Source organism: Oreochromis niloticus, linkage group LG8 (genome assembly GCF_001858045.2).
Source record: "Oreochromis niloticus isolate F11D_XX linkage group LG8, O_niloticus_UMD_NMBU, whole genome shotgun sequence".
Taxonomy (NCBI): Eukaryota; Metazoa; Chordata; class Actinopteri; order Cichliformes; family Cichlidae; genus Oreochromis; species Oreochromis niloticus.
Window position 1 is genome coordinate 17,079,471 of NC_031973.2, and position 60,831 is coordinate 17,140,301.

The following is a 60,831-nucleotide window of genomic DNA, read 5'->3' on the forward strand; positions in this document are numbered from 1 at the left end:
TGTCTTGAGTTCAGTCAGTGTGTTATCTGTTTTACTTTCACAGACTGTGTCCTATGTTAATGTTTCTAGTTTTGCTTCCCTTGTCTCGTCCTGCCTGATTACTCCCAGCTGTGCTCTCCTCCTGTGGCTCATTCCCCCTCGTTATCCCACAGTGTATTTAAGCCCCATGTTTCTCTTTGTCAGTGTTGCGTCCTCCAACATAGCTGTGTGATTCTCCCTGTGTTTCCATGTATGATTTAGTATTAGTTTTCCCAGTTTAGTTTTGTTTTTTGTTTCCCTTCCACGCCAGCAATAAAACTGTGTTTTTTGAGTTTACTTTTTGTCTCTGCGAGTTTGCGTTTGGGTCCTACTCTTGCCTGCACACAGCCGTATTGTGACAAGCTGGACATGAACTGGAAAAACACAGCATTAGTTTTGAACTTACTGTTTCTGAATTAACTTTATTGTTAACATGCAAAACTACTTCTACTGAAGTACTGGAAATAAATGAGCCAACATTTCTCCAGTAGCACATCCCTTCAGTAAATGTAAACTTTATTAAAAACTGTACAGTTTTCTACTTTTGTATTTACTTTCTATGTCTATGTATTTGTTGTTTTTGACCCTAGGGAGAGCCTGTGTAGTTCTCAACTGTTTCAACAGCAGTAGCAAACTACATCTACTATCTTATGAAGTGTCTGTCTGAGATGATTCTTAGATAGCTTAGATAGGTATGCAGAGGACTTTGATGTTTTCCAAAAGCATATCAACAATATTAACAGAAATCTTGTTCCCATTAACCAAAATGGAAAAGCACAGCTTGATGGCAGAACACACAGATTGTTTGTTCGATTCACCTATGTTTCCTTTATTCTGTAAATAATGTGTAATATAAACGCTTTTCACATCATGCTGTGTTCCACAGTTGGGGTTTGAGATCAACTGCGGCACTGACAACAAATGTGTCGATGACCTGAAAGTGGATTTCAACTTCACCGGGTGATTATACAACAGACAGGGAAACTTTACCATTCCCCAAGAAAGCGTCAAGGTCTATTATACTTTACACAGAGACAGGGTTCAAATACTCAAGAAGCTGTTTTTTTGACAAAAATAATAAAGAAACACGAAACAAAAGAGGCATCAATCCACTTACACAAAGTTAATCAACAGTATATCAGTTCACCAGTGGGCAAATGGGCTTCTAGATGAAGAGAGCATCAAAAAATCATCAATTCACACATATCTCTTCTCTACACACCTTTACACTAATCTGCAGGTTAAACCAGGGGTGCATAAAAAACCACAGTGCAAATGCCCCCACCAAAGGCACCCAGACACCTCCATTTTAGGCCCCCAGGTTCTTAATAAAACAAAATACAAAAGTCATTCATTTTTCAAAAAGATTAGAAAAACCATCAACTATGGCCTTTCACATACAACACATTCATAAGTGTCATACATTAAAGGGCTCAAAGATTTGACACAATACACAAAGTATAATAAAACATTGTATTTAGCATCCACATTGAAGCACAGCATATATGTTGCGTACTACATATTTTGAATTCTAACATATTGTTGGAATTCAACACAAACACATGCTATATTTAGCTTATGGAACGTTCAACAACACAGTGCAGTCTGTTTTCCTCTCCCTTTATTCTCATCCTCCTTCATACTCCACAGATCCTCAGAGGTTAAAGTGGGCATGGATGAGCTTTTGGATGTCACAGTCACAGTGGCGAACAGAGGAGAAAACTCCTACAACAGCCGTGTTATTCTCACATATCCAGCTGGACTCTCCTACAGGAAGTTCACCATTCAGCAGGTAAGGCATCAGGATCGAGTCTGTATAAGTTCATCACTGATCTGCTGCTCTTCCAATCCATCCAGCAGTCATTTTATTTTCTAATAAAGGGAAGAATTGAGTGCAAGTCCTTGGACAGTAAATTTTTTTCCATAGATTGGAATTCAATCTGCTAAATTCCTCTTGACCAGTACAGCCACTGTGGAGTATGACAAAGAACAATACATCTACTTTTCAACAGGGTCTAACAACAACCCTCCTGTTCGCAAGGTGATTTCAAATTACTTCCTTTTGTTTGAGATGTGCAAGATCTTAAATGTCATCCACATTGTGTCTCTTCATCTCTCAGATTGTAGCAGAGGTAGAAGTGTACCCTAAGCCAGATTTCACTAAAGCCATCATTGGAGGATGCCTGGGAGGGTTGGCTATTCTGGCTTTACTCACTGCTGGCCTGTATAAGGTGAAAGACTCTTCTTACACTTTTTCAATTCATTACACAGCTTTAAGATTTTAAGAGATCATGACCAGTTAAAAAAATGTTAAAGGTTTTTATAGTCACTCATATAGTTACTTTCATTCATTTTTTTTGGAACTGTAATACACAATTTTTGCATTTTTATGTTTTTTCCTTGCACTTCTAGGCTGGGTTTTTCCAGAGCAAATATAAACAGATGATGAAAGAAAGTGCAGAAGATGGTCCAGGGAATGATGCAAGTGCACTCACAGCAGAATAAGAAAATCACATTTGTAGTTGTACATTTACTGTATATGAAAAATTTAAGGCCCTTCTGATATTTTTCGGAATGGACAGTGTGTGTAGCAATGTCCATACTACCACATTTGATTCAAGATAGCTTGTTGTGTTTGAAATCACTCCTTTGCTTGCTCATTGACTGTTATCTATAATAGAGGCGCCTAGCTGTGTCCTTCCATTACCTTCAGGAGCAGAAAACTGCTGAAATTAAATCATCCGAGCAGAAAAATACAATTGTCAATCAATGCCTTAAACTTTAGACACCTGAGGACAAAAGAGACACAAAGTCTGAATACTCAAATAAAATGGATGAGATTAAATGTAGTCTGTGAAAGTCCTGTGATGCATTATGTTAGGAAGTTTTCAGAGTGACTTTTTATTTTTTGAAGAATCTTACTCTCTAATCTGATCAACAATAAAAGATGTTTTGTCAGCTTTGTGTTGTGAATTTTTACTAATCATCAGTGTTTATCCTGTGCAGCATGTGAACACTCATTATCTCACTTTTAATAAGAAAGATAACATCAGCATATTCTTGCATATTTATGTATTGGCAAAAGGACCATCATTTTTACAAAATAATGCTATAGAAGCAAAAGACTTTACATAATGGTTTTTTTTTGCATGGTCTCACTGAACTCTGACACCCGAGTTTTTGCTTTGGTCACCGACCTGGGACCTAAGGTGTCCTGAGCCATGTGCACTTGTTGACATCCTTATATTCATAAATGGTGTTCTTTATGAAAAAACTGTGATTTGCACAGAAGTCCAGTGACAACATTTTTGTAGAGTCTTAGTGGGACTACTGAGTCACCAGATGAAGGACCTTCAATCAACCCACCCAGTGACTCCAAGAAGGCTGGATACTCTGACAGTGAGAGCGGTATGCCTACAGTAGGGCAGGCTGTGCCCCCTGGGCTGCGCTATGCTGGGCCATGCCCAGCCACCAGGCAGCATTGCCCTCACCCCACCAAAATAGCCCCTGGGACACATAAACCCCTCCAACATGGTAAAGTGGTGATTCACAGAGCTGAGGGAGAGAAGCAGTGACAGCAATTGGGCTAAGAGTTGGCAATGAGCCAAGAGAGAGGAAGAGTCTGCATTAAGGCTCAGGGCCATAGATGGCCGACAGAGAGCAGAGAGCCGGGGAAGGCTGAAAGTTGCGACAAAGGAGACAGAACACCTGTGTTAGACTTAGAGCTGCAGCTGGATGAGAGTGAACAGAGAGCCTGCAAAAGGCCGAAAACTGTAGAAGAGAAGAGCCTGAATTAGGCTTGGGGCTGCTGATGGCCAACAGAGAAGAAAGAGCCTGCAAGGCTTAAAGATGTGAAGAGAGAGCGGCTGTTCTAAGGCTTCGGGTCGCACAGGCTGCTTTAGAGCAGATGTTATAGAACGAGAGCCAACGAGGGGCTGAGTATTGCAATAGGTTTGCGATCTAGATTTCTAGAGATAGAAATGTGTTTAGATGTTAGCAGGAAACAATTATCCCAGCCAATGACTGTATTTTCTACAGTCATTGATCCCAGCCTACCTTCACAAATGGAGAAAGCTGATCCTGCATGTGAGTAAATACAAGTATCTTGGTATTATGCTTGACCATAAACCGAAATTGGATTCTTGGACTGAATGCCTGTGCAGCAAGGCAAAACAGAGAACTTATTTTGTGAGGAAATGTTTATCCTTAAAGATGGATCCTAAAATGCGTGTGTTTCTGGTTTTTAGGCTTCTTCTGGCATTGTTTTGGTTTCTACTTTAATCATTTGTATTTCTATTTCTCTTAGTTTTTTTCTGCACTGGTTATGTTTATAGTTTTAGTCTTTAGGATTTTGTTACTGTTCCTCCCCTGTATTCCATGTTTCATAACTAGTCTCCCTTGTATCCTAATATTGCAATAAGAAATGCAAGAATTCATGAGACATTAGAAATGTAACAGGAAAGAAGAAGTAGACAGCACAGGGGAAATATAAGAAAATTAGATACATTAAATTTTATATGCTATAGGGTATATGTACTAAACGGGTAAATTATTGTGATGCTTCAATCGTAGGGTGATCTGCTAACACATCACCCCTTAACTGCCCTAAGATTTATATAATAAAACAGAACCAGTTCACTTCAGTAAAAACCAAAGTTCTGCCAAGACAGGTTTAAAATCGACCATAAAGAAATTAAATAACCAATCTGTTTACTAAGTGTTAATATTGATTTGCACATTACCACCACAGTACTGTTTTATAAAAACAGATAGATAATATGTGGCAGGAAACAGGCCGACAAACTCATTCATTAAAGGTTTTGCTCTTAAAATTACAGTTTCGTAAAAGTTAATTTGCCGATATTTTCAGTTGATAAACAAACTTATCATTGTTCAAATGCCCTCTAAAGTCTGGAGTGGGTTTTCAGGTGGAGATATTATATAGCAGCTGGGTTTAAGGAAAAATGAGCACAGCTTTAAATATCCACACCATCTGTGTTAGTATCAAAATAAATGCCAAAAATGAGATTGTGCTGCTTTTTACTTAAATGTAACATTTTTACCTAATATCAAAACATTTTATGCACATGTATTAAAAAAAAAATGTTTGTTAGAATATCAAACTGGCTGTACTCAAAGAAAGGTGTGGTTCAGCATTTGCAATCTTACATTGAGAAACAATATGCTAAAAATATTTGACCTGCACATTTGACCTGACCATCACAAGTCTTAGCAGCCAGGTTAAACTGATGCATCTTAAAAGACTAGAAAAAAGGAGGAAGAAAGGTCTAGATGTGTAAGAGGGTAGTGGCCCCTTCAACCTCTGTGCTCTTTCTCAACTTGTATTACAAAACACAGATCCAGTGACAAGTCTTGTATTATATACATTTATTCTTAAAGAGCCTGAAATATCATCCTTTTAGAAAATTTAGAAAATTTTGAAATCTTGACAGTATTAAATTAATCACCTTTTAAAACATGCAGCATATTATCTACTACCAGAGGTGGGAAAATAATGAAGTACAGATAATTCATTTCTGTACTTGAGTATTTATTTTTCTGAAAACTTTTGACTTTTACTCCCGGCGTTTTTAAACAAATATCTGTACTTTCTACTCCTCACGTCAAAACGGGCTCGTTACTTTAGGATTGACCCATTTTAGGGGAGTTATTATTTCACGTCACTACGGGCCTTGACACATCAAACCGATTTGAGCCTAAACAGGAACAAATGAAAGGTCAGAGTTAAGATGGGCATAAACTGTGTGATATTTTTTCAGTCGCGTTTTTCAGCTCCTGCTCAAACTTTATGATTGAATCGCAGGTGTTAGAAGTTCGTTGGTCATGATGCATGGTCTCACACTATACAGCCCGATGCTCTGATGCGACCTGAGTGCTCACACTGCGTCTATAACATGAAGTGATAATATGAAGTTTATAACACAAAATCTGTCTCTCGCTCTCCCCCTCTCTCCTTCTCTGTGTTTCACTCACACAGACATACACACCACCATCAACTTTGCTAAATTGCTAATGAAAAACATTGACCAGGCAGCTGCAATTGAGCAGCAATGTCCATCTCTTTCATGGTTGTTGCGATCGTGATAATTTTGTGAGGCCACATCGAAAAGGCTTGGATGAGCTTGCCAAAGTTCTACAAGTTGTGCCTCCATGGCTTGTGTCCAGATCACTCTGTACTGCCATGCCTCTCTGTCCTTTTCACTTGCATTCTGTGTTTGCGCATGTGCAGTGTGAGAGGTTGCGTTGATACCCTCATGAGGGGCAACAGGATTTCAAACAGGTTTGATTTTCTTGCGACCATATGGTTGATGATCAGGAGCTGGTTGTGAGGGTGTTAATCGCTTCTCGTTACCCCATGTATACTACATGATGCATGACAGACGATTAAGGCAAGACTCGGGCCGATCCCCAAAATGGTCACACGACTGAAAAATCATCTCAAAATGGGCCAAAAATCACACAGTATATGCCCAGCTTTAGGCTACATAAAGGGTAGTACAGATAAATTTGAAGTTAAGATGATGATGGTTGTATAGTGTATAATATAAAGACAGCATAAATGGTGTTAGTGTAGAGGATGAAAATCAACCAGGACAACTCGTGAAACATCTGCTGACGTCTTGTTGAATTCAGTTGTGTAAATCAACAAAGAGCAGCAGGTCACAGCCTGATCACAGCTGGGACACTGAGAAAATCTACTGATCCTCTCAACTGAAATTATTGTGAAATATAATTCCTTTATTAGAATTAAAGTTTAGACTTAAATAAAGTTTCTATTCTATCACATTAATGCAGTAGAAGGTTCAGTTAGCAATATTTCAATAAAAAGAGGTGGTAGAAATGTTCTTCAAGGAGCTACTTTTACTTTTTTACTTTGAGTGCATATCAGAGCCAGTACTTTTTCACTTTTATTTAAGTTTGGACTATTTTTAACACTAGTATCTGTACTTCTATTTAAGCAAGTAATGTCGGTACTTTTGCCACCTTTGTCTACTATATTATATATAGTAGACATTTATATTATATATAAATGTCTACTATATAGTAGAATAGTGCAAAATATTATATTTTGCACTATTCTACTGTATATTACTGTATACTTGTATTCTATTGTACATATTGTATATCTTATTACTCTGTTCCTCTGTCTCTCTTGCTGCATTGAGCATGTGTATGACAAAAGAATTTCCCTCGGGATAAATAAAGTTCTTCTTTTCTTGTCTTATCTTATCTTACTACTGACAGTGCTGTCATCATTGTGACTCCTCCTGCCAAAGAATTGCTTTAAATGGTTGCCTTACCTTTGTTATCACACCCTATGATTTCTGCATTTTGGTTTCAACAACTGTTGTGATACTTTCAGCAGAACACTCAACTCATAAATAAAAAACAAAAAAAACCCCCAAACAAACGCTTGAATTATTTTTCATGGGACTAACACAATGGACTGGATAATTCGTGCTACACTGTTCTCATCAGGTAAGACAGTTTTTGTGCCTTCTGATTTTTCACTCTGTAATAATAAATGTGTGCAAATATTGAAAACATTACAGGCCTTTAAACAAACTAAAGCTAAATTAAAGCTATAAGTGTTCCTACTAAATATTCAATTCAATTTTATTTATATAGCGCCAAATCACAACAACAGTCGCCTCAAGGTGCTTCATATTGTACAGTAGATTGTACAATAATAGATACAGAGAAAAACCCAACAATCACATGACCCCCTATGAGCAAGCACTTTGGCGACAGTGGGAAGGAAAAACTCCCTTTTAACAGGAAGAAACCTCCGGCAGAACCAGGCTCAGGGAGGGGCGGCCATCTGCTGCAACCGGTTGGGGTGAGAGAAGGAAAACAGGACAAAGACATGCTGTGGAAGAGAGACAGAGATTAATAACAAGTATGATTCAATGCAGAGAGGTCTATTAACACATAGTGAGTGAGAAAGGTGACTGGAAAGGAAAAACTCAGTGCATCATGGGAATCCCCGGCAGCCTACGTCTATTGCAGCATAACTAAGGGAGGATTCAGGGTCACCTGATTCAGCCCTAACTATATGCTTTAGCGAAAAGGAAAGTTTTAAGCCTAATCTTAAAAGTAGAGATAGTGTCTGTCTCCCGAATCCAAACTGGAAGCTGGTTCCACAGAAGAGGGGCCTGAAAACTGAAGGCTCTCCCTCCCATTCTACTTTTAAATACTCTAGGAACAACAAGTAGGCCTGCAGTGCGAGAGCGAAGTGCTCTAACAGGGTGATATGGCACTACAAGGTGATTAAGATAAGATGGGGCCTGATTATTTAAGACCTTGTATGTGAGGAGCAGGATTTTGAATTCAATTCTGGATTTAACAGGAAGCCAATGAAGGGAAGTCAATACAGGAGAAATATGCTCTCTCTTTCTAGTCCCTGTCAGTACTCTTGCTGCAGCATTTTGGATTAACTGAGGGCTTTTCAGGGAGTTTTTAGGACTTCCTGATAATAATGAATTACAGTAGTCCAGCCTAGAAGTAATAAATGCATGAACTAGTTTTTCAGCATCACTCTGAGACAGGATATTTCTGATTTTAGAGATGTTGCGTAAATGGAAGAAAGCAGTCTTACATATTTGTTTAATATGTGCGTTGAAGGACATGTCTTGGTCAAAAATGACTCCAAGGTTTCTCACAGTGTTACTGAAGGCCAAGGTAATGCCATCCAGAGTAAGAATCTGCTTAGATACCATATTTCTAAGATTTTCAGGGCCGAGGAAAATAACCTCAGTTTTATCTGAATTAAGAAGCAGAAAGTCAGCGGCCATCTGGGTCTTTATGTCTTTAAGACATTCCTGCAGTTTAACTAATTGGTGTGTGTTATCTGGCTTCATGGACAGATAGAGCTGGGTGTCATCTGCATAGCAGTGAAAATGTATACTATGTCTTCTGATGATACTGCCTAAGGGAAGCATGTATAATGTAAACAGAATTGGCCCCAGCACCGAACCCTGTGGAACACCATAACTGACCTTAGTGTGTGAAGAGGACTCTCCATTTACATGCACAAATTGGAGTCTATTAGATAGATATAATACAAACCACTGAAGCGCAGTACCTGTAATACCAACGTGCAACGTGCTCTAACCGCACTAATAGAATATTATGGTCAACAGTATCGAACGCTGCACTGAGGTCTAGCAGGACAAGCACAGAGATGAGTCCACTGTCAGAGGCCATAAGAAGATCATTTGTAACCTTCACTAAAGCTGTTTCTGTGCTGTGATGAGCTCTGAAACCTGACTGAAACTCTTCAAATAAGCCATTCCTCTGCAGATGATCTGTTAGCTGTTTGACGACTACTCTTTCAAGGATTTTTGAAATGAAAGGAAGGTTGGAAAGGAAATACATACAACACAGCAACATTCTTAATAAGAAAAACTGTAGTATCCAAAACTAACATGGACTATAAATCATTTAGTGAAATAATATCCAGAAATACTTTAGTGATGGTCATTACTGTATTTACATTTTAGCCTCTGCTAACACAAATTAAATGTGCGATTAGCTCAGTTAGCTTCTAGCTGTAAATAGCATTGTTTTTTTCGTTTTTGAAATTCACTGATTGAAGAAGTCTTTCATAAATAGTTTTACTGAAACAAACTAAATGCTTGATTATAAACCATTAGAAAATGGTAAAACTGAATTTAAGATCCATAGATAATGCATTTATCATATCTGCCTGACTACCTTGTGCAGGGCTACAAAAAACAGGACTGTTTGCACCACAGTGACATCATACTTCATCCATCCAATGTATTTATGACCCTGCACTCACCTTTGCTATAGGTGGTTATTTTTTAAATTCTTTATTTTTATTTTTTAATGCTTGTTTTATTTTATTTTTTAATTGAACACTAGTATACATTCACATAAAAATACACCTGAAAAATATAAATGCACATATGAAAAAAAGCAAACAAGTGAAGAAGTACATTTTTTCTTTAACTGATGTTGAAAATATCCAAACCTGTGACAATAAGAAAAAGCAGAACTTGAGGGCGTACCACTCTTACAAAATGTATTTTAAAATAGGTTTTGCAAAACTTTGAAATAATGACACTGTCATTGTTGAATACTGTGACATGAAGCAGGAAACAAAAAAGCATTAGCACTATGTGACGTATTGACTGCTGTTAGCATGTCCATAAAAGGAAGGCTTTATTTGTGTGGCAAAAATAAATAACCAGACAGCTGTAGGATCGCAACAATACACAATTTTTACTGGACAGTAGTCATAGCAGAAATAATTTTAGGTTCTGTGTAGTATTTTAATATTAAAAGCAATCACATGGGAATGACTTTAATTTCTCATTTGGGCATTTACATTCGCAGTATCAACTTCCACAGAGAGTTTTTTTTGTTACTTGTGTATGGGTGTGGCACGTATTGATGAATCTGACAGACAGTTCAGGAGGAAAGATGAATATGCACACCAGTGAAATTTTCTACACAGTTCAATTTTTAGTACTGCAAAATAAGCAAATGTATACAGTATATTAATAGTTTTTCAAACTATAGTATAGCAACAGCATCTTTTCTTGAAAGTTTTAAGTGTCAGTATTTTGTTTTTGACAGATGGAGTAAGATATAAGAATCAAAGACACACAACTAATTCCATAATAAAATCTTAAGTATGTTTTTCAAGTGAATAATTACCTGCCAGTATGTTCAAATCTAGTATCTGACTTTTGTGCTCTCAAGTGGCAACTAAGGAAAGGTGTGACTGGATTCCAGAGGTGGAATGAAAGTAACACAAAGACTGTATGGAGTTCCTCATATGTGATTAGAATAAGAGATATTATAACCACGTTATCATCTTTTACAGAGACTTTAAATAAAATTACTGCTGTTCTTCATTCTTCTTTAATTCTCAGTGTTAAATGCTGCACTTTGTTTCACTATTGATCCCGTGGCTTGGAAGGCCCTGAATAACTCTGCTGCTGGTTTTGGGTACCAGGTGGTTCAAAGACAATCAGAGTAAGTCACAACATACATTGTTATGTTGGATGTCGATCTATAACTGCATGTTTAACAATCATTTCTGTTAGGGCCCACAGTAATAAGCAAACAAGCATACAATACTTCTTAACAGGAAACATATGGAGTTTATTTAACCACAGTTTGCACTCTAGACTTCATTATTGTCTGAATTTATTTCCTCAGTTTGCTCGTCAGTGCTCCCCTTGAACAGTATTCACAAAATGGAAGAGGGAAAGTATATAGCTGCACCACATCTTCCCAAAACTGCCAAAATATCCAAATTGAAGGTAGGTAACCAAATGTGATGAAACTCTGACAGTAACCATGTTGACATCAAAGAAATTCCCCACAGACGCTGGCACAGAAACTTGTTTAACTCAAATCACAATAAGTAAATATCTTAGTTTATAACATCGAGACTTCAAAACTAATATTATCTTGCCAAATGATGAAGTAAAATAAGCAAAGAAGTCAATGTTATTAATAATGTTATTGTTACAATGTTTCTTTTGTAATTATTTAAAACTTTAAAATGAAGCAATAGTGAAACTGAATCCTATATGCATTGATAGTAAAGCTCCCTGTTTTACATCCTGGTTTACAGTTGAGAGAAGTTTCAATGTCTAACACCTGTCATATCAAATGGGGAAGTGTTTCAGTCATGGTTCTTTGCAGTCATCGATTTGAGTCTTGTTTTCTTCTTTTCAATTGCCTTTTATTAGTATTTTAAAAAAATATTGAATGCTTTCAATACAGCACCAGATTTTGCAGTCAACATGTCACTTGGTCTGACAATGAAAAGTGATCCCACGAACCAAAACACTGTGGTGAGTTACTGAACTGCAGACACTATGAGTACTATGTTAAAAGCACTGAGGATCAACATCCTCTATCCTTAAATGTCTTGTTATTGTTGCATGAAGGTCATCCCATGAAAAACCAGTGTGCCTCCCATCTGTCCTTCACAGAATCAGGGGGTACAATAACTTCAGTAGAAGTCAATGCAAAAATGTTATTTAAAAACATGTATGCACTAAAAATTTTTACACACCCCAGATACTTTGGTGGCCTCTAATGTGGATTTTTAAATAGCATTAAGGGACACATTTGAATGGCTTTAAATAGACTGAAGTTATTTTTTAAAATCTTCATATTCTGCTGGATCATGTGAGATTTTTTTTCAGTTTTGGTTGATTTTATAATGAATGAACTGTTGTTTATGGGACTTTATGGGAACTTGACTTTGTCTCCTCTCAGGTGTGTGGTCCAACCATTCCAAAGGACTGCAAAAGTATCACCATGTACAACGGTGTGTGCTTTCACATGGACCGATCTAATACATTTGGACCACCTGTACCTTCTTCTCCAGACGGTAACAATAAATGGAGTTTGTGAAAATGTGCCCTTAATAATTAGAGTCCCGGTGCCTCCTTAATAAAAATCTCTTGCATTTTTACTTGAACATAGTCTTATAATTATTTATATTTGTGCTTGTATAATCTGAAATCAATTGAAACTGTCTCAAGACTTCCCTTATATATTCCAGCAATTAAGGGTTAATCAGAAACAGTAAATAGAAAATTATTCTCATGGATGAATATAAGTATAAGTTGTATGATTTGTTGTTGTTTTTTTTGTTTGTTTACAGTTTTCCCCTCTAAGCCTTATTTCAGATTGTCTGTTTGGAATAATTGTATTGTAGTTTTATCCAAAGAGCTTTTCTGGAGGGATTTGCCCTGAATTCATCAACACTGAAACAAATGCTGGTAAAATTTGAGCTAGCCAAGATTAAATCTACAGCATAAAAAGTAATTTGATTCTAAGGATCAGAATTTTTTTAAGATGGTCTCTTCAATTATTCAGAATGGAATAACCATATCTGCATGTAAAATGAAAGTGTTATTTGAAAAACAAATACAAAAACCCCTTTGATTTCAAAGTCATTACAAAAATGAAACTAAGCCTGGTTGTTTGGGTTATGCAATGCATGACAAAATGCAAGAAGACTAGTACAGACACACAAGATCTTTGGGGAAAAAAATCAGAAGGAGACCGAGAACTTTTGACTTCCCTCTAAAGCTACTTACAACTTCTTTAAAGCTCCGTATGCAAATAAGTAATGTAATATGGTTTCCTGGAGAAAATAATTTGTGTTGCTGTGTGTTACATTACGGTGTATTCCTGTTACATAAGAACAATGTAAACATGACGCTACTGTCGCTCACACTAACACAAATTCCAACCCTAACAAGAACATACAGCACAGAGGGTCTGTAGTGTTGTAAGTTTGAACACAATGCTGTATACACTCAGCTTTAACATCATTCTGGGTTGATTCAAAGCGTTGTGTTAGCACGCTGTCTGTACAGATGTTTGCAAACATCTGATGTTGTGTTAGCAGTTTAATGCAGCTGTTTTTGTCCTGGATGGGGTTTGGATGTTACCATCATGCTCGTGTCCCTTCATGGTCAAAAAATAAAAACAAAAATTAAAATAAAATAAAAGTATTGTCCAAATCTCCACCATTTTCCTCCCCCCTGCACAAACCATAGATTCTATTATTGTAATACAGGAAGAAAATTAAAGTTATTAGAATTGAATGCAAAAATCAAGGCTACAAATAACTAAATTAATTTAATAACAAAATTAGGCTTCTATAAGCATTTTTAAGACTCATTTAAACTAATTTAATCTCTTAATCTTAATTTCTTCTTTTCTTTCTTCTTCTAAAAGACTAATCCTCTAAATATGTGGGTATTCATAGTCGATTTGCTAAAGTGTTAAAATTCACCTAAAATAATCAATTTCAATCCATCTCTTTGATAGTGTGCCCGACACAAGTAGACATTGCTTTTCTGTTGGATGGTTCAGGCAGCGTATCTATCTCTGATTTTCAAACAATGACAAAGTTTGTGGAAGATCTAATCAAGTCATTTCTGTCAGTTGATGCACAGGTAAGACACTGTACTACCTGTCAGTCATATCATATTACAGACACAAATACTTCAACTGCTTTTCATTTATCTCCGTAAAACAGGGCTATTTTATATTTTTTGAATATTGTTTCTCCCTTTTTTTCAGTTTTCTGTTTCCCAGTTCTCCTTGTTACCCCGGGTTCATTTTTATTTCAAGAAATTTTCCTCATCTGGATCACTGAAGACTGAAATCGATGGAATCAAACAGCTGGAGGGATCTACTCATACAGCTAAGGCCATCAGACATGTTGTGTAAGGGTTTCAATGATATTACTTAAGCACTACAATTAAATCATCTGGACAGACTTCCTGTGCAGATAATTTTTTTGTGAGACTGACCACACTAAAACCTGTATTGACTGATGCAAGAATTTTAAAGAGAAACTGGCATTAGCTGGATCTGCAAAATACTAAAATGTCCATGAGCGATAATACAAAACAGATGGATGCATGCCAAAGTAATAATCATTCATGCAATTTACTCTATGATCAAAATATGCACTGTAAAACATGTTTTATATTGAAATTAGATTTGTTTATTTTTAATTTGACAGAAACAACGTTTTCACACCACAAAGAGGTTCCAGACCAGATGTGAAGAAAGTCTTGATAGTAATTACTGATGGACAATCTGATGACCGTAAAGACCTGGAAAATGCAGCACAGCTAGCAGGAAATCAAAACATTGTTCGATTTGCGATTGGGGTAAGTACCTCCATTATTTAAATCTGCATAATGTTGAATTTTATGCTAATGATGTGTTTTGGTTATTTATTGGAGTACAGTCACATGATCCTGTAGTATATGGAGCAAAGTAATGAGCCACCTACACACCTCCAGAAACCATGGAAACCAGGGCCATACCATCACACTGTTTTTACACTATTGTTAATGTTAATTTCGCCTCGATTGGCTTCCCTTCATTGGCTCCCTGTTAAAACCAGGATGGAATTCAAAATCCTGCTCCTCACAAACAAGGTCTTATAATCAGGCTCCATCTTATCTTAATGACCTTATAGTACCATATAACCCAATGGAGAACTTCGCTCTTGCACTGCAGGCTTACTTGTTGTTCCTAGATTGGGAGAAATAGAATGAGAGGGAGAACCTTCAGTTTTCAGGCCCCTCTTCTGTGGAATCAGCTTCCAGTTTGGATTCGAGAGACAGACACTATCCCTATTTTCAAGATTAGGCTTAAAACTTTCCTTTTTACTAAAGCATATAGTTAGGGCTGGATCAGGTGACCCTAAATCCTCCCTTAGTTATGCTGCAATAGATGTAGGCTGCTGGGGGATTCCCATGATGCATTGAGTTTTTCCTTTCCAGTCACCTTTCTCACTCACTATGTGTTAATAGACCTCTCTGCATCTGCACGGCAGATGGCCGTCCCTCCCTGAGCCTGGTTCTGCTGGAGGTTTCTTCCTGTTAAAAGGGAGTTTTTCCTTCCCAAAGTGCTTGCTCATAGGGGGTCAAATGATTGTTGGTTTTTTCTCTGTATGTATTATTGTAGGGTCTTCCTTACAATATAAAGTGCCTTGAGGCGATGGCTGTTATGATTTGGCGCTGTATAAATAAAATTAAATTGAATTGAACTCGACGAGGAGCTGCATTTACACTCCCAGCATTTACAGCTGATAATCGAATATGCAGGAGTGGTATCTAATTACAGTTCCATCCTTAAATTTCAATAAATGAAAAAGCAAAATTAATAATGGAAACATAGACTGTATTAATGTTTGTATTAAACAGACTGTATTAAACTTTGTATTAAACTGTATTAAAGTTTTAATAAAATCAGTAAATAATGTTGCATGAAAATGTAAACACATTTTTTAAACAACCCTAGGTGGGGAATGCATTTATTCAGCCTAAAGCAAAAGAAGAACTGCGCACCATTGCATCGTCTCCCTCAGACAATCACGTGTTTCAAGTGCAGAACTTCAACGCACTTGAAATAATCCGGCAGAGTTTGCAGGACAAAATTTTTTCCATTGAAGGTAAATCATATATTTAACATTCAAAAAGCTTTGTTAAAATTTCTGTAAATGTTACATTGCATTATTGTATCATTGCTTGTGGCTAAAGGTCAATTTCACTAAGCATTAGTGAAATGAAAAATAACTACTGAGGCACCTTTATAACAAACAGATATCATTACACTAAATTACTGGTGTAATGAGTTGTATTGTGTCCATCAATAAACCTTTATATATTTTATATTTTTACAGGATCTCAAACCGGTGGAGTCTCACTGAAAATGGAAATGTCTCAAGAGGGATTCAGTGCAGTTATTGTGCCCGAGGTAAATGAAACTACCTGAAATACAACAGACAGTCTAGTCATAGAACGAAAGATTCACACACTTTTTATAAAAACAAGAGTCCAGATTTTAAAGGTAAAATAAATTGTATATAAAATGTATTTCCTGTCTGCATTGTAGGGAATTCAGATGTCTATTGTTGGCGCAAACCAGTGGAGGGGAGGCTACGTGCAATACACAACAGGAGGGGAGAAGCTGAAAACATATGAGGATGTGTCTTTGGAGCCTGACAGTTATCTTGGTAAGAATGTTACAGCTTTAACAATCTAACTCATACACATGTGTGCATGTATATACACAGCTCTGCTGTAATTCTTTCACACAAACACTTGTATCAGATTCCATATCCATTTCTCTTTTTGCCTACCTAAATTCTAGGTTACTCCATGGCAACTGCTGAAACCCAAAGTGGTTCCCTGACAATTGTTGGTGCTCCAAGATATAAACACAGAGGAGTTGTGGTCGCTGTTAACAGAGAAAGCTTTGAAAACCAAAAAATAGAGCCCTTGGCATCACAGGTATGAATTTACAGCAAGACAAAACTGAATGGGATTATAAACTGGTAGTAAATACTTTCTTAAATACAAATTGTTTTCATTTGGCTTTATGCGATTATTTTTATCAATAATGTGTTTCTTACACAGTATCAGACTGGTGAATATTTTGGGGCAGAGGTGTGTACCATGGACATAAATAACGATGACATCACTGATCTAATCTTCATATCAGCCCCAATGTACATGGAGCCTGATAGAGAGGGAAGAGTTTATGTTTGCAGATTAACTGGTTTGGTAAATCACAGTTTATCTACTGCAGTTAAATTAATCGGTTTATTTGTCAACTTTCTTAATGACCATAAAATATTCACTCTCTTCCTTTCAGTTTGTGGAGTGTAATTTTGATGATCCATTAGTACTAAGAGGACATGCAGCTGTCAAAGGAAGGTTCGGCTCTTCTCTTGCTGTACTGCCTGATCTAAACTCAGATGGATTCAGGGATTTGGCAGTTGGAGCACCTTTGGAGAATAATGGTGAAGGCAGCATCTACATATTCCAGAGTGAAGGAGGAGGAAGAATCAGTCCTACTTACTCACAGGTACACGATATCGAGGAATTCACAAAGATGACTAAACTCATTTATCAATATACAATCTGCAGCTTAACTAATTAAAATGTTTTCATGTACACAGAGAATTATTGGCTCTGAGGTCCAGTCAGGACTGAAGTTCTTTGGCCTGTCAATCAGTCAGTCGTCTTTTGACCAGAGTGGGGATGAACTTCCTGACTTAGCGGTGGGTTCAAAGGGTAAAGTTGTTTTACTGAGGTAAGTCACAGTCCAGATAGTCGAGTCATGCATTATTGTTATCTGTGGTAATTCCACCATTGTTGTTAATTTGCAATCTTAACAAATGCACTACCTGTCAAATCTTAGGCAAATTTGAAAGGTCACCATTATAAGAACTGCACATAGGTTATATATCAATGAATTTATCATAAATGATTAAGTCATTCATTATAAGGGATTTATGATTTTTAAAGAAATACAGATCGAGGGTAAAACTGTTGTCTAGAAGTATTAGAAACAAACAAAAGATAAACTGGAAGCTAGGACTAAGAAACTTGGAATTAACGACTAGGAGTGAAGATGGAACAAAAGAAAAGAAAAGAGCAGACACACAGCAGACAGAGATGGCATGACAAAGATCGGAGGGAGACTGAGGACTTAAATACATGCGATCATGAGAGGATGTGCAACAGATGGAAGGACAGCTGAAACTACTTACACACTACCAGCACATGGGAAGCAAACCAAAACACAATGTACACAGGACAGGAGACTGTCAAAATAAAACGGGAAGTAACAACACTGAGAAACAGACTAAGACACATGGACTTGACATTAGGACTGGGAGTAACCTGACAAGGGGACACAACAGACCGGGGTAACAGGAGGGAGCATAAAACACAGGGACAAGAGATAAACAAACATGGTAAGAGGTACCTAAAGACTAGATGACAAAACTAAGACCACAAAATACAAATATTACACAAAGCAGAAACAAAACTAAAAGAGCCAAAACCAGGAACGTAAACTGAACTGTAGAATATTAAATAAGATAGAATCATAATGTCCAAATACATAAACACAGGATCATGGCAAAAAGTTTATCGAGTCAAAAGGATTAGACATTTTTTTCAAATACTTTTACCACATGATGAAAAATGCTCTGCTGATTTAAAAAAAACAATGGGAAATAGGTCTATGTAGGTGTACACCTACATAGATATTCCATTAAAAAGCATTCCTGATTTATAATTCATTATTCCATAAATCATCATCTATCATTTAAAACATTTTAGGACTATTAGATGTTAAATGTCTCAAAATGTTTGAGCTGTAGTTGTTCATGTGAAATGTTAGGGCAAAGGAAATATTAGACTGAAGTCTTGTTACTAATTCAGGTCAGAACAAAAAGTCAAATCTTGTTCACATGTGTTTTCCTACTTTCTAGATCAAGACCTATAGTAATGGTTAAAGCTGAGGTGTCATTCAGCCCAATCCAAATCCCTACTCAGAATGCAGACTGCTCAAAACCATTGGAGAACACAGCTGAAATTTGCTTTACCATGAGCAGAGTGTCTACAGTCAACACAGGTTCATCATTCTCCTTGCTTTTTCTGAACTACAAAGCCACTGCCCAGCAATTTAATGTTTTCTAAATGTATGTAAATTGCAGCTATGAAATCAAACACTGATTTATTCCAGCTCAAGCAAGGATTAATTACACTTTAACACTGGATGCCACTCGCAAACCTCCAAGCAACCGAGCATATGTTGGTGGGAAACGAGAGCAGTCAGGATCACTTACTGTGGACTTACTAAGAAAAAATTGCTCAACTGTGAAGTTCCTTGTTGAGGTAAAACCAAATAACAACATCAGAGAAAGTTCAACTTGGTGTAACATTATATTTTGATTGCCATTTTGTTTTTAAGAGTCATCCAACACTAAACTCAGCACTCATCTCTTCTTGCAGGCCTGTCCAGAAGATGCTCTCAATTCACTTTCCAATGAGCTCAAATTCAAGTTTGATGGTTTGCCCTCAAACACAAATCTCAGACCAAGCCTTGCCCAGCAGGCTCAAACAGCAACCATTTATCCTGTAAGTAACCTTTATAGGTACTTTATTAACCAGATATCTGAGGGCAGACTTTATAAAATTATTTTTTTTTAATTGTGTTTTTTATTGGCATGCACTTGAAGAATACCTTCTGGAGAGATTTCAGTTGAAGTACTGGAAGTACATGCATCAACATCACTGCAGTGGAATCCCACTGCAATAAATGCAAGCTGCTTTCCAGAATATTATTAGGAACTTTATTCCCAGTAACAACAGCAGGCACAGCTACATATTCGGGGTCATTACTCAAAAAAAGTTGCGTATTAGAAATTAATTGTTATTTTTCTTAAAAGTAATCCAATGTGCTACAAAATTACTAAAGTAGTTTATTACACTGATCATTACATTATTTCCTTGTTACTCCATGAAATGACCCAAAATGCATTGTCTCATAAGTTATAAGTTAATAATATAAATCTTAGGCTACAGTTTGACACACCAATGCAATCCCTATCCCAATGAGAACACACATATGATCTTTCCTTTAGTGTTTACATATAAACACAAAAGATTTCAAAATGGTTGCAACAGTGATTCTCCTTTAGAAACATTAATGAATAGAAATGGAGGCTCCAAGCTCGACTGCTGATCACTGCCTTTCTTACCTGATTGGGCTCTGGCAGCTGGGCTGGGGTCTGCATACGCTCAGCTTTAACGTTCCTCTGTTGGCTAGTTTTTTTGCTTGCATGCTGTCTGCGAAGATGCTTCCAATAATCCAATTTGTGTTAGCAGTGCAAACAGCAGCTGTTTCTGTCCTGGATGCAGTTTGCATTTTACCATTGCAGTCTTCTCCTCTTGTGCAATAAAAAATAAAAGTAATGTCCATATATCTACTGTAGATCACTCAACTATTTCCCTCCTCCCACACACAAACTGAAATGGGCTAATTTTAGCACAAGTGCGCAAGAAGAAAAAACTATTTTGTTTGATATTTTTTCCCTTTCTGTCCAACCAACCAGCAGATAACTAAAGGAACCTCTGAAACACAAGTAACAATATAATTGTAACTGAAGTGTAATTACTGTAACACATTACATTACTGCATTACTGAAAAATATAAGGCTACTTTTTACTTTATGTTACACCCGGCATTGGGTAGAACACACAAATAGTTTGCTAGATTTATCTATACAATGTTTATATTTATTCTGTGAATAATGTGTAATATAAATATTTTTGACATCACACTCTCTTCCACAGTTACAGTTTGAGATCAATTGTGGAACTGACAACAAATGTGTTGATAACCTGGAAGTGGATTTCAATTTCACCAGGTGAGGCAGAATTACAAAACTTTGTTTAGCTTTGCTTGTGTTTTTAGTAACTTGCTAGGTTTCATAACTTGTACACTTAAACTTGAAAACTTGAAGTTTGAAGCACAGATATTTTGGGACAGTTTGATATTTAGTCTCCATCATTTTATCCTAATAAGAGAGACAACAATGATAACACACACACACACACAATGGTGATAGTATGTGATTGAGAGATCACCACGACATATTAAGATTAAAGAAACAAACCCAACAATAGCAGGGAATATTTAGTTCAAAATTATACCAATCCCCAAGAAGGCAATGAGGTTCACTAAACTTTAGACACTGTCATGAACCGAGTTTCTCATGAATAATGCACCCATAAGCAGACTCAGCACAAATTTAGCAGCGAACTATATACATTTTATTTCTTTTGTGAGAAAACAATAGCAAACTATGAAAGTGAAAGTTAAACTCAGGCCTGAGGAAACAGAAGCAAATATGGAGGTGAGTGCGGAGAGAAGCTGCGATTGGGACCGTGGGAAAACTGAAACAGAAGAGGAAACAATTACGAGAGAGAGCAAAGCAGGATAATGATGCTGCGTGCTTACTGTCAGAGCCAGACCGCGGAGCTCGAAGGGGAAAAACGTCTGTCAGAGAATCTAGAGGGATGAAGTTACAGAGGCTGTTATCCAGCGTGCAGGGCAGGCAGGAGGATAGGCAGGTAGGACCACTGAGAGTGGCTGAACGGAGCAGCAGACTGTACTGGTTGAAGTAGTCCTCCTGTTTAGTCACAGTAGTCCTCCTGTGGTTGCCTGTGACTGGCGTAATTGAAGAGCCATCCAGAAACATCCAGCACAATGCTCCCACAAACCATGACAGACAGAAACATGGCTCAAATCATTGAGAAGTTGGTTTATTGACGGTTATTAAAGAAACATGAAATCAACGAAAGGCAACGAGCAAGGCTGGGTATACTTGTATGCACGTGGTTTGGTTTTCCCAGCTAGATGAGAGGGTTACTTTCCTACACCATTGGGTTTGAAAACACATCTTGATTGTCAGTGTACCCCAGCTTCCTTGAAGTCCCTGTATGGGGTGGTTGAAGATGCCTCTCCTGGGGACTAACCAACTAATGCTGAAGGGTATGCTCCAAGGGACCACACTCTTCAGCCCCCCCTGGAAGGTGGAAAGTAAAGCTCATCTATTAGTTGAACTGTGGATCCAGGAAAAAAATGCAGTTGTTCTCATAATCATGGAACACCGGACCAGCTCTTGACCCAAGTGAGGTTGTGGCACAGTGTAATGGGACTTTGTCAAACCAGTTCACATATGCTTTGGAAAACTATTGGAGAAGGCATTGATGCTCATCCCTTGGGGAATCTTATAGGGGTTTGGTTTGGCTGCTACTGTTACAGGCCATTCAGTCCCTGTACAACCATAAGAGTAGTATGCCAGACCGGTTCCTGGTGAGCATTGAGCTCTTCTAGGACTGTCCTTTGCCACCAATTCTATTTACAACATTTATGACCTCATCAGGCGATGACCTCCAGTGTACATGTTGTGCCCTTAAACACCAAATTATGATCCACCACATACACTATGGTGGTTTGCAGTTGAGTGTGAAGCAAATGAAATGAGAATCAACATCAGAAGTCTGAGACCAAGGGCCTCAGTTGAAACGGGGTGTGTGCTCACTTCGGGCTAGGGGCAAGTGATGGGGGAGTGGAGAGGGATATTGACAGGTGGACTGGCATGGCAACTGCAGTGATGTGGATGCTGTACTGGTCTGCTGTAGCAAAAAAACCTATTTCCCACCCATCACCAGGAACCAGATGAGATGGGTCAGCATCTGACTAGGACACCGAGAGACATCCATTCTGATTACTAGAGATTACTCGAGATTTCTTATTGACCTGGGAATGCTTTGATGTCCCACTGGATGAGCTGAAGGAGCTGGATGAGAGAAAGAACTCCGGGAATTTCTGCCTAGACAGAGGCCTCCATGATCCAAACCTGGATAAGTGTCCGAAAATCAGTGGATGGTAATAGCTTTTTTCATAATGCATCATCAGTTATTTTTTGTGTTTTATGATCACCAGCAAATGACAGCAAATTAAAATGATATAGGGAGCTTCCTCACAGCCAATATTAATATGTTAGTATTCAACACAAAGCTATACTATATTTAGCCTCCTACAAGTTCAGCATCACAGTGCAGTCTTGTTTTCTTCTTCCTTTATTCTTGTCAGATCCTCAGAGGTTAAAGTGGGCATTGATGAGCTTTTGAATGTCACAATCTCAGTGGAGAACAGAGGGGAAAACTCCTACAACAGCCGTGTTATTCTTACGTACCCAGCTGGACTCTCCTACAGGAAGTTCACCATTCAGCAGGTAATGCGTCAGGATCGAGTCTGTGTCAGTTCGTCATTGATTTGCTGCTCTTCCAATGCATCCGGCAGTCATTTTATTTTCTAATAAAGGGAAGAATTGAGTGCAAGTCCTTGGACAGTGAAGATGGTTTATCCCAGGGAAGGACAGACTGTACTATTGACAAGCCAATTTTCAAGAGCAAAACTAAGGTTTGTTATTGTGGTATGATTTTGTCTTTTCACTTTTACACAGTTTAACAAAAAAGAGCAATCATTCTGATCTCTCTTCTTCAATTCAATCAAGGCTTTCTTCATTGTCTCATATGGTATCGAAACAAACACTCAACTAGAGAGGAAGATCTTTATCACTGCTAATGCCACCAGGTACTACTCATTTAGTACAGGTCTTTCTCATTTAAGCAAAAACCCCACAGATACAGTTCAAATTATTTCACTTCTCTCTTTCAGTGGAAATCAGGAGAACGCTATTACAAGTGAAATCTACAAAAAGAAATGGATTGATGTGAAATACAGCATTTTCATGACATTTGTAAAGTATGTGTTGTTCTGTTCATTACAAAATAAATTATTTTCAAAGTAACACATTTTGTCTTACACAGTAGGTATTTAATGTTTAAAATATATCTGTTTAGCTCCTTCAGCTACAGCAATTTCACTTTTGGGATGAATAATTTGCAGATACCAGTCCAACAATCAGTCACGGTAAAATATAATAAAATATAATAAATATGACTGTGAGAGTTAGACCTAACCATAATAGTGTTTGACTGCTTTTTCTTTTCTCCCCTTGTTTCAGGTAACAAATGATATCAGAGCGCTTAATTTCACTGTGGTGATCAAGGTTCCAGTGAAGCTTGGTGAAAAAGAGATTTGGGTGAATTTGAGCAGCCTACAGGTAATATATGTACCAGAAGATCTAAAAATGGGTCAAATTTAGCTGTGGGATGGGTGAATGAGGTAAAATTAGGACCAATCACCCTGACATTATTTTAAATGTATTTCAGATTGCAGACTGTCAGAGAGGAAACGATGAAGAACCAAGTGTCAAAGATTTTGTTCCAAAGATACAAAAGGATAAAGTGGTGGTAAGTATGCCTCTGCACTTTTGCTACCTACCTGTTAAAACTGAACCATGGTACAGATTCAAAACATAACATTGTACTGAATAAAAGATTTGTTTCATTCAGTCTTCTTTAAATCACCCACAGGACTGCTCTGTAGCCATGTGCACAGTGTTCAAGTGCAACACATTCATGGGAAGACTGCAGAGCAGCACATACGAAATATCTGCTAACCTCAGTTCAGGATGGATAGAGCAGGTAATTAAAGAATGTTTTTTTTAATTGTTTCATTAATATTTGTTTTTAGAACTGTTCCTGAGTATGTATGAGTACCTTGGTTAAATCTTCAGATATAGCCATTTTACAGTTAAATCAAATCATACCTAATTTAGGCTTAACTCATTTCATTTTTTCTAAGATTGGACTTCAATCTGCCAAATTCCTCTTGACCAGTACAGCCACTGTGGAGTATGACCAAAGCCAATACATCTACTTTTCAACGGTGTCTAACAACAACCCTCCTGTTCGCAAGGTGATTTAGCATTACTTTCTCTTGTTTGAGTTATACAAGAGCTTCAATATCATCCACATTCTGTTACCTTATCATTCAGATTATAGTCGAGGTAGAAGTATATCCTAAGCCAAATTTCACCAAAGAGATTATAGGAGGATCCCTGGGAGGGTTGGCTTTTCTGGCTTTACTCACTGCTGGCCTGTATAAGGTGAAAGACTCTTCTTACACTTTTTCAATTCATTACACAGCTCTGAAAGGTTTTTAGAGAATATGTCTAATTTTTTAAACAAAGTTCAAGAGTTTATATTTACTCATATAGTTAATTGCTTTAATTTTTAAAGTAAGTCTAATGCATGATCTCTGCACTTTCATTTTTCCCCCTTGCACTCCTAGGCTGGGTTTTTCAAGAGGAAATATTCACAGGTCATGAATGAAAAAGCAGAGACTGATCAGGAACCGGGGACTGATGAAAATGAACCCCAAACAGAATAACAAAGCTCATATTTGTTGTTGTACATTTTACTGTAAACTTAAAACCAAAATTAAAAAAGTAAGGAAATTTATGTTTGGTTGATTATCCCTTTGTTGTAACAGTTCTTCTTCGTAAAAAATCTTATAAGCATTTTTATAGCTGGAACAGTCTGCTGGTGGTACCGCCGTGTAATCCATTTATTTCAACAAAGTAACTGTATTCTGAATACCACCTTTTTAAACGGTAACTGTAACGGAATACAGTTACTCATATTTTGTATTCTAAATACGTAACGGCGGTACATGTATTCCGTTACTCCCCAACACTGGTAATAGCATCAATATTATGACAAAGATCTTGATAACCATTTTCTCGGTAAAGACTGAGAGCTATTTCTTTTTACAATAGCGGCTTTAGATTTATTTTTACTTTTTTATTACAGACGCAATAAAATAAAAACCTTTAAGATTATCTGACTAGTAATGGATTGCATTTATATAGTGCCTGGTGGAGGCAAGCTACACCAGTGCTGGTAATGAAAAGAAGGACTTTCTATTGCTTGTAACCTAGCAAAGAATTTCATAAAGGCCTCAACTCCTTGTACGTGTAAAAAAAACCCTTAGTGAAAAAAAGCACCGCACACATATTCAGAACTCGGTCCTACTTAAACAATTAAAACACCCTGATGAGGTATTTTGGTTTTGTGCAGCCACTCCTTCTCAGACCAAAGTAAAGAGTTTTTTCTTAATTTTTTTGAGCTACTTTTACAACAGGTTTTCTCAGTAGCAGAAAACGCTCAATAGACAGAAAAAAACACAGGAACCCTAAAAGAAAACGGCCTTATTTTGCACACATCAAGGAGTCAACAACCCCTCTAATCAATATTAGTATTTCTTAATGCTTGTAACCTAGCAAAGAATTTCATACAGGCCTCATCTCCTTGTACGTGTAAAATAACCCTTAGTGAAAAAAAGCACCGCGCACATATTCAGAACTCGAATAACTTTATTAAAGCAATTTCACCCCCCCCCCGTGGGAAAGAGTTTTCTTTTTTTAGAGTTGCTTTTACAACAGGGAAGCTGGTTTTCTCATTAGCAAGAAGGAGTCAGACGCCCGTCGCCCATAAAGCAAACAAATAACCCCTCTCTAAGCGATATTATTACCGTCGGAGATGCGAAAAACGGACAACCGCTGCAAGAAGGCAGCCCTAAAAGAAAATGGACCCCAGCCTTATTTGTCCCCTGACTGTGCACACAGAGAGAAAAAAAACAGATGTCGGGACGATGAGATAACAAACAAACGCACATCAAGAAGGAGTCAGACGACCGTCAATAAGATCGATTCATCTCAGTCAATTACCTCCGAGAGCTCGGGATGCTTCAACTTCCTCCGTCGGGTACCATAAGCATATAAGAAAAAAAACCCTGAGAAATTATTATTTTTAAGGGAGAGAGAGAGAGAGAGAGAGAATCGATCAAATTTTTCTACAACATGTTATACCACTCCGGGTCAGGAGGGGCGATATAGCATGGACCGGTCGGATGACTACGCCGGATGGAAGCATGACCGGAAGTGTGGCAGCCGCAAGACCGGAAGCGTACCAGGGACTTTCCCTTTGACCTTCGTCCTGCTCCATGATCAACCCTTAAATGTTTCCTCAGTATTGCTGTAATGTAACAACAAAGTTAGTTTTTTAAGATCAGACGGGTCCAGTCCCAAAACATTCCTTACTCATTCCCGGAGTCACCGAATTAGCATCTGTGGCACAAATAAGCTTCAGGGACTGACTTGTATTTTTAGAACCGACCTTAAGAGGCCTTTGACACTTGGATGTTGGCTTAATTTTTACCCAAAGAGAAATTTGATCCTCACAAACTAGTATCAGATAAACAAAAACAAAAACACGATACTGTTTAGGTGTGGTGAACAGTAACCACTTACTTCAACTTTGATGGGTTTTTTTCTCAGCCATTTATTCTGAAAAGAAATAAACATGTTACAGGGACAGTTTCGACACAGTGCACATTGCAGAGTACATGAATGAGAAGTAGGAATTCCTCCTCTCTATACTAACGCTCCTCCCTAACAAATGCCAAGTCATCGTCTCCATATTGTGTGTGTGGATTTATCCCACTTTTTGAGTTTCATTGGAGTGTACTCAAGTGCACAAGATGGAAAAAAATGTATTAGTTTTTTTAACCCTCTTACCGAGTCCCCGGTGTCGGTCTAGCTACGTCAAGATGCCATTCATTTAAGAGACTAATAATTTTTTGAATATAAATTGTGCTAACTTCAACGCAGCCCGGAGTAACATTAAAAATAAAACATATTAGAACTCATTTTTGTTGGACACAAGAACAACTCGACCATCTTTTTTCGGGAGCCGAACTAGGGCTTACAAGTTTGCCGTGCCCCCCGTGGACCAGTGCGAGGTTGTGCGGCAGATCCCAGCGTGGAGGGTCCAGACACTCCCACAGTGCAGACTGTGCTGTCCGCACAGAGCGTTTCTGGTGTGGCTTATGCAAAAGAGACAATACAGCGTGTTTCTCTGTTCCCAGTAGGCATGTCTGTTGTAGCCTGTGCTTTTATATCTCTTTGATTATTCAAACAGTTTTTTAAAATGTGACTCGTTTGTTATCCAAAAACATTTCATCAATGTTACTGATTTAAAATATACATATATATATATATTTCAAGTTTTTAGCTCAAACAGACTCTTGAGCATATTCATATAGCAAAATCCACAATGGCATAACCCGTGTGCACCCTATCTTTGAACTGTATGTTAATCAGTACATGAAGCGTACCTCTGAAAAGACTCCATCATTTGGGAATCTACTGATTTGTTTTTTAACTGCAGTTTTCACAAACTGCGGATGATGAAATCCTCTGTATTTTAGAAAATGTCTTTAAACTATCGCTGTTCCTACTTACTGAGTTCCACCATATTCTCCTCCCCCTTTTGTGAGTGTGGACGCTTCCTCTCTTTGCTCTTTAAATGCTTTGCTTCTTTTATTGATTTTTATTGACTTTTATGCTGATTTTTTCCCTTTTTTCTGTATGAGCTTACCTGCGAGAGCTTCTGGACACTTATAGATCATTAGGACTAAAGTGTTCTTAACAGAAACAGCAACATTTTTATAGTTACCTTATCCTCAGCGCTCCGTGTGTCTGTGGCCTAGACACAGCTGAAGCCTGATTACAGCGTCTGGGCACCGAACAGCCTCAATAGCCTGGAAAGGTGCTAACCGCTAGGCTAACTAGCAACAAGATGCCTTCCCTGATGACTACCACCGCCTCCTGCAGAAGATTGCAGTACTGGAGACAAAAATTCATCGCTTAGAAGTAAACGTGGAGGTAAATGGACTGTGTGGAAATGAAACAACCTTGCCTTTGATTCAAAACAATGGCGATGAGCAAGCTAATACACAGCTAAGGAGCACAGATAACATGACCAAGAAAGTAGACTCTGTGCGTTATTATAAATCCTCAAGCGATAATCCCCCCTTGGACTGTCTTGGTGCAAAACCAAGACATAAATCATGCCTCCTGGAAGGGGGAGGACGTATCACAGGCAGAGCACAGCGAGCTGAAATCTCTGAAACCGACTGGCCTTCACTTCCAACGAGACAGAGAAGCTCTTCTACCCCTGTATACGGGAGGAAACAGGACTGGACAACCGTGAATAGGAAGGTTAACAACAAACCTCCAAAACAACTGAACGTGAAACTGCAGAACAGATTTGCTCCACTATCAAAGGACCCTGGATCTATATCGGACAACCATCCATCTAAAAGTAGCGAAGTAAGGTCTGAAAATCTGTTGAAAAGTAAAAGGCCACAGGGAAAGCTAAAGGCTAGGCCTGAAACTCTGATTGTAGGTGACTCTGCCGTAAAGGATGTACAAAGGATGTGCGGTAAGAACACTAAAGTCCTCTGCTTTCCTAAGGATATGGTCAACAACCTAAAGGAGAGAATTCTTCAAATTGCAGATGAATATCCAACCGTGACAAACATTGTTCTGCATACAGGGTCAAACGATGTGTCCAAACAACAGTCGGAGGTTCTGAAACGGGACTTTACTGGATTATTAAACACTGTAAACTCTCTGAATGCAGCTGTATTCATCAGTGGACCTGTACCGCCCATCAGAGGAGGAGACGAGAGATTCAGCAGGTTGTTTGCACTGAATAAATGGCTCATATCAGCATGTACTGACCACTCAGTGCATTTTATCAACAACTTTAATATTTTTTGGGAATGCAGGCATCTGTTTAAAGCAAATGGATTTAATTTTAACAAGTCTGGGGTGAAACTGTTCACCTCCAACTTGTTTTATTCCATACATCATCCATCTGTGCTTGGTGCCAAGGCTGAGATAAACGAGGAGTTATCTCATAAAGAGGAACAAACAGTACTGCAAGAACAGACAAAGCCCAGCAGAAACCTTGAGGAGCTCCATCTGCCCCCACCCGGGAAGAGCCTCAGAAAGGAGAGACATCTGAGGCAAGAAGAGGGGTCCCTACTCGCCTCCAACTCTCTCAACAACACCAACGACCAGGACCAGGGACCACGACCTTCCCCAGTCCCCCAAACCCCTGACAGGCCATCACCCTCCTCCCCCTCCCTTTCTCCCTCCTCCCCACACCTGAAATTCACTGAGGAGATGATGGAGCGGGTCAATGCTGGGCTCAGATCTACCCCCCGGCCCAATCCCTTTTTGTCCCCCATAAACCCCCCACCAGAGCAGCCAAAGGTTCGCCATCGGGCCCCGCCCTCAACAGAGCAATCGAAGTTACATTGCCCAGCCTCGCCCCCCTTAGTTCCTCCTTACCACCTTCATGCCCTGTCTCCGCAGTCTGATGTGTGATGTGTGGAGGGTCCGGGCTGCGAGGATTATGGCAGTGGTGACTTTTCCCAGGAGAAGCTGGGACCCTGTTTATTAGAAGGTTTTAAAATTTCTGTACTTTTAGGTGACAGAAGGAGACATGTGGCCTGGTCAAAACACAGAGAGCTGCACTCTAAAAGATCTTTAAATATAGTAAACATACCTTGTGTGCCACAGACTGCTCCCAAACACGAGGGGGCAAATAATACCTCTAAAACACTTAAGTTGGCTTTATTAAACGTTAGATCTTTAGCTGGGAAAACATTTTTAATTAATGGTTTAATCACTGAGGACAGCCTTGATTATATTTTTTTAACTGAAATTTGGTTGGACCAAAGTAACAGTGGAGCTGTTCTCATCGAGTCGACCCCTCCTAACTACAGTTTTATCAGTGAGGCCAGGGTGAGCAGGAGAGGAGGAGGGGTTGCTGTCTTATTTAATGAATCATTTCAATGTAAGCAGCTATCTCCTGGAAGTTTTCAGTCTTTTGAATATGTGGCTTTACAGCTGAAGGCCCCATTCCAAAGTTGTGTTTCTTAATGTTTACAGGCCTCCCAAATACTGCACAGACTTTTTTAATGACCTCAGTGAACTGCTGTCTGTGATCTGTGTTGATTTCGACTGTGTAATTATTGTTGGGGATTTTAACATCCATGTGGACAACCCTCAGGACAAAGGGACTAAAGACCTGAGTAACACTCTGGGCAACTTTGGGTTGACTCAGCATGTAACAGAGGCCACACATGATAGAGGACACACTCTTGACCTACTGATCTCCAAGGGCCTGAGCATTTCAAACGTTACTGTGTCTGATGTGGGCCTGTCTGATCATTACTGTGTTTTCTTTGAAAGTAAAATCTCAGCCCACACAAATATATCAACAGCAGTGATCACAAAATGGTGTATAACTGAACACAGTAGTGAGATCTTTAACCAGGTCTTCCCATTAACACCTGACCTGTCCAGAGGTTCAGTCAATGAGCTTGTCAATAGCTTCAATGCTAAAATGTTAAATGTAATGGACACTATTGCTCCCATTAAGGTGAAGGTTATCTCTGGAAGGAAAAAGTCTCCATGGAGAAACTCCACACTGGTGAAAAATGAAAAAAGAGAGTGTAGGAAAGCTGAGCGCAGATGGAGAAAAACAAACCTCCAGGTTCATTATGACATCTATAAAGAGAAACTTCACAATTGTAATTTACAACTGAGGAGTGCAAGGAGGTCCTACTTCTCTGACATCATCACCAAAAACAGTCATAACGCTCGGGTCTTATTTTCTACAGTTGACAGGCTAACAAACCCTCCTGTGTCAGTGGCAACTGAACTTCATTCGACCATGGCCTGCAATGACTTTGCCAAATTCTTCACAGAAAAAATCCAAAAGATTAGACAAGCAATTAATACATCAACAGCAGATCCAGGATATGTACTGTGTCCACCGAAAAACTGTTTAAACACCATCAAACAGTTTCACCCTATTAACAGCAAAGACCTGGAGGACATCTTAGGTCAACTGAACTCCTCCTCTTGCTGTTTAGATGTCCTACCAACAAGTTTTTTCAAAAAGGTCACAAAGACTTTGGAGTCAGACCTGTTACAGATCGTCAACTTTTCTTTAATATCAGGTGTGTTTCCAGAATCACTAAAAACTGCTGTAATTAAACCTATACTGAAAAAGGACAATCTTGACAAGACACAAATGAATAACTACAGGCCGATCTCAAATCTCCCATTTTTAAGTAAGATTATTAAAAAAGCAGTTTCTCAACAGCTCAATTACTTCTTACAACAGAATAACTGCTATGATGCCTTCCAGTCAGGTTTTAGACAGAACCACAGCACTGAAACCGCTCTGACCAAAGTGTTTAATGACATATGTCTGAACACAGACAGTGGAACAATGTCAGTCTTAGTTTTACTGGATCTCAGTGCAGCATTTGATACAGTTGACCACAACATATTACTCAAACGACTGGAGAACTGGGCAGGTCTTTCAGGAACTGTACTAAACTGGTTCAAAACATACTTAGAAAACAGGAAATACTTTGTATCAATAGGTAACTTCACATCTGAGCAGACAAGTATCACATGTGGAGTTCCCCAAGGTTCCATCTTGGGACCCCTTCTGTTTAACATTTACATGCTCCCACTGGCACAGATTATAAAGAACAACAAAATAAACTATCATAGCTACGCAGATGACACACAAATATTTATCACAATGTTACCAGGAGACCGAGGCCCTGTACAGGCTCTTGGTAAATGCATTGAGGAAATTAATGACTGGTTGTGCCACAATTTTCTGCAGCTAAACAAAAATAAAACTGAGGTAATAGTCTTTGGTGCCAAAGAAAAACGATCACAGGTCACCAGAGAACTTCAATCTATACACCTAAAAACCACAAACCAGGCGAGAAATTTGGGTGTAGTGATGGATGCAGACCTAAACTTAGAAAAACACATTAAGACAATAACAAAATCAGCTTACTATCGCCTCAAGAATATTTCAAGGATAAAAGATCTAATGTCTCAACAGGACCTGGAAAAACTAGTCCATGCATTCATCTTTAGTAGGCTTGATTACTGTAACAGCATCTTTACAGGTCTACCTAAAAAATCAGTCAGACAACTACAGCTCATTCAGAACTCTGCTGCTAGAGTCCTCACTAAGACCAAAAAAGTGGACCACATCAGTCCAGCTCTGAGGTCTTTACACTGGCTGCCTGTCCGTCAGAGGATAGACTTTAAAGTTCTGATGCTGGTCTATAAAGCTCTGAATGGTTTAGGACCGAACTACATCAGTGACCTCCTGACCCAGTATGAACCTTCCAGATCCCTCAGGTCATCTGGATCCGGTCTGTTATCAGTCCCCAGAGTCAGAAGCAGACACGGAGAAGCTGCATTCAGCGTTTATGCTCCTTATATCTGGAACAAACTCCCAGAAAGCCTCAGATCAGCTGAAACACTCAGTTTATTTAAATCCAGGTTGAAGACTCACCTATTCTCAGCTGCATTTGAATAAAGCACCAAATCCACACTTAAGTTTAAATTTCAAAACCTACTTTTTAACTACTGATTTTATCTACTGTTCTGATTTTATCTACTGTTTTGATATTTGATTTTATATACTGTTTTGTTTGTTTGTTTGTTTGTTTTAATCAAATTTAAATCATGCTTTTTATTTGTTTTTGTTTTTAATGTCTCTGTAAAGCACTTTGAATCACCTTGTTGTTGAATTGTGCTATATAAATAAGCTTGCCTTGCCTTGCCTTGCCTAGCTACTTCTTTACTATGTGAATAAACTATTTGAACAAGAAAGGTATCGTAGATTTAAAGACACATCTTAATTGAAGCAAACACTAAAAATATGTGTGTGTGTGTGTGTGTGTTCACAGAGGGGAGGTCACGATAGGAGCTTCCTGAGTTCCTTTTTATCCAATGCATGCACAAGAATCCAAATTTCTGTATCACAATGATTTCATTAAAACCTTTTTGTTTTATGGGGGCAATATCACAAATTACCGTAGATCATTAATAGTAGGGCTGCACGATTTTGCATAAAATGAGAATCACGATTTTTTTGCTTAGAATTGAGATCACGATTCTCTCACGATTTTTTTTCCAATATAAATATTTATTGCACTTAGTAATTGCACATCAACTTCGTGACAGTTGAGACTGAACATAAAAACAATAAATGTCTCACTTGTCTACTCTTACGTACAAAACCTTAAAATACTTTACTGACTTTAACAATACTTTAACAATAACATTTTGAACAGTATTCTTTGCGTGTGTAAGGTGATGAGAGAGGTAGGTAATAGGTATGTTTCTTAAAATGTAAACCACAAATATTAACAAAATATAACGCTTGACATGACAATATGATAGTTGACCATGGCAGGACCACAACAGTGAACATAGTCCTTTTTTTATGCAGCCAGCTGCTTAAAGGTTTTTTGCCAAGAACACAAGTCGGTCAACATTTTGAGGCTTCAGTGAGGAACGGAGACACGTTACAATGTCCCCCCCTGTGCTGAACACCCTTTCAGAAGGGGAACTTGTGGCAGGAATACAGAGGTATTTTTTGGCCAGTATAGACAGTCTTGGAAATTCTCCCTTGTGTTCCCTCCACCAGACTAAGGGGTCTGCTTCACTATCAATGTTGCTTAAGAGCAAATATGACTGTAGTTCTGAGACAACATCTTGCTCAGGCTGGGATGATGCCTCATTGCCTTTTGCTGCTTTAAGGAAGCTGCCTAAGGTCTTTCGGCTCTTCTTCATGGGGGCGGCCGGGGATGCAGTTGAGGTGGAACTTTGCTTTGAAAGAGAGAATATAATTGACAAAGCTCATGTTAACATTCTATTTCACACCACAGTAATACCTTTAAAACAATAAAGTACAATATCTAATTTTTTCTAATAATTTAAAATGTGTGAATATCATTATGAGTCTGATATGATCTGATGTAAACATAATTACCACAACTGAAGTTATGCCAGTCATCTCATGTGTCAGTCTGGCTTTGATGGTAGTTTTTTTGTCCTCATGGATGTAGTCCATCTTGAATCTTGGATCCAGAGATGTGGCAATGTCTAATAGCTCCTGTGTATTTGGATCACTGTACTTTTCCTGAAGGTACACCAGGACTTTGGACTTAATTGATCGTGTGAGATCCAAGTCATCTTCCTGCACAGCCACAACTGATGTTTCAAAGAGGTGGAGAACCGGTTTCACTGAGGAGATGCTCACATATTGCTCTCCTGACAGGGCATCAGTGAAGTCTGTCAGTGGGCTGAGTGTTTTGTTGAGTGCCTCGAGAACTTCAACATCCTGCCATGTTGGAACCAGGTGTCTAGCCTTCCGATCAGAGGAGAGAACATGTGAAATAGCAGGTAGCTGTTCAAGTACCCTCTGGACCATAGCTTGTCTGGAGCCCCATCTTGTTGGACACTTAATTTTAAGCTTGTGTTCTGGTAGCTTAAGCTCCTTTTGGGCCTCAGCAAGTTCCCTTTTCCGTCTCCAACTGTAACTGAAGCAGCCCACAAGCTTTTTGCAGAGACCTACAGCACGATCAATTCTTGGATCTTTCATTGCATTCTCTAACAAGAAAAAATAGAAGAAAATTTGAATCAGTTCTTGTCATTAACTAATTTATTATTATATTTAAAATCTTACAGTATCATTATCAATATCATTATTGCCTAATTATTATTGTTGTTTAAAACATACAGCTGTATTAATATGAACTATTTTTGTAGTATTATTAATGCTGCTGTTGTTTTTTATAATATACATCATACTAGCATATAGCTATTGGGTTTTTTTTTTTAAACAAAATAAAATTATCAACTTACAAGAGCTTACCTATAGCAAGATGTAGTCTGTGGCCAAAACACTGAAGCCTTGTCCAGTTGTTAAGGGATGCTGCTTTCACAATGTTGGCTCCACTGTCTGTTGTTATGCACACCATTTTTTCCTCCTCCAAACTCCAAGAGATAAGACCCTCCTTTAATCCATGTGCTAGAGCCTCGCCTGTGTGATCCTCGGGGAAAAAGGCAGTTTGTAAGCACCGACTTTTCATGGTGAAGTCCCTGGTAACATAATGGACTGTCAGGCTCATGTATTCAATTCAATTCAATTCAATTTTATTTATATAGCGCCAAATCACAACAAAAGTCGCCTCAAGGCGCTTTATATTGTACAGTAGATAGCACAATAATAAATACAGAGAAAAACCCAACAATCATATGACCCCCTATGAGCAAGCACTTTGGCGACAGTGGGAAGGAAAAACTCCCTTTTAACAGGAAGAAACCTCCGGCAGAACCAGGCTCAGGGAGGGGCGGCCATCTGCTGCGACCGGTTGGGGTGAAAGAAGGAAAACAGGATGAAAGACATGCTGTGGAAGAGAGACAGAGATTAATAACAGATATGATTCGATGCAGAGAGGTCTATTAGCACATAGTGAGTGAGAAAGGTGACTGGAAGGGAAAAACTCAATGCATCATGGGAATCCCCGGCAGCCTACGTCTATTGCAGCATAACTAAGGGAGGATTCAGGGTCACCTGGTCCAGCCCTAACTATATGCTTTAGCAAAAAGGAAAGTTTTAAGCCTAATCTTGAAAGTAGAGATAGTGTCTGTCTCCCGAATCCAAACTGGAAGTTGGTTCCACAGAAGAGGGGCCTGAAAACTGAAGGCTCTGCCTCCCATTCTACTTTTAAATACTCTAGGAACAACAAGTAGGCCTGCAGTGCAAGAGCGAAGTGCTCTAATAGGGTGATATGGTACTACAAGGTCATTAAGATAAGATGGGGCCTGATTATTTAAGACCTTGTATGTGAGGAGCAGGATTTTGAAATCAATTCTGGATTTAACAGGAAGCCAATGAAGGGAAGCCAAAACAGGAGAAATATGCTCTCTCTTTCTAGTCCCTGTCAGGACTCTTGCTGCAGCATTTTGGATTAGCTGAAGGCTTCTCAGCGAGTTTTTAGGACTTCCTGATAATAGTGAATTACAGTAGTCCAGCCTGGAAGTAATAAATGCATGAACTAGTTTTTCAGCATCACTCTGAGACAGGATATTTCTAATTTTAGAGATGTTGCGCAAATGGAAGAAAGCAGTCTTACATATTTGTTTAATATGTGCATTGAAGGACATGTCCTGGTCAAAAATGACTCCAAGGTTTCTCACAGTGTTACTGGAGGCCAAGGTAATGCCATCCAGAGTAAGAATCTGCTTAGATACCATATTTCTAAGATTTTCAGGGCCGAGTACAATAACCTCAGTTTTATCTGAATTAAGAAGCAGAAAGTTAGCGGCCATCCAGGTCTTTATGTCTTTAAGACATTCCTGCAGTTTAACTAATTGGTGTGTGTTACCTGGCTTCATGGATAGATAGAGCTGCGTGTCATCTGCATAGCAGTGAAAATTTATGCTATGTCTTCTAATGATGTTGCCTAGGGGAAGCATGTATAATGTAAATAGAATTGGTCCTAGCACTGAACCCTGTGGAACACCATAATTGACCTTAGTGTCTGAAGAGGACTCTCCATTTACATGTACAAACTGGAGTCTATTAGATAGATATGATACAAACCACTGCAGTGCAGTACCTGTAATACCTACAGCATGTTCTAATCGCTCTAATAGGATATTATGGTCAACAGTATCGAACGCAGCACTGAGGTCTAGCAGGACAAGCACAGAGATGAGTCCACTGTCAGAGGCCATAAGAAGATCATTTGTAACCTTCACTAAAGCTGTTTCTGTGCTGTGATGAGCTCTGAAACCTGACTGAAACGCTTCAAATAAGCCATTCCTCTGCAGATGATCAGTTAGCTGTTTGACAACTACTCTTTCAAGGATTTTTGATATGAAAGGAAGGTTGGAGATTGGCCTATAATTAGCTAAGACAGCTGGGTCTAGAGATGGCTTTTTAAGTAAAGGTTTAACTACAGCCAGCTTGAAGGCCTGTGGTACATAGCCGATTATTAGAGATAGGTTGATCATATTTAAGATCGAAGAATTAATTAATGGCAGGACTTCTTTGAGCAGTTTTGTAGGAATGGGGTCTAAAAGACACGTTGATGGTTTGGAGGAAGTAATTATTGAAGTTAACTCAGAAAGATCAATTGGAGAAAAAGAGTCTAACTTAACATCGATGGTACTAAGAGTAGCTGTAGATAATATTACATCTGTGGGATGATTATTGGTAATTTTTTCTCTAATGATAAAAATTTTATTTGTGAAGAAGTTCATGAAGTCATTACTAGTTAACGTTAAAGGGATGGTTGGCTCAGTAGAGCTCTGACTGTTTGTCAGCCTGGCTACAGTGCTGAAGAGAAACCTGGGGTTGTTCTTATTTTCTTCAATCAGTGACGAATAGTAAGATGTTCTGGCTTTGCGGAGGGCTTTCTTATAAAGCAGCAAACTATTTCTCCAGGCTAAATGATGATCCTCTAAATTTGTGACACGCCATTTCCTCTCCAGCTTACGAGTTATCTGCTTTAGGCTACGTGTTTGAGAATTATACCACGGAGTCAGGGACTTTGGATTTGAGGCCTTAGTTTTCACAGGAGCTACAGTATCCAGAGTCGTACGTAGTGAGGAGGTAAAATTATTAACAAGATAATCGACCTCTGTTGGAGTAGCGTTCAGATAGCTGCTCTGCTCTATGTTGGTACAGGGCATTGAAGATGATAACAGTGGGTGGATTATATTCTTAAACTTAGTTACAGCACTTTCAGAAAGACATCTACTGTGATAAAGTCTACTCTCCACTGCTGTGTAATCAATTATTGTAAATGTAAATGTTATCAGGAAATGATCAGACAGCAGAGGGTTTTCAGGAAACACTGTTAAATATTCAGTTTCTATGCCATATGTTAAAACAAGATCTAGAGTGTGATTAAAGTGGTGGGTGGGTTCTTTTACATTTTGAGAGAAGCCAATTGAGTCTAGTAACAGATTAAATGCGATGTTGAGGCTGTCATTTTTAGCATCTACATGGATGTTAAAATCACCCACAATAATTATTTTATCTGAGCTGAGCACTAAATCAGATAAAAAGTCTGAGAAATCAGAGAGAAACTCTGTGTAAGGCCCAGGTGGACGATAGATGATAACAAGTAAGACTGGTTTCTGAGTTTTACAGCTGGGGTGGACGAGGCTAAGCATCAGGCTTTCAAATGAATTAAAAGTCTGTCTTGGTCTTTCGTTAATTAATAGGCTGGTGTGAAAAATTGCTGCCACACCGCCCCTCGGCCTGTGCTTCGGGATTTCTGGTAGTTAGAATGACTCGGGGGTGTTGATTCATTTAAACTAACATACTCATCCTGCTGCAACCAGGTTTCTGTAAGGCAGAGTAAATCGATTTGTTGATCAATTATTAAGTCATGTACTAACAGAGACTTGGAGGAGAGAGACCTAATATTTAATAATCCACATTTCACTGTTTTACTCTTTGGTTCAGATGTGGATACTGTATTGTTCTTTCTTTGTGATTTTTTATGTTTAAGTTGTTTATTGCTGGTTTTTAGTTTGTTTTTTCTCTGTTTGGGAGCTGACACAGTCTCAATGGAGATGGGTTTTTGGGGGGGTAGCAGGAGGAGAGAAGCTGCAGAGAGGCGTGTAAGACTGCAACTCTGCTTCCTGGTCCCAACTCTGGATAGTCATATTTTGGGGGGTTTAATGAATTTGTCCATATTTCTAGAAATGAGAGCTGCTCCATCCAAAGTGGGATGGATGCCGTCTCTCCTAACAAGACCAGGTTTCCTCCAGAAGGTTTGCCAATTATCTATGAAGCCCACATCGTTTCTGGGACACCACTCAGACAGCCAGCAATTTAAGGAGAACATGCGGCTAAACATGTCACTCCTGGTCTGATTGGGGAGGGGACCAGAGAAAACTACAGAGTGTATGGCTCCATAGTTCGACTGGACCATAAGTCTGTCGTTGCCGCAAAATGTTGTATTCCTTGTAATTCCGTCTCCACCGTTGCTCGACACTGCGTGTATAGAGCAGGTAGTGCAACATTTGAAAAATAGTTGCGGGACGGCACTGTGTAGCGTTTGTCGAGGGTGTTGATCATTTTTCTAAATCCCTCGTTTTGCACAGTGTTAATGGGAGCCATATCTTTAGCCAGGTGATAAGTGATGGCCTCCGTAATTTCCTTGTGCCTGCGGGAGGTCGACGGGTATGGGGAAGCGCTGTATAAGGTTCCCGTTATTAATGTTTGGGTGGTTGACGGGGACGGATTTTCTCCTGCCACTTTCTTGGCCTTTACAGCTTCATCATATTGCACTTTATGGTGACGTTTGAGGTGGTTATACAGATTTGTAGTGTTACCGTGCGGTGCTGCTACTATGGCAAAACACAGTTTGCAAATGATATTTTTTTGACTCTCATCGTCTTCTTTGAAGCCAAAAAACTTCCACACGGAGGAATGAGTTCCTTTTCTCGGAAGTAATTTTACAGTAGGGTTGTCATTCTCACCGCCATCAGGAAACGTTTCCTCTGCGCTCATTGTGTTTTCTCCCCTCGGGCAGTTTCACGTGCTCTCTGTTGTTTTTTTCCCTGCCAGATGGCTGCTGTATCACGTGGTATAAGGCTCCGCCCTTGTCATTTGTTGAGTAGGAAGGAGAGCGCTTGTTTTCATGCAGATTACGTCCCGGATCAAAATGCGGAACAATCGTCTTTTTTTTTTTTTTTTGAAATCGTTGTCACTTGGAAATGAGATTGCACATAAGTATGAATCGAGATCGCGATTTTCTAACGATTAATCGTGCAGCCCTAATTAATAGGGAACAAAAAAGGAGGAAAGAAGTGTCACTTCAGCAATGCTGCTGGGAGACAGAAGTCTTGAAATGTGCTTATAACTTAAAACACAAAAAACTCTAATATCAGTTACAGCTGGTAAGATTTATGGTATAAACCAGACTTTCACAGCCTGCATCTTTCACTGAAAAAAGTCTAACATGCAGTCATTCATTCAATCTAATAAGTGCCATTCAAAACAGAATAAAATCATTGATTTGATTGTGAAACCCTTTCTTTTTGCATTTTAAAATACCACTTTTGATTTGGATGAAACTAAATATCTGTACAAAGGACACAACGCAAAGGTTTTGATTTCTCTCAAAACATATATTTTTGTTTGCATGCATGTGTGCATGTGTATGTGCACATGCATGTGCATGTGTGCATGTGTGCTTGGTTATTTTGCTTGGTTGGCCTGCAGTGGTATTCTACATTCAAAAATTATAAGAACACCCATTTGAAAGGGAGATTTAAGTTGATTTCATTGATACATGTGTAGATTTTTTTTTACATTGTACAGGCACAGTGCACATATAAACATTTTTGAGTACTTGCAAATTGGTTTAAAAGTAGTTTTTATAATGGTTTTATGCCAGTTCTAAAAAGATTGCAGGTTTTATACTGGTTTTCAAAAGATTGCAGGTTTTATACTGGTTTTCAAAAGATTGCAGGTTTATACTGGTTTTCAAAAGGTTGCAGGTTTTATAAAACAAACATTTCTCTAATCATTTCTGCCGTAGCACTAAATCTGTATATTACTAATCCTCTCTATTGATTATATTTAAAATGGTTTGGAACAATAAATAATTTTGAAATAATTGGTTGGCCAACTGTCTTGTTTTTTATAGGAAATGCAGAGCATTTTTGAACTGAAATAAAATGAAATGTAAAAAATATAGTTTGAATATATGTAAATCAATTACCTGGCTTCAACACAAACATATTAGTTCATGTTAATTTGGTTCGATGTGAATACATTAGGTTGGTTAAATTTCAATATATTAGCTTGGTTCAATAATTAAAATATGGTTCTATGTAAAAAACTCAATTTGGATCAATGCAAAATTTAACGTTTCAGTCAAGTCTATTAATATTGTTTATATCAACATAAAAGTATCAGGTCATTCAAGTGACTCAATTTGGATTCTATGAAGTCAAATATTTTGGATGTGACAACTGGACATCATTTTTTTTTAATTTGAATAGGGTTATTCTTTTTACAGTGTTACAGGGTTTTTTTCTGCTTTTGTTCACTCTTAGTGTGATTAAAAAACAACAACCCACAGACATCCACAAACACAGAACCCACTAACTATTAGCCGCTTTTTCCCCTAAACAGTCAGTTGACTGAGAGAAATGCAATCCATCATCGTGAACGCTGAAGGAGATGTGCTCCATATTCAAACTTATATTTCCTTAACTTACATCCTATGTTCTGTTTCAATCCGGCTTCCCTTTATGGTTTGATGGAAAATTGGTTAAACCATTGCTCAACTTATGTCTGGATGACGGCAGATAATTCTGATGAAAAGGAAACTGACCCCGTAAGCACTTTGCAGCTGAGTCGAGGGCTAGTGGAAATAAGACCATGAGGTGTCCAGCGTGAGTACGCATGCGGCCGGACATTCCATTTGGGACATCTGACAGACTCATCAGTGTAACTCAGGGTGTGAGCAGCAACTCCTGTATACTAGACATAAGAAAAGTAATGTGTAGTGGTTAGTGCTTCTTTTTTTAAAAACCGAGATTCCAGGGCTCGTTCTCCTCATGCTTGTATGGTTTTCTTTTATCCAAAAACAGGTTAGTTTAGCAATCGTGTAACTGTGTCCTTGACCTTTTTACCGGTTTGAGGAGTTGGTTCCTAATGCTGTCTGGTCCAGATATTTGGGATGGTTCAAATTCCGAGTCTCCACATGCAAACATAAGGATATTTTCCACTTTATATCTTAAATGTGTATAAATGGGATCAGATGATGTCCAATAAAAGTAATAAACAATAAATGTAAATCTGTTTTTTTAACTTTGCAGACTCATTTACCCACTCCAATGAAAGCGATAAAAAAAAGATCATGGCTTTAAAGAGATTATGAACAAAATGCAATACATTTTGTTTTTGCTACATTAACAACTTCTACCTTTTCCAACTCGGATTTTCTGCAAGACCAACACAGACATCAGTTCAGACTGAAATCCAGTTCCGACGGCACACGCAGCATTAACTGTGTTCAACCTTGCACGGAGGCCTTTCAATAAATATAAGAAGATGGTTAAGGCGAGAGATTACTATTCTGTCTTTTACATCGGTACAAAGGGAGGACTAAATGCCAAAAAAGAGAGAAGTTTTTTTTAAAAATGACGCTTTAAAACAGTTCAAGTATCTTTGTGAGAAGGGAATAACTGCGGCCAAGGCTCTGAAAAGAGACGGTTGCTTCACCGATGACCTGGGCTCCTTTGAGCTGGTTAACATCAACGACGAACGTAAGACTGAGTGCACAGACATAATTGATCATCTGGACAATAAGAAATTCCACATATGTTTTCCACAGGGAGCAGATATGGAAATAAAAGATGTAGCCATCCCAAGGCAGCAGAAACCTCCACATGCATCAAATAATGGTGGAATGACATCAGTCTTAGATGTAGCACAGCAGAACGGATTCAGTCTAAAAATGGCAATCAAAGAAACGGCCAGCAGTATTGACCGTAAGGAGGTTTACGATCTACTTTGTCAGCAGTATCCGTGTATGAAACGATGGATGGAGAGTAGATTCCCTAAAAATTCTTTTCAGGAAGCACTGAAATACAGGAAGGAGACCTTTGGAAAGAGTCGACAGTCTTTTACTGAAATTCGCAGTGTTATGTTGCTGCTCGAACTGAGCGAGTCAGTTTGTCTCATAACTGGTTCCATCATAAAGCAAGGCACAGGCTTTGTGCTATTTGACAACTTTGTCTTGACCAACGCCCACTTATTCGACTACTGGGTTAAATCAAACTCACCTAACTGGCGTAAATTTGTAAACGTTACCGTGGTCTTTAACTTTGAAGACCAAGAATCAGACAGGAACAACCTTAGCGCTAATTTGTAAACGTTACCGTGGTCTTTAACTTTGAAGACCAAGAATCAGACAGGAACAAACTTAGCGCTAAGGTGTTCATCGGCAACGATAAGTTAGATTATGTCATACTTAAGCTAGAAACTGAGAAAGTGCCACCAGGGCTCCTTAAGAGATTTGGGTCTGTACCATCAGACGGCGAGGCCTGTGTTGTCGGACACCCAGGAAGAGGAGTGAAAAAAATGTGTCCTACATGCGTCATCGAGAAAGAGAGACGAGAGAATGCTGAGAATAATGAAAATTTAGAAGACTGCGAGGAATTTTGCAGTCTTTGTGAAATCAATCAGCAGATCAAAAACGACCCCTTTGAAAATATCTATGTCACCTACAACACTCTCATGTACCACGGCTCTTCCAGCTCCCCAGTTTTCGATGCCGACGGACGAGTGTTTGGTCTGCACAGTGGCGGGTTTTTCTATGGGTTTCCGAATCTTAGAGAGAATGTGATTGAGTAGGCCTTTCCTGTGCTCACTATATTTGAAAACTTTGTGGATAATTTGAAGAAAAATGGGTATAGGAAGGTGTTGGAAAGAATTGAGCAGGAGGCAAAGGGAAATCCTCACCTAGAAAACGTTATAGCCTCTGTTGCGGGGTCAAAGCAAAGCATACCTGACGTGGTGTTGCAGGAAGTTGAGAGTAAAACAGATTCTGAGGAGATCGGTGATGCGCGAGAATCTCCGGTCAAAGCACATACAGCTGTGTAGAAACAGAATGACCACAGTAGTTTGTTTGCCTGCCTTCTGTTTTGTACAGAGAAGTGTTGAACTCTTATTTTACAAATTCTTAGTTTTCACTCGTTATCATTATTCGCTGGTTATTCGCTGGTTTTCATTTTGATTAGTTAACCCCCATACTCGGGCTAGTCCAGATGCTCACCTGAATAGGTAGAGTATAAAAGGAAGCCATTTTGTTCTTAGTGGGTTGGTGTTTGTGCTGTTAACATGTGCCTTCTTTAATAAAGTGCCGGTCCATGGATTTATTTTATGCCAGTCTCGCGTCATATTATTGGCAGGAACCTATGACCACCGGCAAAAACTGACAGGGGGCCAAGGTTGTGATCTCAGTGAAGAATCTGAAGAGGTAGATACGCAGTGACAACATGAGTATTAGAGGGCGTCGCTTGAAGAAATAAGGCTGGGTCTCAGTGGATATATTACTTCAGAAAATAAAAATATAACACACGAACATATCTTTAAACATTGTGTTTTGGGGATGTTACAGTGAAATAAATAAAAAGCTCGCATATTCTCCAGCCCCAAAACAGAAGATGTATCCAAACAGCCTTTAATAAATCCCAAACTTCACTTGAATACATATCAGTCACATAACAAGCGTTAAGAATTACTGTCTTAAGCATCTACAGTGAGGCCACACAGAAAAAATAGTAGAAAAACTGATTTCATTACACTAGTTGAGCAATGAAAAATCATGCGGCCACTCAACTAATCTTAAAGGCTCATAAAAGAAACAAGTTTATGACAAAGTTAAATGTATTGAGTCTGTCAAAACTAAAAACAAAACTACGATAAAATAAAAAAAAGGAAACACAATTTGTCCTTGTTTTTTCCAAAAATGGTTACATTTATCGACCAACAGTGAAAATGGTTATCAAGAGCCCCATACTCACCGCCTTTGTCGTAATAATAATAACAAGTGAAAACTAAGAATTTGTAAAATAAGAGTTCAACACTTGCCTGTACAAAACAGAAGGCAGGCAAACAAACTACTGTGATCATTCTGTCTCTACTAAGGATGGGTATCGTTTAGGTTTTATCCGATACCGGTACCAAACCGGTACTTTTGAAACGGTGCCGGTGCTTAAACGGTGCTCGAACCGGTGCTCAAACCGGTGCTTAAAGAATGGAAAACACAAACTTTGGTCGTTGCACGCTCGGGCGCGTGCAATGACCATTGCTTCCTTCACATCTTCCCTGAGGGAAACCACATACCTGTCATAACAGGTAACAGCAGGATCGCTCAGGACAGAGCGGAACAGAATGTCAACTGGCAACCGGGGCGTGCAACCAAACATCAGGTAAAACGGTGCAAATCCGGTTGTCTCATGTGCGGTGCAGTTGTACATGAACGTCAAAGTCTGTAGCCGACGTGGCCAGTCCACTTTCGAGTCTGGTGGTAGGGCACGAATCATCCCACCCAGAGTCCGGTTGAAGCGCTCCACACTGCCGTTCCCCATCGGGTGGTAAGGCGTCGTGTGTGTCTTCTTCACACCAGAGACTCTGAGGAGCTCACTTATCAATTGGCTCTCAAAATTAGCACCCTGATCGCTGTGTATCCTTTCCGGAAACCCGAATACACAGAAGTACCTGTCCCAGAGAAGCCTTGCAACCTGTTTAGCCGACTGGTCCTTGCATGGGAAGGCCTGCGCCCAGCCTGTGAAGTGGTCTGTGATGACCAAGACGTCGACGGACTTGTTGTGTGAGGCCTCAGCCGATCAAAATTTGATGCAGACCAACTCCAACGGTCTGGACGAGGACACGCTGACCAAAGGAGCACGCCCCTCTGGTTCGATAGTCTTACTGACTACACAGCGCTGGCATCCCCGTACATGGTCTCTCATGTCACGCCCAAGGTTCAACCAGAAAAATCTCTTTCTAGCCAGGTCTAAACTCCTGAACTGGCCCTGGTGACCGGCATCATCATGGATCCCTCGGAGGACCTCAGCCTTCAACGAGTCAGGAACCATGAACTGCAGTCGTCTGCTACCTGATATCTGGTCTCTGGAGACTCTGTACAACACACCGTTGTTGAGGACCAGCTTCTCCCAGTGGCTCAGGTATCTTTTAACAAGGACTGGGTCCCCTACCCGCTCTCTCCTCGAGGGTCTCCTGTGTCTCTGTAAGGAAGAGGACTCCCTTACTACATTTATTTGTATTATATTATCTGTATAGCACTTTAGAGCACACCTTTCACTTTATTAAAAGCACCTTATCAAGCACTTTATTTAGCATTGCACTTTAAGCATGGATTTGCACAGTAAAACATTTGCACACAAGAAGTTTAAATATTTATTGATTATTTATTGGGAATTTTAAAATCAGTTGGTAGCCTTGATTCAGATCCTGCACAGCTGCTCCTCATCAAGGAATGTGGTGGTTGTCTGTCAGGAGAGAAGAATGGTGATTGAGATTATGATTAAGGTTTACCAGTAAGGAAAACTAATGCAAATGTGTGTGTGAAATCTAGGAAGAAAAGTGGCGCAAATAAGTGTTTGTAAGATAATGATTACTCACCTTTCTTGCTTGTGTCCTCTTCAGGGTGTTTGGGCAAATGTTTCCCCGGGGGTCCAGACACCATTTAAAGGTTCAGGGAGAGACCATTGGTAAAGAGAGTGTGGTGAATCTTTTTGTGCTTGGGTTTCTGGGTTTTTATAGTACTGGGTTTGGTGTAAAATTAAAGTGTGAAATATTTATTAATATGAAAATGTGAAATGTATTTATGTATTTATTTATTCTAATTGATATATTATATACTGTGGTGGAAGGTTGGGATTTAAGAATTTACCTAAGAGTGGAATAATGGTTTGGTCTGTGACAGCTGAACATATTTAAGGCTGCTGGTTGTCATTAGAGGAGGATATATTGTGCTGTGAAGAAGCTCAACAAGTGAATTGTTGTAAGGAGAGCTGTATGGCAAATAAATACTTTTGTTCCACTGCACTTGCCTTCGTCCCTCTCACTGTGTTTCCAGCCGCTAAGGGCTGCCCTGTTACAGTCTCTCAACGTAGAAGACGACGCGGGACAGCGTTGCATCCTGCAGCTGTGCATCCCTAAGTTCTCTCTCCGAATAGGCAGGTAAGGCTTCCAGACCGGGGGACACCATCTGTGGCAGGTGATGCAGAGCCTCTATTGCTCTCCCTCTTGGGCCGACATCCCACTCGACATGTGACTGCAAAACAGCTGTGACAGCATCTTCAGCCAGAACCAAGGGATTCAGACTCTGCGTGCCTTGGGACACGATGGAAGCTCCACCACCGGATCTACCGTTCGCCTCGCAGTCGGTGGATGACCGAAACGCCCTCTGGATTGATGCATGTGAAACATCTTTTGCCTCATTAAGGAAGTCTGCATATCTCTCAGCCAGCAGTCTGTCACTTACATTATCCTTCACAAAAGGCAATCGGCTCAGGGCATCTGCCACAATGTTCTGATGGCCTGGGATATATTTAATGTCAAAGTCATAGCTTGCAAGTTTAGCCACTCAACGTTGTTCACAACAGTCCAGCTTTGGCTTGGTTAAAATGTGGGTCAAGGGGTTGTTATCAGTCCAGACTGTGAACTTGTGACCTTTGAGCCAATGACTGAACTTGTCGCAGACTGACCACTTTAACGCCAGAAACTCCAGCCTGTGTGCTGGATAGTTTCTTTGAGACTGAGACAGGGATTTGCTGGCAAAAGCAATTGGTCTGGGCTTAGTTCCACCGTCCTGGATTTGAGCCAACACTGCTCCAATGTCATCCAGTGATGCATCTGTCGACAGCAAGAAGGGGCGAGAGAAGTCTGGGTGAGCCAAAACGACTGTATTTAACATCAAGCTCTTGAGCTTCTCAAAAGCCTCCTCTTCTCTGGATGTCCAATCCGAAACACTCAACTTCCTGCATGGCCGCCTCACCTTAGTCATTCCCTTGCCCTTCTTCACAGCACCTCTCAGGAGCTCGAACAGAGGTCTGGCAACAGCAGAGTACATGGGGACAAAGTGTTGGTAGTAATTAATCATCCCCAAAAATGATCTGACCTTTCGTTGGGAAGGAGTCACCCCATCAGTGTCCATGAGGTCCACGCTCCTCATGCTCGCAATAACTTCAACTTTGGATGGATCTGTTGATATCCCATTTTGATCGATGATGTGACTGAGGAACTTCACGGATTTCCTCAGGAAGAAGCACTTTCTGGGAGCCAACTTCAAGTTATGCCCGCGCAGCCTCTCAAACACCATTTCCAGGCGCTGCAAGGCAGTGTCCTCGTCTGGAGCAAACACCAGGAGATCATCCAGGTAACATAACAGGCTCAAATAATTCTGGTCACCAACGATGCTGGTCATCATGCGCATGAAGCTTGCAGGGCTGTTGCACAGACCCTGCGGCAGCCGATTATACTCATACAGACCCATGGGCGTGGTGAACGCAGAGTATTTCCTGTCATCTTCATGCAGCGTCATGTTGTAGAAGCCAGACATCAAGTCCATGGTACTGAACAGGCTGTTTCCCCCCAAGGCAGCCAGACAATCTGCTTGGTGTGGAAGAGAATGGGCATCCTTCAGGGTTCTCTTGTTGAGCCAGCGGAAATCATTGCAAATGCGTAGATCGCCATTCTTCTTCCACACAAGCACCAATGGTGATGCATACTCACTGGTCGATTTCCTGATGATGTCCCTCTCCTCCATCTCAGTCAACACTTGTCTCAGCTTCTAGTACTGACTCGGGGGAACACGCCTGTAGGGAAGCCTGAAAGGCCTGTTATCTGAGAGGCGGATGCGATGCACAAAGTTTTTGGCTTCCCCACAGTCGAGATGATGGCGGGAAAAGACATCCTCGTACTGCAAAACCAGGTCAGCCATCCTCTCTTTACACTGTCTCGATGTCTCACGGGACTCTGTGTCAACATCACCAAGCCCAACAAGTTCGAGTTTCTCCTTCATGGAGGTGGGCGTGACTTGTGGCGACATGGCCGACTGATGGCTGCTAGCCAGGGTTGTCTCCTGGAGCGCTGAAGCATCAAAGTCCTCAAGCGCCGCACAGGAGTACACGTCTGCTAGTTTGGCGTTACGTCGCAGATGTACAGGCTGCTCAGACATATTGATCAGTTTCAATGGGACCCATCTGTCACCCCACAAGGGAGTAACCAATCTAGCAACCAAAATCCCTCTGAGTGCTGAGAGGGATGACGAGGGCTCTGTCATCACTGTGCTGCCAGGGGAGACATTAACATTCTTTGGTAGTTTTCCCCATATCAGATATTCGCAACCCGGGTCGAGGCACACAGCTGAGTTACACCTAATTGTGCCTACTCTGTCCGGGACGTCCGAATCTTTCCATGGGGTCAAACCAGAAAACATCGACTGAAAATTTTCAGTCTCAAGGTTGGTCTTAGAGCAATTACTAGAGACCGTGTTCCAGTAGGGCTCACAACGTTTAGACTGGTGTAATATGTGCTTTATGACGTTCGTCCCCAGTATCAAGTCATCAAGCTGCCCTTGAACCACCAGGATGGGAACTATCATTCTGCAGCCATACACCTCCATCTCCACATTGAGGGCATACTTAGGCTTTACACGTAGTCCTCCACATCCAACAAGAGTCACATCCACTTTGATAACATCTTGATCAGTTATCAGTCCAGACTCACGCAGCGTCACCTCGGCTGCTTCATTCATGCTGCAGGTCATGGAACCACCGTCCAGCATACCACCCATTTTCAAAAACCCACCAAAAGTGACCGGAGTGTAGAAGACTGTCACTATTGCCGACTTTGTGAATGTTTTGAAAAATAACTTCAGAATCTTTGCATTTTCGTCTGGCCTCTTCATACACTGACTCCGCATCACAGATATCAACAGTTTGGGAGTTTCCCGTAATACCTGCACTGCCTCCCACCGAATACAGGTCGGCTAGTTTCCCTCTGGCTGGACCTGGGTAGAAGTACTAGCCGGGCAGGACAACCGAACATGGCCAGGAGCAAAGCATGAAAAGCACAGTTTATCAGATAGGCAGTGTGATGCTGTGGTATGTCTCAGATCACTGCAGACTCTGCAGGCATCCTCTCTCCTCCGTCCTTTTCGTGAGAACTGATTAAATGCCCCTCTCCTAGGTCTCTGAGTGTTGTGGTGCTGCATTCTCTCCATCATGGCCTGAAACATATCCACCATCTGACCCATGAGCCTTTCCTCTGACTGTTGAAGATTTTGGCTCACCGCAGTCGAAGGGGACAAACGCGGGCTACCGATGAGGGGCTCTCGTGTTGTGGTGGAGGGGAACGAGTTCACCAACCCCTGAAAACCTGAGGACGGGGGCAAGAAGCTTCGGGAGCATCCCTCCGGCGCAGCAGCTGCAGGTGAGGCGTTCGGGTGCACGGCAGTGATCGTAGAATTACAGCCCTTCAACTGTGCAGCGCCGCTCGCTCTGCCATTAGCTCTCACCTCCCTCTGATAATCATCAATCCTTTGTTGTAAGTCCCGAGCAGTCCACTCATGGACAGGCTTGCACTTGAAGACATAAGACAACTCAGGGTCAGGGCAATGTTTCACGAACATACATGCTACTTCATGGGTTAAAGGGGTCGCTGTCTGCCCCAGTCTGCGTAGCCCCTCTATGGCCAGTTCAGCAGCCTTGTTCAGTCTTATCCAATAATCTACTGGGTTTTCACCTCTGGTAGGGAGTGTTGCATAGAAGTCACCAAGAGGGAGGCACGATGAAGAGTCACTGAAATAATGGCGAAGGACACCAAAGACCAGATCAGGTTTCTGTTTGACATCAAGACCTGGGTCACTACGAAGAGCCACTCTGACCACATCTCTGGCCTTCCCCATTAAATGGCTAATAATTTCGTCAGCCTGGCCATCAATGGGGACCTCTTGCTTCCACAGATAAGTCGTTGCCATGTCAATCCATTCCTGAACTGAACATCTGTCTGTGCCATCACCCCTAAAAATTTGAAGCTCCTTATTGGGCTTAACATGAACAGTTACATGTGGTACATCTCGAGCGGTACTGTTACATTGCTCAGTTTGAGTCTTAGAGTCACCAGTCAGATTCACAACACCAGCTGACAACAGTTTAGTAACAATCTGGGCTCCTATTTGCTCAACCATGTCAGTAAAGCCGTGTACAGCATTGCTGTCTCTAATTGGAGTGGAAACTTGAGGCAAATCACCCATACCCCTACCGATGGGAATAAAACTCGGGCTTTGGCCTAGCCCAGTGTCACTGCTCACAGGACCAAACTGTGTGACATTATTGGTGTCAACTGCATGAACTAGTCCGGCACCTCTACCCTTAGGTAGTACTGGAGTGACAAATTTATCCATCCTCAAGTCACACACTTAAGATAATACCTACACGTGCACTCCGTTAGGGAGAGAAAAAAAACAGATAAAAATAAGAGAAATAACAGTATAATAGCAGCAAAACGAGGGAAAGAAAAATAATAATAATAATGATGTCTAAACAATTCGAGCGTATAACCACACGTTGTACATCAAAACACAGGCACTTTTACCTTTGTCTTATTTCAATCACACCCCTCACCTTTTTTGTTTGTTTTTGGGGGATTTTTTTTTTTTTTTTTTTTGTCTAAACTCACTTGGTTACAACAACCCACATTCAACTTGTGAACAGCAGGGGAGCAGAACAGCAGCCACGGCGATGAGCATCAAGCTGATCTGAAGATCCGAATGGTCACGGCACCAGTGTAACGCTTCCGTTCTTCATGAATCACAGACGCTCAGAAAGGTTGGCTTTTCACAGTTTATTCCTGCAGAAGATAAAACACACTCAACAGGTGTCTTCTGATGGTACCAGCAATTGTAGCTCCCTCACAGTGCAAACGCGCGCTGTGTTGACAGACTTACAATTAACTTTTTTTAATAAAGAAAAGATGGAAAACAATAATTTCTCCCATTTTACTGTCTGTCACACCATACTTGTATACAAAAAGAAATCTTATCACTTATAAAAATACATTTCACAACCGTATAAAACAAAATAAGAGGATAACAGAAGTATCACCGGCTAAACATTTCCCTCTAGTGGACAACTTAACAGTAGCGCATTACATTTTCACTTGCTTGTGCTTTGCAGACAAAATGACTGTTAACAAGCTCACGTACCTGCAGAAGACAAAACACACTCAACAGGTGTCTTCTGATGGTACCAGCAATTGTAGCTCCTACAATGTAAAACAACATCACAAAAAGCACAGAAAAACAGTAAATCGAAACACATTTCCTGCTATGTGCAGCAACCACTAGGGGGCCGACAAAAGCTTACTGCCAAAGACAGGGGTGCCCAATCCTAGTCCTCGAGAGCTACTGTCCTGCAGCTTTTAGATGCATCCCTACTCCAACACAGCTGAATCAAATGGTTTGATGACCTCTTCAGCATGCCATCAAGTTTGGCAAAGGCCTGATAACAAGACATTCATTTGATTCAGGTGTGTTGGAACAAGGATGAATCTAAAAGCTGCAGGACAGTAGCTCTCGAGGACTAGGATTGGGCACCCCTGGCCAAAGAGCATAAATACGGCAGAAACACTGTTTAACAGCAACCAGCCTTTGTTTCAGTTACACGGTAACATCCTAACATCAATATAAACCTATATACACCGACAACTTATACTTGTACAACTTATGTAACAACATTCACACCAGAAACCATAAAAATGCCAGAGCCTTTCATTACAGAACTTACCCTCACAGTGCAAACGCGCGCTGTGAGGAGCGGAAGCCTTAGCAGCTTCTAAACGCTAGAATGAGATCCGGTTTCTGGGTTTTCAAAATAAAACACAACAAAAAATGATAAAATTCACACTTAAAATAATAATTAAGACCAGGTAAGTGCATGTTTTTCAGATGTCTTTTTATCTCCGTTACACTCACCCCCACTGAATTTTATCAAATTTGAGCCTCAGGTACCCACACTGGTACGCACCAACCAAACAGAGGTCAAAAATCACAGACACCAACTAAACGTATCCCTAAGGATGAAGTGGGATGGGAGCAGCACTAAACTCCCAACCCAGCAACTGGCAGCAGAGTGCCCGAAATACACCCTACTAATAACCCCCTTACAAGGTGTGTACCACGGCTCAAAAGGAAAAAACAAAAAATAAACATGTAGAGTACATAACAGCAAGTACAAATCCCATCAGTCAGGTATGCATATAAACAGAACATTTAGTCAGAGAAGGATGGAATCAAAGACTTACAAACTGACTTCACATCAAACCTGTCGCGAGTCACGACTTGATTTGACATAGTCTGGATCAGTCTGGATCACCGGTTTGACAAGCCGCCCAAGTCTGGTTCTGATCTGAGAAGCATTCCCGGTTTCATATGGTATTAACTCACCAATCTCATTTCAACTAATGATCAGGCACTTTTCTAATAAAGGGCAAAAATTCATTTGAAGTTACTACTTAAGTTAGCATAATGAAAAAAAAATTATTTTAAAGTGGAATTTGTTGTACTGTGTCTCTCTTTTATCTTCTCATTTATTTTCTGTTTCAGGATCTCAAACCAGTGGAGAGTCACTGGAAATGGAAATGTCTCAAGAGGGATTCAGTGCAGTTTATGTGCCTGAGGTAATTAAAACTACCTGAAACTCACCAGACAGTGTAGTCATAGAAAGCGAAATTCACAGACTTATAATGACCTAAAAGCAAACAGACAGTTATACAGTTAAACACCGTCCATATTTCAAACATACATTCATTGTATATAAAATGTATTTTCTGTCTACACTGTAGGGAATTCAGATGTCTATTGTTGGTGTAAACCAGTGGAAGGGAGGCTACGTGCAATACACAACAGGAGGCCAGAAGGTGAAAACATATGAGGACGTGTATTTGGAGCCTGACAGTTATCTTGGTAAGAATATTACAGCTTTAACAATCTAACTCATACACATGTGATCATGTATATACACAGCTCTGCTGTAATTCTTTCACACAAACATGTTGGGTCACAACAAAATTTAAAAGAGGGATCAGTTAGTCTTCCCCTTTTGGCTACCTAAATTACTTTAGGGTTACTCCGTGGCAATTGCTAAAACCCAACGTGGCTATCTGACAGTTGTTGATGCTCCAAGATATAAACACAGAGGAGTTGTGGTCACCGGTAACAGAGAAAGCTTTGAAAACCAAAAGATTGAGCCCTTTTCATCACAGGTATGAATTTACAGGAAGACAGGTCTGAATAAAGTACTTTTTTTTTTCTGAAATAAAAGCTGTTGTTTTCCTTACACAGTATCAGACTGGTGAATATTTCGGGGCAGAGGTGTGTACCATGGACATAAATAATGATGCCATCACTGATCTAATCTTCATATCTGCCCCAATGTACATGGAGCCTGATAGAGAGGGAAGAGTTTATGTTTGCAGTTTAATTGGTTTGGTAAATCAAAGTTTTATCCACTTCAATTAAATGAATTAGTTTATTTGTCAACTTCCCTAATGATCATAAAATATTCACTCTCCTGCTTTCAGTTTGTGGAGTGTAATTTTGATGATGCGTTAGTCAAAGGAAGGTTCGGCTCTTCTCTTGCTGTACTGCCTGATCTAAACTCAGATGGATTCAGGGATTTGGCAGTTGGAGCACCTTTGGAGAATGATGGTGAAGGCAGCATCTACATATTTGATGGTGAAAGAGGAGTAAGAATCAGTCCTACTTACTCACAGGTACACGACATCAAAGAACTCACAAAAATGTCTTGAGACATTTATCATTTAAGGCCCATATCTGTACAATGAAGTTTTAATAAAACACTTTTTTTTGTTTAAATAAAATCTTTCCATGTACACAGAGAATTACTGGCTCTGCGGTCCAGTCAGGACGGAACTTCTTTGGTTTATCAATCAGTCAGTCATCTTTTGATCATAGTGGTGATCAACTGCCTGACTTAGCGGTGGGTTCAAAGGGCACAGTTGTCTTACTGAGGTAAGTCCAAGACAATCCAGTCATGTGTTCTAATTGTCTGTGGTATTTCTACCATCTTTGTGAATGTCAAATGAGTGCACCAATGGTCAAAAGTTTAGGTCAATTTGAAGACCTGTGCATTGGTTTTATATAATGTAATAATGAATCATAAATCATCATAAATGATAAAATGATTCATGAAAAGTGATTTTTAATCTTTAATGGAATACATATGCAGGATAAAACAGGCATCTATTTTTTTTCCAGAAGTCACATTATATGACTTAAAGTTTATCATGTCAAAAGCCTTTCTGATCATGAGATACATTTTTTTTCCTGTCTACATGATGCAACCTAGTATCACGGCAAAATGTGAAATAGACACAGATGCAGAAGTTGCATTAAGCTGAAGTAACAGCAGATATCATGAAGATAACCACGGGAAAACGTTTAGCAGACCTTATTAACACATTTACCTGTTTATACACATTAGCCACCTAGCTTAATCTTTTCTTGCAATTAAGACCCTTGAAATGTTCTTTATATGTTTTTTTTGTTCATTACCGACTTCTTGCCTTTACACATGTTATCTCCTTCTGCTGGTAATGCGGTAATACAACTTTTGCATGCAGTAATGCACCTACTGCATGTGCGTCCACTTCACAAAGCGTGAAGCAGACATCGTCTCAAAATGAAATGTGTAATTTATTACAGTAGCCTTGTTGTAAAAAATGACTTCCATGCAAAAGGGGAAATGACTACATTACCAGAACAGATGTATATAGGTCAAGATTTGAAGCAACAGTATGTAGTTAAGCAGTGCTAACATGATCAAATAGTTGAATGAGTTATGATGAATTGTATCGGTCATTCAACACTTCTGTTCAATTTGTTGTAATTTTACATTAAAAATAAATGTTGTTTTCTTTCAAAGAGTATATTTCTAAATGAGGTAAAACATTTGATGATTAGCGACTTATAAAATGTCAAATGTCAGTAGAGCAAAGGAAAGATTAGACTGTTGGGAAGTCTGACCTGCATTACCAAAGGAGGACAGCTGTTGTACTAACTAAAAAGCCAAATGTTGTTTGCCACATGTGTTTTCCTTCTTTCCAGATCAAGACCCATAGTAATGATTGAAGTTGAGGTGTCATTCAGCCCAAACCAAATCCCTACTCAGAATGTAAGCTGCTCAAAACCGTTGGAGAACACAGCTACAGTCTGCTTTACCATGAGCAGAGTGTCTACGATTGATCGAGGTTCTTTATTCTCCTCACTTTTTCAAAATCAAGAGCGCATCCGTTTTCATTTTTTAGTGTATGTACATTTGTAACATTTTAAACTGATTTATTCCAGCTCAAGCAAGAATTAATTATACTTTTACACTGGATGCCACTCGCAAACCTCCAAACAACAGAGCTTATATTAGTGGGAAACAACGAGAGGAGTCTCGATCAGTCATTGTTGACTTAAGTACACCAAACTGTTCAACTGTAAACTTCTATATTGAGTTAAAACAACATCAGAGAAAAACTAACGTAACCAATAGATCAAACTGAATTTGGTGAACAGCAGATTTTGATTTCCATTTTGCTTTTAAGAGTCTTCCAACACTGAACCTAAATCTAACACTGCTGTCTTTTTGCAGGCCTGCCCAGATGATGCTCTCAATCAACTTTCCAATGAGCTCAAATTCACATTTTAAAGTTTTCCTTCCAACAGAAATCTCAGACGTACGGAGCCCCGCAAGAGACATGGGAGAAAAAAAAATTACGATGAACTTTTGTGAGATCTCGCAAAACTAACTCGGGATCTTGCAAAACTTTTGCGGGATCTCGCAAAACAAACTCGGGATCTCGCAAAAGTTTTAGCCGCATTTGGAGGCCGCCAGCTCGAAGCCGACCGGGAGGTCGAGGTACGATGTGCCGGGAGAGCGGTGTTCCCCCCGGCTGTATTAGGTCTCGACCTCCCATTAACTTCGAGATGGTGGGTGTCAGACATCTCCGAAAACGTCGGAGCACTTTTGCAAATATGTGATGTCTTGTAAACCGAGCAGATATTTGACGTTTACACAGCTACATTCACGCCTCAAAATATCTTAAAAGTTTATTTTGTGACCCAGAAAAAGTAATATTACAACTAAGTAGCTGCCGCCATTGCTGGAATTCAACTTTTGCGAGATCCCGCAAAGGTTTTGTGAGATCCCGAGTTTGTTTTGCGAGATCTCGCAAAAGTTTTGCGAGATCCCGAGTTTGTTTTGCGAGATCTCGCAAAAGTCCGTCTTAATTTTTTTTTTCTCCCATGTCCCCTGCGGGGCTCCGTACAGACGAAGTCTTGCTCAGCAGGCTCAAACAACTATAATTTATCCTGTAAATAACTTTAAAAATGTACTAGCTGGGCATGAACTGAAGAACACAGCATTAGTTTTGAACTTACTTTTTCTGAATTAACTTTATTATTGGCATGCAATTGACTAACACTACTTCTACTGAAGTACTGGAAATAAATGAGCCAACATTTCCCCAGTAGCACATGCCTTCAGTAAATGTAAACTTTATTAAAAACTGTACAGTTTTCTACTTTTGTATTTACTTTCTATGTCTATGTATTTGTTGTTTTTGACCCTAGGGAGAGCCTGTGTAGTTCTCAACTGTTTCAACAGCAGTAGCAAACTACATCTACTATCTTATGAAGTGTCTGTCTGAGATGATTCTTAGATAGCTTCGATAGGTATGCAGAGGACTTTGATGTTTTCCAAAAGCATATCAATTCAATTCAATTCAATGAAACTTTATTGATCCTGAAGGTTGACCCCGAAGGAAATTGGGTTAAGGCTGCCAACCAGTGCCATCTTACCCTTCTGACCATACATACATTACACAAATATCACATGGGGAAGACAGGTCAGAGAGGTATTATTCTGTAAATAATGTGTAATATAAACGCTTTTCACATCATGCTGTGTTCCACAGTTGGGTTTTGAGATCAACTGCGGCACTGACAACAAATGTGTCGATGACCTGAAAGTGGATTTCAACTTCACCGGGTGATTATACAACAGACAGGGAAACTTCACCATTCCCCAAGAAAGCGTCAAGGTCTATTATACTTTACACAGAGACAGGGTTCAAACACTCAAGAAGCTGTTTTTTTGACAAAAATAATAAAGAAACACGAAACAAAAGAGGCATCAATCCACTTAGACAAAGTTAATCAACAGCATATCAGTTCACCAGTGGGCAAATGGGCTTCTAGATGAAGAGAGCATCAAAAAATCACCAAATCACACATATCTCTTCTCTACACACCTTTACACTAATCTGCTGGTTAAACCAGGGGTGCATAAAAAACCACAGCTCAAATGCCCCCACCAAAGGCACCCAGACACCTCCATTTTAGGCCCTCAGGTTCTTAATAAAACAAAATACAAAAGTCATTCATTTTTCAAAAAGATTAGAAAAACCATCAACTATGGCCTTTCACATACGTACGTTTCACATACATTCATAAGTGTCATACATTAAAGGGCTCAAAGATTTGACACAATACACAAAGTATAATAAAACATTGTATTTAGCATCCACATTGAAGCACAGCATATATGTTACATACTACATATTTTGAATTCTAACATATTGTTGGAATTCAACACAAACACATGCTATATTTAGCTTATGGAACGTTCACCAACACAGTGCAGTCTGTTTTCCTCTCCCTTTATTCTCATCCTCCTTCATACACTACAGATCCTCAGAGGTTAAAGTGGGCATTGATGAGCTTTTGGATGTCACAGTCACAGTGGCGAACAGAGGAGAAAACTCCTACAACAGTCGTGTTATTCTCACATATCCAGCTGGACTCTCCTACAGAAAGTTCACCATTCAGCAGGTAAGGCATCAGGATCGAGTCTGTATCAGTTCATCACTGATCTGCTGCTCTTCCAATCCATCCAGCAGTCATTTTATTTTCTAATAAAGGGAAGAATTGAGTGCAAGTCCTTGGACAGTGAAGATGGTTTATCACGAGGAAGGACAGACTGCACTATTGACAAGCCAATTTTTAAGAGCAAAACTGAGGTTTGTTTTTTGGTGCAATTTTCTCATCTCACTTCTCATATCTCACAGTTTAGTAAAAAGATGTGAGACACTCAGATTTCTCTCCTTTATTTCAATTAAGGCTTTCTTCATTGTCTCCTATGGGATTGACACCAACAGTCAACTTGCGAGAAAGATCTTTGTCACTGCAAATGTCACCAGGTACTGTTCATTTAGTCATTTAAGTACTCCTTGTTTAAACACCCCACAGATACAATACAAATCATTTCACTTCTCTCTTTCAGTGAAAATCAGGAGAACACTACTACAAGTGAAATCTATTAAATGAAAGAGACTGATGTGAAATACAGCATTTTCATGACATTTGAAAAGTATGTGTTGTTGTATTTGTAACAAAAGAAATTATTTGCAACCCAACATTTTTTTGTCTTACACATTATTCATATAATGTTTAAATTATATATTTTTAGCACCCTCAGCTACAGCAATTTTACTTTTGGGATAAATACTTTGCAGAAACCAGTTCGACAATCAGTCACGGTAAAATACAATAAAATATAATAAAATATGATAAATATTATTGTGTGAATTAGACCTAACCATTATAATGCTTGACTGCCTTTTTCTTTTCTCCTCATGTTTTAGGTTACAAATGATATCAGAGCGCTTAATTTCACTGTGGTGATCAAGGTTCCAGTGAAGCTTGGTGAAAAAGAGATTTGGGTGAATTTGAGCAGCCTACAGGTAATAGAAAAGATACAAAAATAGGTCACAATTAGCTGTGGGATGGGTGAATGTGCTAAAATTAGGACCAATCACCCTGACATTAATGTAAGTGTATTTCAGATTGCAGACTGTCAGAGAGGAAACGATGAAGAACCAAGTGTCACAGATTTTGTTCCAAAGATACAAAAGGAGAAAGTGGTGGTAAGTATGCCTCTGCACTTTTGCTACCTACCTGTTAAAACTGAACCATGGTACAGATTCAAAACATAACATTGTACTGAATAAAAGATTTGTTTCATTCAGTCTTCTTTAAATCACCCACAGGACTGCTCTGTAGCCATGTGCAGAGTGTTCAAGTGCAACACATTCATGGGAAGACTGCAGAGTAGGACATACGAAATATCTGCCAACCTCAGTTCAGGATGGATAGAGCAGGTAATTAAAGAATAGCTTTGATAAATGATTTATACATATTTGGATTATAGGTGGTCCTATGTACTTGAATATGATAACAATTTCTCCCTTAAATTGAACAATATTTTTAATTCAGCCTCATCGTAGCCTATTTTTTTTTCCATAGATTGGAATTCAATCTGCTAAATTCCTCTTGACCAGTACAGCCACTGTGGAGTATGACAAAGAACAATACATCTACTTTTCAACAGGGTCTAACAACAACCCTCCTGTTTGCAAGGCACTTCTAGGCTGGGATTTTCAAGAGCAAATACAAACAGATGATAAAAGAAAGTGCAGAAGATGGTAAAGGGAATGATGCAAGTGCGCTCACAGCAGAATAACAAAATCACATTTGTAGTTGTACATTTACTGTATATGAAATGTACAACTGATATTTTTTTCTGAT

The 60,831-nt window shown here is 39.5% G+C and overlaps 4 protein-coding genes across 4 annotated transcripts; 2 read left to right on the forward strand and 2 right to left on the reverse strand.

Moving 5' to 3' along the window:
- Positions 1–289: 289 nt before the first annotated feature.
- Positions 290–2,935, forward strand: LOC109203262 (integrin alpha-D-like). The gene is made up of 5 exons (XM_025909583.1): positions 290–978; positions 1,669–1,810; positions 1,946–2,059; positions 2,139–2,249; positions 2,431–2,935. The coding sequence occupies exons 2-5, from the start codon at positions 1,691–1,693 to the stop codon at positions 2,521–2,523; spliced, it is 438 nt and encodes a 145-aa protein (XP_025765368.1). The 5' UTR covers positions 290–978; positions 1,669–1,690; the 3' UTR covers positions 2,524–2,935.
- Positions 2,936–7,481: 4,546 nt separating this feature from the next.
- On the forward strand, positions 7,482–25,294 carry LOC109203257 (integrin alpha-M). The gene is made up of 30 exons (XM_019362660.2): positions 7,482–7,518; positions 10,944–11,046; positions 11,233–11,336; positions 11,806–11,876; positions 12,307–12,421; positions 13,876–14,003; positions 14,131–14,276; positions 14,579–14,729; positions 15,871–16,021; positions 16,253–16,326; positions 16,465–16,585; positions 16,723–16,862; positions 16,989–17,135; positions 17,227–17,439; positions 17,534–17,667; positions 18,857–18,999; positions 19,111–19,262; positions 19,380–19,505; positions 20,724–20,797; positions 23,032–23,173; positions 23,263–23,361; positions 23,456–23,535; positions 23,620–23,706; positions 23,805–23,874; positions 23,969–24,067; positions 24,177–24,257; positions 24,381–24,491; positions 24,652–24,765; positions 24,845–24,955; positions 25,141–25,294. Exons 1-30 carry the CDS (start codon positions 7,482–7,484, stop codon positions 25,237–25,239), a joined length of 3,423 nt encoding a protein of 1,140 aa, XP_019218205.2. The 3' UTR covers positions 25,240–25,294.
- An 8,577-nt stretch (positions 25,295–33,871) lies between these two features.
- Positions 33,872–35,030, reverse strand: LOC109203145 (zinc finger BED domain-containing protein 1-like). The gene is made up of 2 exons (XM_019362215.2): positions 34,590–35,030; positions 33,872–34,426 (listed from the first exon to the last, which is right to left on the reverse strand). Exons 1-2 carry the CDS (start codon positions 35,028–35,030, stop codon positions 34,055–34,057), a joined length of 813 nt encoding a protein of 270 aa, XP_019217760.1. The 3' UTR covers positions 33,872–34,054.
- Positions 35,031–50,166: 15,136 nt separating this feature from the next.
- Positions 50,167–52,483, reverse strand: LOC112847712 (uncharacterized). The gene is made up of 2 exons (XM_025909963.1): positions 52,384–52,483; positions 50,167–52,028 (listed from the first exon to the last, which is right to left on the reverse strand). The coding sequence occupies exon 2, from the start codon at positions 51,580–51,582 to the stop codon at positions 50,167–50,169; it is 1,416 nt and encodes a 471-aa protein (XP_025765748.1). The 5' UTR covers positions 51,583–52,028; positions 52,384–52,483.
- Between the last annotated feature and the right edge of the window lie 8,348 nt (positions 52,484–60,831).

What these genes read in the sequence shown, in the direction of transcription:
- LOC112847712 (XM_025909963.1), bottom strand. Translation starts at nt 51,582, where the DNA reads ATGGATAAATTTGTCACTCCAGTACTACCTAAGGGTAGAGGTGCCGGA.
- LOC109203257 (XM_019362660.2), top strand. Translation starts at nt 7,482, where the DNA reads ATGGACTGGATAATTCGTGCTACACTGTTCTCATCAG. An exon ending in CAAAATTTTTTCCATTGAAG is followed by an intron (nt 16,022 to 16,252) that starts GTAAATCATATA and finishes ATATTTTTACAG; the next exon opens with GATCTCAAACCGGTGGAGTC. An exon ending in CTGTGAAGTTCCTTGTTGAG is followed by an intron (nt 19,263 to 19,379) that starts GTAAAACCAAAT and finishes CTCTTCTTGCAG; the next exon opens with GCCTGTCCAGAAGATGCTCT.
- LOC109203145 (XM_019362215.2), bottom strand. Translation starts at nt 35,030, where the DNA reads ATGGTCCAGAGGGTACTTGAACAGCTACCTGCTATTTCACATGTTCTC. An exon ending in CTGGCATAACTTCAGTTGTG is followed by an intron (nt 34,427 to 34,589) that starts GTAATTATGTTT and finishes TCTCTTTCAAAG; the next exon opens with CAAAGTTCCACCTCAACTGC.
- LOC109203262 (XM_025909583.1), top strand. Translation starts at nt 1,691, where the DNA reads ATGGATGAGCTTTTGGATGTCACAGTCACAGTGGCGAACAGAGGAGAA. An exon ending in GGAAGTTCACCATTCAGCAG is followed by an intron (nt 1,811 to 1,945) that starts GTAAGGCATCAG and finishes TTTTTTCCATAG; the next exon opens with ATTGGAATTCAATCTGCTAA. An exon ending in ACAACCCTCCTGTTCGCAAG is followed by an intron (nt 2,060 to 2,138) that starts GTGATTTCAAAT and finishes TTCATCTCTCAG; the next exon opens with ATTGTAGCAGAGGTAGAAGT.